The 72,089-nt window shown below is 48.0% G+C and overlaps 1 long non-coding RNA gene across 1 annotated transcript; it reads right to left on the bottom strand.

The window, feature by feature from the left end:
• Positions 1-26,439: 26,439 nt before the first annotated feature.
• Positions 26,440-49,002, bottom strand: LOC141092242 (uncharacterized). Its single transcript, XR_012232728.1, has 2 exons — positions 48,796-49,002; positions 26,440-26,666 (listed from the first exon to the last, which is right to left on the bottom strand). It is a non-coding gene; the product is annotated as an uncharacterized lncRNA (long non-coding RNA).
• Between the last annotated feature and the right edge of the window lie 23,087 nt (positions 49,003-72,089).

The raw sequence follows: 72,089 nt of genomic DNA, 5'->3' as shown, positions 1-72,089 counted from the left end.
TCCATTCTGCCCCCTTGTCACCCATCCTGCCCCCGTGTCTCCATTCTGCTCCGTGTCTCCCATTCTGCCCCCGTGTCTCCCATTCTGCCCCGAGTCTCCAATTCTGCCCCCTTGTCTCCAATCCTGCCCCCTTGTCTCTAATCCTGCCCCTTTTCTTCATCCTGCCACCTTGTCTCCATTCTGCACCCGTCTCCCATCCTGCCCCTGTGTCTCCATTCTGACCCATGTCTTCATTCGGCCCCTTGTCTCCAATCCTGCCCCCGTGTCTCCATTCTGCCCCCTTGTCTCCATTCTTCCCCCGTGTCTCCATTCTGCCGCCGTGTCTCCATTCTGCCCCATGTCTTCATTCTGCCCCATGTCTCCAATCCTGCCCCGGTGTCTCCAATCCTGCCCCCTTGTCTCCATTCTGCATAGTGCGGCTTGTCTCTTTCAATAAAGAAAAAAAAACAAACCTTTCCTCTTACCTAGCCGCGCCCTTACGACAATGATCTTTCCTGGCGTTACTGATCCTGTACTAATCCTGAGTTACATCCTGTATTATACCCCAGAGCTGCACTCACTATCCTGCTGGTGCAGTCACTGTGTACATACATTACATTATTGATCCTGAGTTACATCATGTATTATACTCCAGAGCTGCACTCACTATTCTGCTGGTGCAGTCACTGTGTACATTCATTACATTACTGATCCTGAGTTACATCCTGTAGCTCTTTTATTATAAAAATGAAAAACATAACAATAATAATAGCAGAAACATAACAAGAATATCAGCCAGAAAATAATCACTATAATGAACATTGGTTCAGCCGCTCATTCTCTCCTAACACACATATTATACATACTGTATATACAGAATAATAACTAATAATAACTACTTTTGGGAGTTGTAGTTGTTATTTTAAGGGGTTAATTCGTTGTTAAAAAATGCGTGAGCTTCCCATTGCCCTATTGTGGTGGCGAGTGGGTTAATCTAACAAAGGGTTAATGTCACCATTCGATTGTAAGGTGACATTAACCCTTTGTTAGATTAACCCATTTGCCACCACTACAGGGCAATGGGAAGCCCACACATTTTTTAACAAATTAACCCCTTAAAATAACAACTACAAATCCCAAATTTTGGACACAAATGCTCATCTAATTATTAGTCAGGGACATATTAAAAAACATGAAATGAAATGCTTTACTGAATGTAAACCATGTGTCATTTCATGTCGGGTTGGGGAATGATTTGATGGAAGCCGGCAATTTAATTAGCGGCTATTCTGCTATGAAGAACTCTGTGAAATATATATATATATATATATATATATATATATATACACTCGTATATATGTTTGTCTCAATGACTTGTGTGTGTATGTATATATATATATATATATATATATATATATATATGCATTCTATGTGTCTATATCTATTATTTTGCTTCTGTTAGAAACCCTGTCATAGGGCTCCATTATATGTCCATTTTGCAAGGCGGTGAGAAAATCTCGCCATACGGATTGCATACGGATGCAGACATGCGCAAAATACGCAACCACACCTTGCTTACGGATGACATACGGAGCACTATTTAGGGGTCATTCATCCGTATTACGCATGTAAACTGCGGACCGTATTTTGCGTCGGTTAGTGTGACCCCGGCCTTAGAGTGCTGTCCGCTTTTCAAACAGTTTCGTATATCTGCTGTTTGATAACGGTCAAAACTAGACAGAGACAGTGTGTGTCAGTCCCTATACAAATAGACGGAGATTGACAATTTTCCATACAGACACCGTATAGCGGTGTATGCTCCTCGCACACTACCGTGTACCGCCTTGTATCACGGACAAATAGAAGCTATCTGTGTGTGACTCTGGGAAAAAAAAGCCAAGGAGTTTTTCAGTTTTTCCAGACCTACACCTTAGAGTACTCTCCGCTTTTCAAACAGTTTCGTATATCTGCTGTTTGATAACGGTCAAAACTAGACAGAGACAGCGTGTGTCAGTCCCTATCCAAATAGACGGAGATTGACAATTTTCCATACACACACCGTATAGAGCTGTCCGATTCTCAAACAGTATTGTATATCTGCCGTTGGCATTACAGTCACATCTATACAGAGTCAGCGTGTATGTGTGACACTCCGTAAATACATATACGGAGATTGTTAGTTACACAAAAAACGTATACAGCTGTACACTTCTGATACAGTTCCGTATATCTGCTTGTTGGATTACGGCCCAATACATACTGTGAGAGCGTCTGTGACTAACAAAATATATACGTAGATTTAATTTTTTTTAATACACCTTACACAGCTGGACGCTCCTCATACAGTACCATCTCTCTGCTGGTATTTTTGGTACATTTTCCCAAACATGAGGAAGTATGGTGGAAGAGTCCGCGGAGGTGGGCAGGGGGGCACAGCTGGTACTGATGGTGGTGGTGCATCGACTGGTTCTGGAAAAAGCACAATAGCAGCTAAGGCAGGAGGTGTTGAGCCTGCGTCATCGTCTGGCCCAAAAAGTCCTGTAAGGTTGCCTTTTCTTTGAGTAGGAAAACCACTTTTAAAGCTGGAGCATCAGGAACAGGTTTTGGCGTACATTGCCGAAACAGCCACCAGCTCTATTGCCTCCTCTTCTGAACGTTCGAAACCTGCAAGCACGGAGTCATCAGTGCAGGGTTCTGGTCACGAAAAACACCTTTCCTTGTGTCCTTCACCCCCACCAAAAGTTAAGGATGCGGCAGGCCACACTACAGATTACTCCATGGAGCTGTTTTCACATACCATGCCTGGTTTATCCAGTCAAATCTAGAATTCCCCAGACCAAGATGAATCTGACATGGAGTGCACTGATGCACAGCCACTACTAGATGATTCTGCTGGTACATCGACCCAGAGCACTACATTGCCCTCGCAGTCTATTGAGCCAGAATCTGACCCTGATGAAACTCAGGTGCCCCTTCCCGCATACTATACCACCGTACACGGTGACACAGAGGAAGGTAAATAGAAAGGTGCAGATGACTTTGAAGAGGAGGTGATGGATGACCCAGTTCTGGACCCGGATTGGCATCCATTGGGAGAGGAGGGTGGCGCTGGCAATAGTTCAGATAAGGAGAAGGATCCGCAGCAGGCATTGACATCGCAGCAGTGGTTATCTGCCAGGCCCGTAGCTGTCCAAAAACGTGGAACAAGAACTAAAAGAGTTGCAGGACAGCTTGGCCAGATGGTCAACTTAGCACAGCGTGCAAGGCCAGAAAATGTATACCATAGTAGTAAGAGTGCAGTGTGGCACTTCTTTGTCCAAAATCCTACTGATGAAGCAAAAGTTACCTGTAAGAAGTGTGGAAGGACCTTTAGCCGAGGTAAACAACTCAGAAATTTAAATACCAGTTGCATGCTTAGACATTTAATCAACATGCACTTGCAAGCGTGGATGGAATACAAAACCTCAGGTAGCACGTGTGCACCTGCTCCGACTGAAGGTAGCCAGCAACGCTCCATCGCTTCCCCCACTGTAAGACCACCGCCACCGTTAAGCACACCACCAGCACTAAATGTGGAGGTGTCGTCGCAAGGCCGAAGCACTCAGGGAATCACAATGGTTTTGCAACACAACACTGAATCTAGGCCATCACCACCAATACCATCACCAACCCCCTCACACTCTGTCCAATCCACTGCTACTTCCCCCATATGCAGCTCTCCAGTCCAGCTCACCCTACCAGACACTCTGAGTAGGACAAGAAAGTACTCATCCTCTCATCCGAGGGACAGAGAATTTTATAATAAGAAAAATAGTATTTTAGCCGAGTGTAGTTCGGAACCTAATTAGAAAAATCTGATAATAATCTCTCTGTGGCCTGGACCTCTAAGTTTAGGAACAAGTTTGGAGCAATCGAGGCTGGAGAAAATAGTAGAAACATTAAGAGAGTTTTTGTCAACACTAAGAGAGCACCAGGGAATATCTTTTTTAGTAATAAGGGTAAAAATGAGGTGGATTCTAGACATACAGTAACACTAAGCAGTTGGGGAATATTGATAACAACATTAGTACCCCTGTTGAAGGATCTTCAGGCTTAGTAACACCAGTTATCCACAATAAGCCCATGAAGGGCGGTACCCCAAAAAATGAGCAAGACATTAGTCAGAATATGGAAAAAATCTGGAAGATTTGAAAACCAAATTTTATGAAAATAGAAGGATATCATCATCTTTTTGTATTCCTTTGTTTGTACCTGAGGAATTAAAAGGCACTCCCTCTGATCTAATAGACTTTGGGAATGTTGAAGTGGAGGATCTTTTAGATCTCTCCATACATGTTGATACCCCATTGCAGAGCATGCCTCAAGATGTGATCACTCAGTAATATAAATCCTGGTGTAAATATTGACCAAAGGATTGATAATTGTTGCAAAATTCCAGTTGCAGATACCGACCAGAAAATTGATAATAACCAAATTGTCATGGTAGATAATAGTGGAAACAATTCGGCAGGGATTGTTCCTTTTTTGCCAGTGGCCAATGGGTTAAGGTGGTGGATGCAGGCTCCACTGGGGACAGCGGCGGAGGAACAGTGCTGCCTAGCCCACGGTATAGGAAACAGTTGGCTGTAGGCTTTCACTCCTCCTCCTCTATCAGCGAAAGCTCGTCCACAGAGCGCAGTCGCACGAGCACTCCATCCGCAGCTGGCAGTGTTGAACAAGAGGTGTCCCACTAGCGAACAGCTAGTGGTAAGCGTCAGCAGGCTGTGTTAAAGATGAAGTCTTTGGGCGACAACAGACACACCGTGGAGGTACTGGCCTACTACTTGCAGCGACAAACAGAGTCATGGCTGGGCAGTTTACATCTTGAGGCAGGCAAGGTAGTCAGTGATAACGGCCGTAATTTTGTGGTAGCCATAGCCCGTGCAAAACTCACACACATACCATGCCTGGCTCACACTTTGAACCTGGTGGTGCAGTGCTTCCTTAATAATTATCCGGAGTTAACATCCCTGCTCCATAAGGTGCGAAGACTGTGCTCGCACATCCGTCGCTCAAATGTCCACTCCACTCGTATGCAGAAGATGCAGCGATTGCTCCACTTCCCCAAGCACCATATAATCATAGATGTTGCAACAAGGTAGAACTCCACCCTGCACATGGTTGAGAGGCTGTGCGAACAGAGGCAGGCTGTAATGCATTTGTGGGAGGATACACGGGCAGGCAGTTTGAGGGGAGACATGGAATTGTCGGGTGTGCAGTGGTCGAAGCTGAAAGACCTCTGTAAAGTCCTTCAGTGTTTTGAGGAATGCACACGGCTGGTAAGCGCAGACGACGCCATCATAAGCATGAGCATCCCACTTATGCATCTGCTCATGCAAAGTTTGACGCACATTAAGGATCAGGCGTCTGCAGCGGAGGAGGAGGAGGGAAGCCTTGATGACAGTCAGCCATTGTCTGGTCAGGGAACTGTCCTGGATGAGGTGGAGGAAGAACAGGAAGAGGAGGAGGATGAGGGGGATGATTATTTTGGGCAGGAGGATGCTTCTCAGGGGGCAAGAGAAAATGTTGGCGTTCCAAGGTCAGGTGCAGTGTTTGTGCGTGACTGTAGGGATGTGGATTTGCCAGAAAGTGCTCCTCCACCCACCACTGGCAGTGTATCATTGACACCTGGAACATTGGCCCACATGTGCGATTATGCCTTGCGGATCCTAAAAAGGGACCCCCGCATTGCCAAAATGATGAGAGATGACAACTACTAGTTGGCCAGCATACTTGATCCACGCTACAAAGGCAAATTACACAACATTATGCCACAGGAGAACCTAGAGATAATATTGGCTAACAAACAAGCAACTCTTGTAAACCGTTTGTCTGAGGCTTTCCCAGCACACAGCAGCGGTGCTGGTTCTCCCACGAGCCATAGTGGGCACAATGGAAGAGGTGTTCGTGGTGCACACAGCCGAAGTGGCGTTGGAGACAGGGGTTTAATGACCATGTTGTGGAATGATTTCTCAAGTACCGCTCACACGACTGCTAATACTGCATCGATTAAAAGTGACAGGAGACAGTAGTTGTCAACTATGGTTACAAACTACTTCTCCCATATCGATGTTCTCCCTCACAAGTCATTCCCCTTTGACTATTGGGCCTCTAAACTGGACGCCTGGCCAGAATGGGCACAATATGCCTTACAGGAACTCGCTTGCCCTGCTGCTAGTGTGCTATCTGAAAGAGTCTTCAGTGCTGCTGGATCAATCCTGACAGAAAAAAGGACACATCTGTCTACCCAAAATGTTGATTATCTAACCTTCATTAAATTGAACCATGCATGGGTTTCAAAGGATTTTGTCCCACCTTCCCCTGATGACACAACATAGGTTGCCAGAAAACTGCCTCGCTTTTGTCCTCCTGCTCCTCAGACTTGCCCAATTCCGGCCTTTGCAGCAGCCGAATGTCCAGCCAACACATCAACATATGCCATTTTTTAAACCTCCTGAAGTGGGCTGCCCACCCCCTCCAATGGCTGGGGTCAACACCTGACGCACCCGGGCAAGTGCCGTTGCTCTGAACAGGTGGATGGGCCCACAGATGGCCAACGGCACTGGCACAGGGCCCCTCATAGTACAATACAGTGTCTCAGACGGTGGGGGGGCCCACTCGCTGTCAGACACACCAGTGTACTATGAGGGGCCCTGTGCCAGTACCGTCGACCACGAGTATGCCCCCCCTGCTTGGTCATGGCCACAGCACTTGCAAGTTGCAATACTTACCTCTCCCTGCTCCACCGCTGTGTAGTCTGGGCAGTTAAATCCTTCACAGGGATGGCCACTAGAAATTTGGTGTATTGATAGATGATGGTTTAGATGTAGCTATTCCCTGTCCTGCTGGCCTCTACCTTCAGATGATCAATGACTACCATTTGTAATGGACGTCAACTTACATGCGGATGCAGTGGTGCTTTATGATCACCTTTCACAGTTGTGATAGTCACAGACGTGTGACATTCCTGCCACCATTTTTCAATGTCTCCTCTCATGCCAATCCAACAGAATCGCCTACGGTCTGTGGCTTCTGTCTTTGGCAGTCAAAAATGACCAGACACATCATGATAGGCAGTGAGGACCAAGTCTACATCTCTCCCTGTGATCACAGTTTGATGGAGACGAGTAACGGTGATGTGATCCACGCTACTGTGATAAAGCAATCCTTTCTTCACAAAGAACCATTTTCGCTGTCTCCACAGACACAGTAATTGAGGGTCTGCATTGCCTCTGCAACATCTACCGGGAGGTTTTCCTGTGATGAGTAATTCCCAAATTTCTGCTAACACTCGACTTTCCGTCTGTACTTGTATCCATGTAGTTTCCAGTAGCGGAGAGTCTGGACTGGCTTACTGAGATTGAAATATATACGAAGATTTAAAAGTACCACAACACTGTATACTGTACGCTTCGACTACCTTTCCCTTTTTCTACTTGTTAAATTCTGGTGTAATACATACTGAGCCTGTGAGTGTCTGTGTCTGACTCAGGAAGTATAGATGGAAATTTACAATTACCCCTAGACTGGATACACCTGGTATGTGCTGATGCAGTACCTTTGTTCCAAATTTTGTATTACGGTATCATCCATAGTGAGTGAGCATGTGTGGTTTATGCCTTCTATATATACGGTGAATCGGAGATACCAATTTTTACCCTATACTCGATACAGCTTGTATCTTGTTATACAGTACCTTTGTTCGATATTTAGTATTATCGTCAAATCCATACTGACTAAGCATCTGAGACTGACTACAGGACTATGTATATGGAGATTTCAATGGTACCCTGTAATATATATACTTGCTATCTTGTTATCCAGTACCTTTTTTAAATTTTTTATTATCGTGAAACCCAGACAGAGTGAGCGTCTGAGGGTGACTCCGGAAATATATACCGAGATTTCAAATTTGCCCAACGCAGTATACAGCTGTACGCTTGTGTTATATTACCCATTTACAGCTTTTCATATTCTTGTGTAATCTATACTGGGCCTGAGAGCGTTTGTGTCTGCCTCCTGAAATGTATACGGAAATTCAGAATGTTTACACTATACTATATCTTGTATCTGGTGATACTGTACCCTTTTTCACCTTTTTATTTTATTGGGTAATCCATACTGAGCCAGTGAGCATCTGTGTATGACTCATGAAATATATACGGAGATTTACTGTTATCCCTAGACTGTATAGAGCTGTATGCTTCTGATACAGTACCATATATCTGCTGGTATTTTGGGTCAATTTTCTAAAACATAAGGAAGTATGGTGGAAAAGGATGCGGACATGGACGTGGGGGGGCCACCTGGTACTGATAGTGGTGGTGGTGCATCTGCTGGTAGTGCCAAAAACACAATAGCAGCTAAGGCAGGAGGTGTTGAGCCTACGTCATGGTGTAGCTCTGGAAAGCCTCTAAGGCTCCGTTTTCTGGGAGTAGGTAGATTGCTTTTAAAGCCGGAGCATCAGGAACTGTTTTTGGCTTTCATTGCTGAAACAGCCTCCAACTCTATCGCCTCCTCTTCTGAAGTTTAAAAAAATGCAAGCACTGAGTCGTAAGTGCAGGCTTCTGGTCAGGAGCAACCACTTTCCTTGTGTCCTTCACCCACACCAAAAGTGAAGGACGTGGCAGCCCACACTTGAGATTACTCCATGGAGCTCTTTTCACATACCATGCCTGGGTTAATTAAAAATGGGGCCCATCATATACTGGAGCATTCCCAATGGGGAAGATCAGACATTGGAGCAGCATCTATGGGGCACATGATACACTGGAGCATTAGAAATGGGGCCCATTATATATGGAGCATTATTAGGGCCCATAAGACACTGGAGCATCATCCATGAGGCCCATCATATACTGGAGCATTCCAAATGGGGGACATCAGACACTGGAGCAGCATTTACGGGGCCCATTAGACAATGGAGCATTAGAAATGGAGCCCATTAAATATGGAGCATTATTAGGGCCCATCATACACTGGAGCATCATCCATGAGGCCCATGATATACTGGAGCATTCCAAATGGGGCAGATCAGACACTGGAGCAGCATTTACAGAGCCCATTATACACTGGAGCATTAGAAATGGAGCCCATTATATGTGGAGCATTATTTGGGCCCATAACACACTGGAGCATCGTCCATGGGGACCATCATATACTGTAGCATTATGTGGAGCTCATCATATACTGTATGGAACATTATATGTGGCCAATTATTCTGTATGGAGAAATATATGGGGCTCATTGTTCTGTATGGCGCACAATGTGGTGACCATAATATTGTATGGAGTAATATACTGTCCTTTTTTGAGCTATTGTACAATTTAAAATTGATCAGTCATGTCATGTAAGCAGTGAAGTATTTGTCATTGTACTATACCTATATTTCTGTGCCGTATCGGAGCATCATGAGTTGTGGTATGTGTTAAAGGGGCGCACTGACACTCTTTGGCCCAGGGCACACGAAAACCTGGAGCCAGCCCCATCCCCCCACAACTTTAGTCTAATAACCCACTTTTTTCAATGCGTAACTATTATTATGAAGTAAATTAAGGTTGACAAGCTTCAGTAATAAGAATTGATGTTTTTGGCATTGAAATGGGCACTGTAGATGTGTTTACTTTCCTCCACTCCCTGCCGACTTTGCTTCCACATTGACTTGCATTTGGTTTCGTGTTTCAGTCGGCCTCCGACTTTTCCCTTTAGTCGGCCGATTTCGTTCGACCCGACTTTTGAGAAAGTAGGGTTTCATGAAACCCAACTCGACCCTAAAAAAGGCAAAGTCGCTCATCTCTACATGCTATCAATCAGTACATGCGATTAATCAAGAGTGGGAACTGCCAGAAGAACGGCTAAGCACCCCCTCGGAAATGAAGCATAGACTTCCCCTGGAGGGTGATTCTGTTAAATTGGATGTTCCTAAACTTGACGTACAGGTGGCGAGAGTTGCAAAAAGAACAGCGCTCCCGTTTGAGGATTACTCACAATTGACGGATCCTATGGACAGAAAAATAGAAAGTCTCCTAAAAAAATCTTGGGAGACATCTATGTCCACCTTAAACGCAAATATCACCTCCACCTGTGTAGTTAGAGCTCTCTTTCGTTGGCTAAAGGAATTGGAATCTTACATATCTCAGCGTACTTCCAGGGGTGAGTTACTAGACTCACTGCCTATCCTACATAGAGCTACTAGGTTCTTAGCGGACGCCTCTATGGAGTCTATCAGAGTGGCCGCTAGATCTCTTGTACAAACCAACTCTGCTAGGAGAGCTCTCTGGCTCAAAATGTGGAGTGGCGACATCACCTCCAAAGCCAGCTTGTGTTCCATACCCTTTAAAGGGGAGTATGTCTTCGGGCCGGCCTCATATGAAATCTTAGAAAAGGCCACCGATAAGAAAAAAGCCCTCCCGGAACAAAAACCCACCAAAAAACGGCTTTTTCTTGACCCACAATCTCAAACCTCCCAGGTGAGAGGGAAAGGCAAGACAGGGAGATGGAGCTACGCAAAAGGCAGAGGAAAGAACATCCTTGTTCCACAGCAGCAGCAGTCCCAACCGGAGAAGCAATGACTCCTATCTGGTGGGGGGGACTATTAAGATACGCACATCAGTGGGAAAACATCACCAGTTCCCACTGGGTCCTCAATGTCATCAGGGAGGGCCTATTGATAGAATTCATCTCCTCCCCTCCACAGGGTGTAAAAGTCACTTCCCTTCCAGCTCCAAAAGATCAAACAACACTGCTGCTAGGTCTCAAAGATCTTATAACATCAAGAGCAATCTCTCCGTTTCCAAAATCGGAATGGGGTCGAGGCCACTATTCCCGGCTATTTCTTGTGACCAAACCCTCAGGCAAGGCCTGCATTATTATAAATTTGAAGGGGTTAAACCATCATGTAAAGTACTGCAGGTTCAAGATGGAATCTGTAAAAACAGCCATTCCCTTGATTGGGCCTCACTTCTTTATGTCGACCATCGAATTGAAGGATGCCTATTTCCACATCCCAATACAGCCGAAGCACAGAAAATGCCTCAGGTTTGCGGTACAGGGGAGTCGCCAGGTGGAGCACTATCAGTTCAACGTCCTTCTATTTGGCATCTCGTTAGCGCCGAGAGTCTTCTCCAAAGTAATGGCAGAAGCGGTATCATTTATCCGGAGTCAAGGCATCTGTATAGTGCCTTACCTGGACGACCTACTGATAGTAGCTTCTACCGCGACAATCCTGGAAACTCAGGTGTCAAAGATTCTGGATACATTAACATCTCTGGGGTGAATCCCGAACCTGAAAAAGTCTCAGCTGCGGCCCTCCAAGACCAGAAAATTTTTGGGAGTACTTTTGGACACTGCAAGACAAATGTCCTTTCTTCCAGACCACCGTCTGACCCTAATATCAAAAGTCAGGAAGTTCAGGGACATGAGATCCCCTACACTCCGGGAAGGCATGTCAGTATTAGGTTCTATGACAGCTTCCATACAATCGGTAGCCTGGGCTCAAGCCCACTCCAGAGTCCTTCAAACCCACATCCTAAAGAACTGGAACGGTCATTCCGGCATCCTGAACAGAAGAGTGCACACGCCAGGTCGAGTAAGAGCCTCCTTGGCATGGTGGCTGAACTCCAGAAACCTCCTCAGTGGCGTAAGCTGGACTCAGGTCCCGCTAACCACAGTCACGTCGGATGCCAGCAGGAGAGGCTGGGGGGTCGTGATAAACCATACTCCGTTCCAGGGACTCTGGGATCAGACAACGAGCCAGAAATCATCCAATTTCAGGGAGCTGAAAGCTGTGGAAGAAGCCCTTCTGGCAGCAGGTCAACAGATTGCTGGACAACATGTTCGGATATATTCGGATAACATGACCACGGTTGCCCATATGAAGCACCAGGGTCTCCGCTCGAATATTTTGTTGGGCCGAAAAACACCTACTACCCTGACGGCGGTCCATCTAAAAGGCACTTCAAACATACAGGCAGACTATCTAAGTCGCCAACACATCCACCCGGAGGAATGGAGTCAAAGCAATCAGTTTTCAAAAACTAGTAGACAGATGGGGCCTACCAGAAGTCGATCTTTTTGCGTCTTGCCAAAATACGCAGGTCGAGGCCTTCTTCTTGCTGAACCCCGGGGACAATCTCAGAGGGGTAGATGCTCTAGCCCAGAGGTGGGACTTCCACCTGGCCTATGCATTTCCGCCAATTCCAATTCTGGCGATGGTTCTATGGAAGATCTGAGAAGACCGGACCCCAGCTATCTTGTTTGCCCCGCTATGGCCAAAAAGAAGTTGGTTCAACTTGATCATCGAGCTACAGGTAGATGCAGGCCCGGATAGATAATGTGCCCAACCGGGCATTTTCCCGCTGGGCCGCTGTCATGTGGGCCGCGGGCTGGTAGCGCCCGCTCATCTGGCCGCTTGCCAGCTGATGCAGCCATTGGCCTGGCTGTCCTTCATGCTGACGGCACTCTGCGGGCACGGCGGGTATAGCTCCCAACCCTTCCGGGATTTTTGCACTACAGGGAGACAAGCCACCAGGCCCCCCCCCCCGCACCCCATCCTCGCCCTCCAGAGACCCCCCCTCCGCAGCCACTCACAGCATCGCTTGGCTGCTCTCTTTGCGAACAGGACCTGTGATGAGGTCACAGGAGGGGAGGAGTCAGGGGGTCACATGATCAGGGTCCTCTGTCCAGAACCCTGATCATGTGTCCCCTGACTCCTCCCCTCCTGTGACCTCATCACAGGTCCTGTGCGCACATCCCTGCCTATTGGTGTCTGCAGGAGTCTGCTGTGCTGATTGTCATGGTGCTGGATAAGGGAAGTTTGTGTGGGGTCAGGAGGGGTTTACAGGGTGGATGTAGCAGAACTGTGTGTCTATGAGGTGTACGGAGCGGAGCCGCGTGTGTACGAGGTGTACGGAGCAGAGCCGCGTGTACGGAGCGGAGCCGCGTGTGTACGAGGTGTACGGAGCAGAGCCGCGTGTACGGAGCGGAGCCGTGTGTGTACGAGGTGTACGGAGCGGAGCCGCGTGTGTACGAGGTGTACGGAGCAGAGCCGCGTGTACGGAGCGGAGCCGCGTGTGTACGAGGTGTACGGAGCAGAGCCGCGTGTACGGAGCGGAGCCGTGTGTGTACGAGGTGTACGGAGCGGAGCCGCGTGTGTACGAGGTGTACGGAGCGGAGCCGCGTGTGTACGAGGTGTACGGAGCGGAGCCGCGTGTGTACGAGGTGTACGGAGCGGAGCCGCGTGTGTACGAGGTGTACGGAGCGGAGCCGCGTGTGTATGAGGTGTACGGAGCGGAGCTGCGTGTGTACGAGGTGTACGGAGCGGAGCCGCGTGTGTACGAGATGTACAGAGCAGAGCCGTGTGTGTACGAGGTGTACGGAGCAGAGCGTGTACTAAGTGAACGGAGCGGAGCCGTGTGTGTACGAAGTGGAGCCGGATGTGTACGAGGTGTACTGAGTGGAGCAGAGCCATGTGTGTACGGGGTGTATGGAGCGGAGCTGGAGGTGCACGAGGTGTACAGAGTGGAGCAGAGCCGTGTGTGTATGGGGTGTACGGAGCAGAGCCGCGTCTGTACGAGGTGTACGGAGCAGAGTGTGTACTAGGTGAACGGAGCGGAGCCGTGTGTGTACGAGGTGTAAGGAGCAGAGCCGGATGTGTACGAGGTGTACAGAGTGGAGCAGAGCCGTGTGTACGGGGTGTACGGAGCGGAGCCGCGTGTGTACGAGGTGTACGTGATGTACGGAGCGGAGCAGAGCCGTGTGTGTACGAGGTGTACGGTGCAGAGCCGTGTGTGTACGAGGTGTACAGAGCGGAGCCGTTTGTGTACGAGGTGTATGGAGAGGAGCCATGTGTGTACGAGATGGACGGAGTGGAGCAGAGCCGTGTGTGTACGGGGTGTGCGGAGCCGTGTGTGTACGAGGTGTACGGAGCGGAGCCATGTGTGTACGAGATGTACGAAGTCGAGCAGAGCCGGGTGTGTACGAGGTGTACGGAGCGGAGCCAGAGGTGTACGGAGCGGAGGTGTGTACAAGGTCTACGGAGCGGAGCCGTGTGTGTACGAGGTGTACAGAGCGGAGCCATGTGTACGAGGTGCACGGAGTGGAGCAGAGTCGGGTGTGTACGGGGTGTACAGAGCGGAGCCACGTGTGTACAAGGTGTACGGAGCGGAGCCAGAGGTATGTACAAGGTCTACGGAGCGGAGTCGTGTGTGTACGAGGTGAATGGAACGGAGCCCTGTGTGTACAAAGTGTACGGATCTGAGACTTGTGTTTACGGAGCGGAGCAGATCCGGGTGTGTACGGAATGAAGCCATGTGTGTGCGGGGTGTACGGAGCGGAGTAGAGATGCGTGTGTATGGAGCGGAGCCACGTGTGTACGAGGTGTATGGAGCAAAGCCGCATGTGTACAAGGTTTACAGAGTGGAGCCATGTGTGTACAAGGTGTACAGAGAGTGGCCGCGTGTGCAGGGTGTACGGAGCGGAGTCGTGTGTACTGAGCGGAGCCATGTGTGCACGAGGTGTACGGACCGGAGCCGTGTGTGTACGAGGCATACAAAGCTGAACCGTGTGTATATGAGGCGTATGGTGGGGAGCATTCATACCTCCCAGCTGTCCCGTATCCAGTGGGACAGTCCCCATTTTGAGAGAGACTGCCTCAGCTGGGAGCTTACTTTTTCAGCAGACACAGGAGTACACGGCGGAGCCCCGAGGAGCACTTTAAAACTCGCACGTGACGTTCTACCGGAAGTGACGTGCTGGAAGCTGACCGGAAATGAGGTAATTTCAGGAGGAGACTGTGACGGAACCATGGAGGCACTTCAGGGAATGCTTCAGATCACCGTGTCCGCCTCCGACAGCGCGGACAGCGGGATTGCCTTGGAATCGGGGATGCCGGCCATGTGAGCAGATCATGATATGTCCTGCACCGGGAGGCTCAGGTAGGCACTACAATGGGAGCTGGGCTGCTATAGTATCTTTATAGAATATTTCTTTCTCTCTCTGTTTCTTTCTCTCATTGTTCTTTCCTTCTTTCTCTCTCTAATCTTTCTTTGTTTCTTTCTCTCTCTCTCTGTTCTTTCTTTCGTTCCCCTCTTCCTTTCTCTCTTGGTACTTTCTCTCTCTAATCTTTTTTTCTTTCTCTCTCTGTTCTTTCTTTCTCTGTTCTCTTCCCCTCTCTTTCTCTCTGTTCTTTTTCTCTCTCTCTCTTTCTGTCCTCTCTTTCTCTCTCTCTGTTCTTTCTTTCTTTCCTATCTTTCTTTCTCTCTCTGTTCTTTCTTTCGCTCTGTTCTTTCTTTATTTCTTTCTCTTTCTTTCCCCTCTTTCTTTCTTTCTTTCCCCTCTTTCTTTCTCTCTCTCATCTTTCTTTCCCTCATTCTTTCTTTCTCGCTGTTCTCTCTCTGTTCTTTCTTTCCCATCTTTCTCTCTCTCTGTTCTTTTTTCTTTCTTTCTTCTATGTTCTTTCTTTCCCCTCTTTCTTTCTTTCCTCTCTCTCTGTTCTTTTTTTATGTCCCCTCTTTCTTTCTCTCTCTTCCTTCTTTCTTTCTCGCTCTCTGTTCATAGTAGACAAGGATCAGAAGACAGCAATGCTAATAGATATGGCAGTGCCAAGTGACAGCAACATCAGAAAGAAGGAATATGAGAAGCTGAAGAAATCCAGGGCCTCAAAGGAGAACTGGAGATGTGGAAGGTGAAGGCAACAGTGATTCCAGTGGTGATAGGAGCTCATGGAGCAGTGACTCCCTAAGTTGGAAGAATGGCTACAACAGATCCCAGGAGCAACATCTAAGCTGTCTGTCCAGAAAAGCGCAATACTGGGAACAACTAAGATCCTGCGCAGTACCCTAAAACTCCAGGCCTCTGATAGAGGACCCGAAAATGAGAATGTGTATGTATCGATGATGATGTCATAATGGTTGCCATGGCGACGATGATGTCATAATGGGTTGCCATGGCGACGATGATGTCATAATGGGTTGCCATGGCGAGGATGATGTCATAATTTGTATATGGGCACGGAAATATGGGATGAAGGATGTGTGATGGGTATATGGGCACGGGACTATGGGATGGAGGATATGTATGATGGGAATATGGGCACGGGACTATGGGATGGAGGATGTGTGATGGATATATGGGCACTGGACTATGGGATGGAGGATATGTATAATCGATATATTGGCACTGGACTATGGGATGGAGTATATGTATGATGGGTGTTGTGAGTTCATTTTCCCCTTCACTACTGAGGCCCGAGGAACTCCCTCTTCTGGTGAAGAAAGGTAGTGAGCCTGATTATCAAACACCTGAGGCTGATGATGATGACTGGCTGAGTGGAGTTACTGACTGGATATAAGGCTGCCGACGCCCTTCTGCCCTGCGGGTGATTTCTCTGTGGGATCCTTGGAGACCAGTCTGAATTCCTGCTCCTCTAAAGCTAAGTTTGCTGCTCGGCTTTTTGCATTTGTGCTTTGACTTTGTTTTGCTTTGTTTTTCTGATTTCTGCCATTCCCTGCTGGGGTGTGCTGAATTCCTTTAGCTCTGTCTTCTGAAAATACCTGAGTGCTGATTTAGTTTTGAAGCCTAGCTGCTTCAGGGTCTTTTTCATATCAGCTTGTTGGCTTATGTCTTTGATAGGGTTTTGGTAGATTGCAGACAGCAGCCTTCCTGTCCTTTCCTATCTAGGTAGTTTTGGGCCCCGGCTTTGCTCAGTCTATCTTTCTGTCTGTGTTAGTGTTTTCTTCTTGCTTCACCGTCATTATATGTTGGGGGCTGCCTATTGCTTTGGGGTCTGCTCTGGGGCAGTTTAGATTTCCCCTTTCTTTCTTTAGGCCTATTTAATTCTCCGGCTGTGATCGAGGGGTCTAGGGCATCGTAGGAACCCCCCACGGCTACTGCTAGTTGTGTTGATAGGTTCAGGGGTCTGCAATCTGAAAGTTGCCAACTTCTCTGGTTTTCTGGACTTAGCTTGTATTTCTGTTTTTGCCTCCTACGGTGACTCAATCATAACAGATGGGTATATGGACATGTGACTCAGGGATGGAGGATATGTATGATGGGAATATGGGCACGGGACTATGGGATGGAGGATATGTATGATGGGTATATGGGCACAGGACTATGGGATGACGGATATGTATCTTCCTATTGTCCAACCTATTATGACATCATCATCACCATGGCAACCATTATGACATAACTATCACCATTGCAACCTATTATGACACCATCGTCGCCATAATCTTCGCCATGGCAACCTATATGACATCATCATCGATACACACACACATAAATACACACACCCTCTTTTTATGTATATATTATATATATATATATACATACATAAATACACACACATACAAAGACAAACTATACAAATACTGTATATACAATACTAAACTAACCACCCCACGCTCAAGCCCACCATTCCCAACCCCCGCACTAACCTGAGAGCTGGTGCTGCGTCTCATGCCTCAGTCCATGTCCAACGTCCATAGGCCAGATCAGGCAGTGCCAGTTTTTCCCTCAAACACCCCAGTGTCCCATAGTCCCACAAGATGACCCCACATCCCCCCTTTTCCCACTACCCAACATAACACCTACACCCAAATCTATATCCCTATGTACAATATATACAGAAATGAACACCACAATAACCACAAATCACGAAGCCCAAGTTCGGCGCCTGCAGCCCAACATCACTGTATACCGATTAAACAAAACAAAAATCTACAGTGTCAGCAGCAGCCCACCACCATGAAAGGAGATGATCAGACTAAGGCACACTAAAATAAAAGCCCCTTCAGAGGCAAGCGGCTCTATGTGTGCCCAGTCTCTCATACTCCAGAGAACGCACCTTCACCAGGTCACCGAGTATGGTCCTAAACACATAGTCCACTGGGAGAATTTTCTGTTGCTTTGATACTAAGCACCGTGCGTTCCACGTGTGATACCTAACCACTGCGCTAACTAGAAATAAGGTGCAGCGGTCCCGATCACCAAGGTCTCCGAATGCTCCATAGGCCCATTCCACATAGGAGAGACGGGCCAGCTGAGACCAGCCCTTGGAGGCGCCCACCCTGTTGTACACCTCTGTATTGAAGGGACAATGAAGCAGGAAGTGGTCTATGCTTTCTAGCACGGTACCACAATGCTCCCTTGGACAGTTCCTGTGGAAGCAGTGCCAAGTCCCAAACCTTCTAGGGGATCTTGATATAATTGAAAAGATGCAAAACCACCCCAAGATCCCGACTTGGGCAATCCCTGAGCAACAGAGGCCTCTGGAAATGGGTCAACAAAATCCTATTGTTGAGGAGTTTTCTTAGCAGAGTCCTGATCTCCCACATTCCCAGACCCCACCGGCGAATTACCTTCAGAACCAAGGCAGCGTAAGCCGGAAGATGTCCATGCGGTGTGCAAAGATCTTTCACTTGCCCTCCTGTCTCCCATTCCTGGAAGAAAGGCTGAACGCATCCTCTACGGGAGAATACCCACAGAGGAGCCCTCTCTTTCTAGAGATTTGCAATATTGAACTTAAAGAAGGTATTCCCAAGGAATTCCACAGGTTTGACCATACCCAACTCTCCTGTTCTCCTTGTACAGTAAGTAACCTCCCTCTTGACCTGGTTCAGTCTATTCCCTCATGACAGTTGGAAGAACAAACTGTAGACCCGAGTCCAGAGAGACTCCGGCAAGATGCACACACTGCCCGGTTGATCTTGGACCCGGAAGCATCCAAGTAGCGATCTACCTATGACATCAGCCACCCTGCCTCCTCATGAGAGGAAACAAAAACAGTGACATCGTAGGCATACGCCACCACCCTCAGGGTGGCATCCAGTGCTGCCCGGTCCATCTCGTTCCCGGCCCACGGTGCACGCTCCACCCTACTAAGAAGTGGGTCAATCGCAAACACAGCTGTGGGCCCAAGGGACAACCCTGGCGAACACTATATCCAACCTCAAAAGAGCTGCTAATCCAACCGTTCACAAGTGGTAAACTCTGTGCCCTCCGTACAAGGTCTAAAACCAATCAACAAACCCTCCCCAGCAGGCCATATCTCAGAAGGACAAACCAGAGGTACCCGTGATTAACCTGATCAAACGCTTTTGCCTGGTCCAGTGACAGCATGTACCCTTTCCAGTTACCAGCCCTACTCTGCTCCACTGCCTCCCAGACACAGAGCACAGCACTAAATGTGTTGCAGCCTGGAACAGAGCAATGCTGGGCCTCCAAATGGAGTCGGGGTGCAAATTTCACCAGCTAATAAAACAGCACCTTTGCGAGAACCTTCCTGTCTGCATTGAGAAGCGCTATGGGACTCCAATTCTCAATGAAAGATGGGTCCTTGCCCTTTGACAAGATGATCAGGGCAGACCTCTTCATTGACTTTGGCAGAGTGCCTGAGGAAAGACACTCAATGAATACCTCAGTCAAGAGGGGAACCAAAGCGCCCTTAAAAGTGTTATAGCATTCAGATGTTAAGCCATCTGGACCAGGCGATTTTTTTTGGGGGGCAAGCCCTTCAGTTGCCAACTTAACTTCCTCTTCCCATCTCTGTCAAAACGTCAAGAAAGCGGTCTAGCCCTGGTTCGGGGACGGCTTCAGCCAGGAAAGCCAACATCTCATCGCAATCAAGATCCCTCTTCCCCAAGAGGTGCGAGTAGAAGGATCTGACAAACTCCAGGATACCTGATCTGGATCGCCTCAGGGACCCTGTAATGTCGACCACTCCTGTAACTACTTTACTATTCACTGACATCTTGCAGTTTCTGTAAGGGTCGGGCAAGCGGTACTTCCCGCAATCCCTCTCAAAAACCAAAGATGTGTGTCTCTGACACCTCACAAGCAAAGATTTCACTCTGGAGATCTACTCGCGGCTACCTCCAGTTGAGACAAGATGCTCGAGTTTCCTCCTCAGACCTGATACAGGTGGTACCTGCTCAGACTCCTTTTCTTGAACATCTCCCAGCACTCTGACTTACTACTGCAAAGATCCAGTAGGGTACCTGGCTCTGAAGAAAATCCTCAAAGGACTGTCTTATCTTTGCTTCTTCCAAGAGAGATGAATTGAGCCTCCAAAAGCCTCTACCCATCCGGAGGATCTATGTAACATTCAGAGAAAACAAAATTAAACAGTGGTTGGGGAACTCCACCTCAACAACAGACACTGCTGAAGAGACAGCTCCCTCCTTTAAATAAAACCTGTTCTAGACCTACAGTAATCTCTGTGATAGGTGAATCCCTCATAACCTGGGGTGTGCCAAATGTGGACAACCACTAGTGCTAGTCCCTTCCCCAGCAGAATCAGCCTCATGGCTTTCTCCCACCAGGGTCACGACTGAATTAGTGAAGGAGCGAGGACAATGGCTGAATGGGTGACCTAACTCACCACACAGGTGGCACCTAATCTCAACACAAGATGCGGCAAGATGGCTGATTTCCCCACATAATGCACATTTCTGCACAGTGCAGTTTGCAGGGAAGTGTAGCGGGCCGCCGCACATGTGACAGAGCTTTGGTTGCCCCTGTTAGTAGCCCAGGATATGATCCCTACTCAGGAAGGCAGATGACGGTATGTGGGTGACCGTACCAGCTGAACGCTTAAGTTTTACCATAAACGTCCAGGCACCTGACCAGATACCAAACTCGTCACGGTTTCTCTTTGGCATCTCCACCTCCTCTCCATATCGGCCAAGCCATGTCATGATGTCATAACAAGAAAGCGACTCGTTACAAGTCTTCACGGTCATTTTCTTGACTTAGTTTTGGTGAGACACTGCCTGAATGGCAAAGTCTCAACAGCCGGGCTCGTTTTTACCAACTCATAATTCGACCAGAAGAGTTCAAGCCCCTCTGGCCAAACAAGGCTGACATCACTCAGGTGTGGAATAGGAATGTATCAAGGCATAGATGTGAATCGACTTGAAGCCCATCTTCAGCAGGAGCTCCACAACCTTAGACCTTGGAGGATTTGCATCACTGCCCCTCCAGCGAAGATAGACTACATTCCTACGAACACTACCAGGCCCGGCTGTTGGGAGGGACCACACTGCATCCCCCACATTTTGCTCTTGGAAGGCCCCGAGGCCATGCCTCTCTATCCAGAAGGATAGATCAACCTCTCGACCCCCTTCTTTAGAGCCTCCAGGAGATGCCGCTGCAACATGCCATCCCAAGAGCCCGGAGACGAGGAGGATGCCCAATTTTCCCCTGGAGGTGACAGTGGCATAACTCCTGACGGGTACTGCCATCACTAGGGGGAGCAACCAGACCAGTGACCACATCAACCACACCAAGAGACAAAGAATTTTCTTCATTCATACCCTCACCACATTCACTCTTGCAGGAACAGTGACAACAGGGGGTGACATTTTGACCTCCCCATCAGGCACAAGGGGCTCAGTCTCCTACACAGAAATAGGGGAGACTGCACCCCTGGTCTTACGTGTGCCCTCCACATCATCGGTTGGTAATTTCCGTTGTTTCACAGTTGACACCAGATGCCGCTGATCTTTTGCTATTGTGAGACGCCGCTGATCCTTTATATCAGTATCTTGCTGACCAGTGGCGCCAACACAGAATAGGACTTTGAGAGGACCGGAACTCGTAGCCCCGGCAACCCCCTCATACCACCGCCGCTTCTCAACTAAGGGATCAGCGGCAACAGCATTGAGGGGCGCCGAAGCTACCGGAGCTGCCCCTGACACTGGGCTGCTCCCCCCTCCCACTGAGGAGCGTGCAACAGTATCGTGGCATGACCGTTTGCCCACCGCCGGATTGCCCTCACTGTTCAGCCTCTCGGCTGATGCACCTCCTGCTACGTCCCCACTAACACAAGCAGAGACGGAGATCTGCGCCTTACTACATTGCAGATCTCCACAACAGAACTTGGGCTGGGCTGGACAATGGGGCTTATATAGTGAGCTGACCCTGCAGCTGACTCGGGGTACAGGGAAGGGGGCATACACATAGCTCACCGTTTCCTGCAGCGTTGGCTTGGTGGTCTTCTTTACCTTATTCTTCTGGACCCCAGGTGCTTCCTCCGTAAATCACTACTAAGATGGAAGTTCTGAAAGCACACTGGGGATTCCAGGAGCTTTATCTCCACCATTAGCGCCCATCCTTGGCTGCTGTTGTCACTGTCCTCCCCAGAGCCAGCTGAACCACGCCCAGATGTCAATGTCGTCTGTCCTGCAGGGAACTCTCTGCACGTGACCTGCGGGTGATTTTGAAGGCTGCCAGGTAGGGCTTTCTGCTGGTCATCTTCCTCCTCCTCATCATCATCCACTTGGCTCTCAGGCTGCAGCCCCTTCTGCTGTTGCTCTCTGTTATCAGCCATTTCTCCAAATCTGTCTTCATTCATTAGTTTTTCCTCCACTCTTCTCTCTTATGAAGGCTTTCCTTACCTCTAGCTCATTTATTTCATGTTTCAGTCTCTTTATCTCCGCCTGAAGTGGCATCTTCCTCGGCTTGGAGGAACCTGCAGCTTTGGCGCTTGTGCAGCGCAGCTCCTCCCGGAGCCTCCTGATGGTCTTGCTTGCTTCTTCATACTCACGAAGGTGGCTCATGGCTCGGGAGCCATAGGTGGACACAGACTCCCGGGATCTCTGCAGCCCCCATCCTTTCTCAGTGAGGTCAGCCTCACCTCCATGAGCACTAAGCTTTCCTCTGGAAGAACAGCCATCTTGCACACTAACAAGCGTCTCCTCCATGTTGGAAGCCTTGCGACTTCTTTGAGTCTCTGCAGACCCGGGGGGAGTAGGAGACACATTGCTGCTGTAATACCACGGCCGCTGGGGGGTATCCTCCTCAGTCGCTCCAGTACTCACTGTGCTGGAGGCTGTTCCATCCCTGGTACGCTGTTCACCTTGGAGGTTCAAATGACTACAGACAGAGGCTGGAAACAACTTAAGCAGTTCAACTTTATTCTCTTCAGGGCACAGCACATCCACAATGGCTTCAGAACTCTACCAGCAATACATCGTCTTCTACAGCAGCACAACACTTCTTCTTCTGTTACACACGGGTGGACCACACAAACAACCGAGCACGCCACACGGATCACGATGAACACGGCACTTCAACCCCTCTTCCTGTGACTGACTTCAGCCCACCAAGGTATCTGTCTACTCTGTTATAGTTCACCCCTTTTTGGCACTGTTGCTCCTGTACGTGTACTAGGCTTGCAGCTCACTAGACTCTTGAAGCAGCTCCCGCTGTCACTTCCACAGGGGCTCACCCACTGACCTCCCTGGCTTTACCATTTCCAGACACGGGCCGGTTTCCACAGACTGGCTTTGCTGTCACTTCAGCTCTTTGTTTCTGGTTGACTTGACTTCTGAGACTCTCCTGTTAGTCTCCCTAGTGCTTCAGCTCCCAGTCTCTAGCTAAAGGCCTCCTCACTGGCTGCTGCTGTATTCACTTGCTGCACTCTTCTGCTCAGAATGGCTACCCCCGGATCAACTGACTCAAGCAGGAAATCTGTCTCCTTTTTGCTCCCGGCTAGCCACTCCTCTCATCTGGCTGTGCTCAATGCCCCCATCTAGTGCCCTATTACTAGTACTACACTTATCTCTACATAACTATCTAACTAATATCATGTGGCTGCAAAACACACACGACATACATACAGATAACATACAATAACGTTAACGTCAATATTTACAGGGCTAGGCCCTGACCTCCTTACACTGCTACTCCTTGTGGCGCGTCTCAACCCGAGTCCTCTGATGAGCAGGCCGGTTGCTGTTTTTTCCTGCCCCCCCCCCGACCTGGTCCGGGAAACAGAAGCCTGGGACTTGGCTCCATTGCTCATCCCAGGAAACCCACTCCCTCCCTGGGTAGCAGAGAGAGAGCAGGTCCCTGGGTGGAGAGGTGGTGGTTTTTCAGGAGCACACAGAAGAATCAGTAATGACCACACCCACAATCACCAGAGCGAGCAACAGCTGAACAGAGTTGCACTCACTATTCTGCTGGTGCAGTCACGGTGTACACTAGGGTGACCGCAAAAAATCGATGTCGGAATTTTGTCCGTCTGGACCCCACAAAACGATTCCCCTTTCCAGATATTGAGATAGCCAAAATTTGAGCTCGATCAAACGACGATAACCCGTGCCGCTCGTCGCTCAAAGTTTGAAAAAATCCAAATTGAGGTATTTTAAGATTTAGGTATTTTGCATAGTCTGTTAGACTATAAAGAATGTGACAACAACATTGCAGAAATAGCCCTGACCAAATTTTCGAACCATTTGTGGTATTTGAATGCAGAGTTGGTGGGATTATCGTTTTTTGATCCCACCATTACAGACAATGAAAAGTTGTTAATGGCTAATAAATTGCTCAGTAGCACAGATGAACCAACAGAGCACGCTAGGGTTGTAAATCCAAAAGTTAGGAAAGAAAAATTAAAAGAGGTAGGAAGTAACCGACTTTAACGACCTTCTGACAAAAGATGAAGAACAAAAGCAATATGTCCTGCAAGTTGTAAGCAAATGCCGAGCATTATATTCTGACGTTTCAAAAACTACTTTAACAAAAGCTCTAGAATAGATTAGATAACTATGTAAAATTATCAACTCATGTAGGTTAGCGTGCTCTGATGGTTCATCTGTGCTACTGAGCAATTTATTAGCCATTAACAACTTTTCATTGTCTGTAATGGTGGGATCAAAAAACGATAATCCCACCAACTCTGCATTCAAATACCACAAATGGTTTGAAAATTTGGTCAGGGCTATTTCTGCAATGTTGTTGTCACATTCTTTATAGTCTAACAGACTATGCAAAATACCTAAATCTTAAAATACCTCAATTTGGATTTTTTCAAACTTTGAGCGACGAGCGGCACGGGTTAACGTCGTTTGATCGAGCTGAAATTTTGGCTATCTCAATATCTGGAAAGGGGAATCGTTTTGTGGGGTCCAGACGAACAAGATTCCGACATTTTTTCCCCCCCATATGAGATCCGGTCACCCTAGTGTACATACATTACATTACTGATCCTGTGATGATCCTGGGTTACATTCTGTATTATACTCCAGAGCTGTACTCACTATTCTACTGCAGTCACTGTACATACATTACATGACTCATGTACTGTATATGTACACTGATAGTTGCTGATCACACTTCCATGTTACTGTTGGACATGACTTTCTCTTTCCATTATGATAAATTCCCACATCTGATCAGGGGAAGACATCATTAATGACTTTGTTGCCTGCAGTAGGGGGTCTCCATCTCTTCTCCTCTGTGCCATACATTGTATTACATGGGGTGCTGGGTCTCCCCTCTTCCATGCTGTAGTTGTATATATAGGATTCCAGGATGTAACAGATGGGATTAATGTCGACCGGGGGGCTCTGTATATTTTCCCTTCCTTTGGTTAATGTCTTTGTGTTTATATTATTACATTTTTGGGCGCTGACTTTTGCTCTGGAAATGAAGCTCATTCATCGGGGCTCATTCACACACAGAGATCTCTTTATTCCTGGGGATGGCACCTTCCTCGCTGAATGCAGGTGGGAACTTTTATTGGAAACTATCGAGTTTGTAGCATCTTTAGGGAAACTTTTCAAAGCCGAGCTGCTAGTTGCTTCCAGATGGGCGGCCCGAGCCGCGCCTGAAAGCGGAGCTTTTCTCTTTAAGGAAAAAACTTTTATGATCCTTCTGAGAGACGCGCTAGAGAGCGGAGCACTCCGCTCACACGGTAATGCTAGATGGTGCACACTGCAGGGTAAGATTACATGTAGGAAACATGGCAGCCGTTCCTTCCTCCATGGGACCGCCGCGCTCCAGATTTTCTGATGGTTTGCACATTTTTGCCACGTTCACATGATCAGTATTTGATCAGTATTTTACATCAGTATTTGTAGCCAAAACTAGGAGTGGAACAATCAGAAGAAAAGTATAATAGAAACATGTCACCACGTCTGTATTATCACCCTCTCTTGGGTTTGGCTTATAAATACTGATGTAAAATACTGACCAAATACTGAGCATGGCCAGATTTGGGAAAGTTACTGGGGCAAAGTCAAGAAAGGCTACGTATTTGTCATGCCCATGGTGTAATGTCATATCCTGTGTGCAACTCTGATATCATTATCATCAGGGGCGGATTAAGGTTGTGTGCCCACGTTGCGTTTTTTATGCAGTTCTGCCGCTTTTTTGCACCTGCGGAAACGCTTAAAAAACGCTAATAAAACGCATCCCCATGCAATCCTATGAGATTAAACAAAATAAATAGAAGAGACAGAAGATTCGGCACTGCTTCTTAACCCCTAAGCAGTTTCATGACTGCAATTCAAGTCCAAAGTCACACACCTGGACCGACCGCCAAACTACCGTCCGAACGGGTGCTCTATCCAGAAAAGCAAACATGTAATCTGATTATGTACAAAAGAGAAAAAAAAGTGATGGCACTCACCGTTCTGTCGTGAAAATTCTTTATTGATTAAAAGGCATTGGCACAGGAGGAACGTATAGAGAGTGGACGACGGCCGTTTCACGCACTTGCGCTTCAACGATCTTTTAAGTTTTTACTTCGGCGACTCGCAAACAAAGGACCTCTCTTGACAATATCAGTTAAATCCTTGTCCCTCTCTAATAAATGCCAATTCTTTCTGATGACACTCCTGATGTAATTTTCCTTTGGACTGAAAGTAAACGAAAAAGTGAAAGGTTTTTTATTTTTTTCTGCAGCAAGGTTTTTATCTGCAACTTTTTGAGAGGCATTCAAGTTATCAACGTGGGACATGGCATTATCTAGAACTGCACTAGGATAACCTCTATTCTCAAAGCATGTTTTCAAAGCCTGTGCTTGCTTCTGATAATCAGCATGTGTGCTGTTAAATCTCTTCAATCTCAGGAACTGTGCATACGGGAGGGAGTTTTTCACATAATATGGATGTGCAAAGAGACCATTAGTGGCAGACGGTTTCCGATAAATTTCCGTGTGCAAGGACCCATCATGTAATGTCTAGGAATTCCAGACATGTGCCCCCGAACTTATATGTGAACTTCATATTCATCTGATTATTGTCATTTAGCCATCCCACAAATGATGAAAAAATAAATTCTGTTCCATCCCAAACTATGAACACGTCATCCACATAGCGAACAAATAAACGGATATGCTTCAGAAAGGGATTGAGAATCGAATAAATATATTTCTCTTCGAAATCCGCAAGGAACAAATTTGCAAACGTGCATGCAATGGGCGTGCCCATTGCGGTCCCCTCTATTTGTTTGTACCAAGTGTCATCAAATTGAAACGAATTGTGGGTGAGGATAAATGACAAACTCTCACAAATAAAATTCACCGTCTCAGGATCTTTTCCAACAATGTGTCTAATAGATTCAACCCCCTGACTAAGGCTACTTTCACACATCCGGTGTGTGGGGTCCGGCGGCGTGCGGCGAAAAGCCGGGCCGTCGGATCCGGCCTGCAGCCGTGACACCGGATGTGTGTGCGGCGTCTGATACGGCTCGGACGTGATTTAAAGGAGCCGCAGCAGGAGGTGGACAGAGACAGCCGCTGAGAGAGACAGCTGCTGAAAGGGAGGTGAGGGGAGGGTAGGAGAGGAGAGGAGAGGGGAGGGGAGAGGAGAGGGGAGGGGAGAGGAGAGGGGGTTGGAGAGAGAGAGAGAGAGACATGTGGGGTTAACACTCAGTGTCCGGGCGAGAGAATCTCTCTCTCTTGCCGGTAGATAGATGCGGTACATTCTGGTATCCTCCATTTTGATACAGGAAAGATGTATATCTTTGTACCGTGTTAGCTATCTACTGGCTAACACGGTACAAAGATATATCTCTCTTGCCGGGCACTTGTGGGGTTAACCCCACAGAGAGATCTCTCTCTCTCACCCAGACACTGTGAGTGTTAACCCCACAAGTGCCCGGCGAGAGAGATCTCTCACAAGTGTCTGGGTGACAGAGAGAGATCTCTCTCTCTCTCACCGGGCACTTGTGGGGTTAACATTCACAGAGTCCGGGCATGCGCTGTGGAAAAAGCCGGTCCGGCGCTGAGAAAAAACGTTGCAGAGAACGTTTTTTCCAGACGCCGGACCGGCTGTTTTTGCCGGATCTGGCAAAAACCGGATACGCCGCATAGGCATCAGGCGCGATGCGGCGATAATGAAACTCTATGGGGAAAAAACCGGATCCGGTGGCAACAGGTGCCGGATCCGGTTTTTACACTTTTCGCCGCATCGCGCCTGATGCACAAAAACTGATGTGTGAAAGTAGCCTAAGTGGAATTCTGGTATAAAGGCTCTCAATATCAATCGAGACCATGCAGAAATTATCCTGCCAATCAAAATATTTTATGATGTTAATAAAGTCCCTGGAATCTTTAACGTATGAGGGGATTTCTCGGAGTAGAGGGTGTAGCAACCAATCTATGTACTGGGATAGGGGCTCCATGAGTGACCCTATCCCAGACATGATGGGGCGACCTGGGGGGCATGTTTGAGATTTATGCACCTTAGGGATGTGGTACCAGTGAGGTTTTTGCGGAAAAATCGGGTATTAACTTCTCCGCTCTTTGTTTTGATAAAACATTCCTCTCCACATATTTGCGCAAAAGAGATCATAAATTTTCTTTGGACCTAATCGTTGGGTCTGATTTCAATACCAAATATATCACAAGCTCCTCTCCAGCCTCACCTCTGCATGTGCTGTCCTTCTGACTGCTCACAAGCTCCTGTCCTGCCTCACCTCGGCCTGTGCTGACCACCTGACTGCTCACAAGCTCCTCTCTTGCCTCATCTCGGCCTGTGCTGACCTTCCCCTGACTGCTCACAAGCTCCTCTCCAGCCTCACCTCGGCCTGTGCTGACCTCCTGACTGCTCTCAAGCTCCTGTCCTGCCTCACCTCGGCCTGTGCTGACCGCCTAACTGCTCATACGCTCCTCTCTTGCCTCATCTCGGCCTGTGCTGACCTTCCCCTGACTGCTCATCTTCTGCCTCACCTCAGCCTGATCTGACTCCTGATTGCTCACAAGCTCCTCTCCAGCCTCACCTCGGCCTGTGCTGACCTCCTGACTGCTCTCAAGCTCCTGTCCTGCCTCACCTCGGCCTGTGCTGACCGCCTAACTGCTCATACGCTCCTCTCTTGCCTCATCTCGGCCTGTGCTGACCTTCCCCTGACTGCTCACAAGCTCATCTCCTGCCTCACCTCGGCCTGATCTGACTCCTGACTGCTCACAAGCTCCTGTCCTGCCTCAGCTCGGCCTGTGCTGAACTCCTGACTGCACACAAGCTCCTCTCCAGCCTCAACTCAGCCTGTGCTGACCTCCGGACTTCTCACTGTAGTGAAACCTCCACCAGGGGGAGCTGGTGAGGGAAGAGAGGTTACACACTAAGAGCAGCAACCCTGAGCAACAGCACAGGTGCCACAGGTAACGAGAGAGAATGGTCAGACGAACCGAGTCAGAAACTAGCAGGAGCAGACGTACCAGAAGGAGCATCAATACACGTAGTCAAAATACCAAGCCGAGAGTCAGAAAGCCAGAACATGAGCACGGGGTCCAAAACGTGAGACGAAATACATGGTCGGGGTACAAGCCGGGGAGTCAGATGCCAGAGAGGGAACGTAAAAGCAGAGACGAATACCAAGAGACGGGGTCAGAATTCAGTCCGGGTCATACACGTGAATATCAGTCAGAGGCAGGAGGATCACCAAGGTACAAGGGTCAGAGGCTCTAAACTGGAAGCTTGAGCTATCACTAACACTGGTCAGCAGGCTGTGAGAGACTGAAATAGCCCAGCTAGCTCCAGAACGAGGCTGAGGAGATTAACTCCCGCATGACCAGTCCGGAGTGAAGACAGCAGAAAATAAACTCCGGACTGGACCATGACACTCACAAGCTCCTCTCCTGCCTCACCTCGGCCTGTGCTGACCCGTTGACTGCACACAAGCTCCTCTCCTGCCTCACCTCTGCATGTGCTGTCCTTCTGACTGCTCACAAGCTCCTCTCCAGCCTCACCTTGGCCTGTGCTGACCTTCTGACTGCTCACAAGCGACTCTCCTGCCTCACCTCGGCCTGTGTTGACCTCCTGACTTCTCGCAAGCTCCTCTCCTGCCACACGTCGACATGTGCTGACCTCCTGACTGCTCACACGCTCCTCTCTTGCCTCATCTCAGCCTGCGCTGACCTTCCTGACTGCTCACAAGCTCCTGTCCTGCCTCACCTCGGCCTGTTTTGACCTTCCCCTGACTGCTCACAAGCTCATCTCCTGCCTCACCTCGGCCTGATCTGACTCCTGACTGCTCACAAGCTCCTGTCCTGCCTCAGCTCGGCCTGGGCTGACCTCCTGACTGCACACAAGCTCCTCTCCAGCCTCACCTCGGCCTGTGCTGACCTCCTGATTGCTCTCAAGCTCCTGTCCTGCCTCACCTCGGCCTGTGCTGACCTCCTGACTGCTCACAAGCTCCTGTCCTACCTCACCTTAGCCTGTGCCGACCTTCTGACTGCTCACAAGCTCCTCTCCTGCCTCACCTCGGCCTGTGCTGACCTGTTGACTGCACACAAGCTCCTCTCCTACCTCACCTTGGCCTGTGCTGACCTCTTGACTGCTCACAAGCTTCTCTCCTGCCTCATCTTGACCTGTGCTGACCTCCTGACTGCTCACAAGCTCCTGTCCTGCCCCACCTCAGCCAGTGCTGACCTCCTGACTGCTCACAAGCTTCTGTCCTGCCTCACCTCGTCCTGTGCTGACCTTCCGACTGCACACAAGCTCGTCTCCTGCCTCACCTCGGCCTGTGCTGACCTCCTAACTGCTCATACGCTCCTCTCTTGCCTCATCTCGGCCTGTGCTGACCTTCCCCTGACTGCTTACAAGCTCCTTTCCTGCCTTACCTCGGCCTGTGCTCACCACCTGATTGCATCACCTTGACCTGTGCTGTCCTCCTGACTGCACACAAGCTCCTGTCCTGCTGCACCTCAGCCTGTGCTGCCCTCCTGACTGCTCACAAACTCCTCTTCTGCCTCACCTTGGTCTGTGATGACCTCCTGACTGCACACAAGCTCCTCTCCTGCCTCACCTCGGCCTGTGCTGACCTCTTGACTATGGAGGGCCCACCGGGGCCGTGGGGGTACTGGGCCGTTTCTTAAGGGGATGTGTCACGGCAGCAGTGAACTAGTCCGTGGCCCTGGGCATCCAATAAAAATGATGGAAAGGGGAAATAATAGTTTATGAGGGATAATTTGTGACACCACCTGTGGTTTTCGTCAAATAAGGTGTTAGCCGACGCTGCAGATTCAGTCCGCTGGGGCCTTTGTTGATGCAGATGAGTTGGTTCAGCTCTCCACAGGCAGAGCTGGGCCCCAGGGCAGTTGTAGTGATATGATTTAAGATGGTAGTGGTGGTAGTGCAGGGTGGATAGCGCAGTAAATTATTCTGAGGACACAGCAGAGTGCAGACTTCACACTTTTACTCACAGTTCAATTGTTACAGTCCCCAGCCGGGGTGCTGTGTCCTCCAGGCTTGTGGTCCAGACAGTTCTCAGGTAGCTTGGGGTGTACGTTGCCAGGGCTCCCTTTGATGTTCCTTTCCTGGCCATCTCACTACGCTGGCTACCTCCTCTCCTGTCCTGCGTCTTCACACACAGTGTCCTGAGCCAGCAGACTCAGATCTTGTCGGGCAACGTTGGTCAGACCCCTGGATCCTATATGTCTGCCTCTTCGGCGAATGAGTGTGGGGTCGACTGCAGCACTTAAAGATACTGCTGCCTCTGGTTTCCTAGCTGAATCCTTAGTTTTTCCACTAGTTTTTGGGCCGGTCCCCTAACTGCAACCTGGTCCCTCCACCGACCACGCCAGTGGATGCGGGCCCCACGGATGGATTGCTCACTATCCATGCCCCTAAGACCTCTTCTTCCTCTCCTCCTGGAGCTTTCCTTCCTTTCTTCTCTATCTTCACTCTGTCTCTGTCACTCTCTTTAGTCTGGAGACAAGCTGCACTCAGCTTCAATCTCCGCAAGCGACTCCTCTCTCCCTTCTGTCTTCTGTCCTCTCACACCACTCTGTGACTGACTCTTTCCAGAACAATCTCTTTCCCTCAGCATTAACTCCTCCCTACAACTGTCACTCCCTTAAGCTCCACCCCTTCTCTACTTTCTCCACCCACACCTAATTAACTCCCCCCTAGCCAGATGAGGACTTGTGTTGGGTGCTGGTGTGTGAGTCCTGGCAATGCCCCTGCCTTACCTGAGAGGAGAGTACCACACCTCTGGATGAAGTGCAGTACCCTGTGACGACTGAGACCACAGGGGCGCCACAGCTGCACACAAGCTCCTCTCCTTCCTCACCTTGGCCTGACTGCTCACAAGCTCCTCTCCGTCCTCACCTCAGGCTGTGCTGACCTCCTGACTGCTCACATGCTCCTCTCTTGCCTCATCTTGGCCTGTGCTTACCTCCTGACTGCTCAACGATCCTGTCCTGCCTCACCTCGGCCTGTGCTGACCTCCTGACTGCTCACAAGCTTCTCTCCAGCCTCACCTCGGCTTGTGTTGACCTGAGTCTTGACTGCTCACAAGCATCTCTCCTGCCTCACCTCGGCCTTTACTGACCTGACTACTCACACACTCCACTCCTGCATCATCTCGGCCTGCACTGACCTCCTGACTGAACACAAGCTCCTCTCCTGCCTCACCTCGGCCTTTGCTGACCTTCTCCTGACTGCTCACAAGCTCCTCTCCTGTCGTTCAGAGGATGAAGCCTGATGGCTTGTGAGGTGAGATTAGCAGACACGGTGTGCAGTGTGGATGTGTCTGCAATACTGTGATGCGGCTGCCAGCGCTTGTTCAAGTTTTAATGTACAGTACCAACATCTAAAATAGCAATGAAAAATAGTAGAGTCCAGCTGATAAAAAAGGCTTGCTTTATTACAAAATGCTGTGGTCATTGTATAAATTGCTGACCATTTGGATTTATTGCAGCTTTGACAAAGAACACAGCATGTGTTCGAAACGCGTTGCTGCGTTAATTGGGTGCCATGTATTGTAACTTTACTATTCTTACCATTTTGTAATAAAGCAAGCCTTTTTTATCAGATGGACTCAACTCTACTATTTTTCAGTGATTTGCCAAGTCGTCCGCTTGGAGTCTGTGCTGTTACACACTGGTGTGGTAAGCTGGCAATTTCTTTCTGTTTTCATGTAAAATAGCAGACAGCCGGCAGCCCGAAACAGCTTGTGAGACTTCGGCCTGGGTGGCATTTGCCCCTCTGACCTCCGCCCTAGACCACACCTTCCTGCTGGGATAGAACATTACCATTAGGGCAACCTGGCCATAGCCCATCTCCCAGAACCTCGGGCCCCGGCGGTAGCCCAGATTGCCTTCATTATAGTCTGCTTATGACCATGATGGTCACCATCATCCAGGACAGGCATGAACATGCACACTCATTGGGACTCGCCCTTTACACTGTAACGCAGGTCTTGTTCCAGGACGGGGTGATAGTCCCCCGAGCAGCAGTATATTGGCACCAGTCACTCTTTAGCGGCACGGTTTGGTGACCTGACAGATTGCAATGCCCCTGTCATTGGGTGAAGACCATGCTGCCTGTTCATGTCCACTTACCCACCCCACCATCCCAATCATCTGCCTTACATTCTTCCCATGTCCCTATTGCTTCACCTACACCTCACCCCGATCTGGTGCTCCCTGGCATGATGTTCCGGCACCATATCAATCATTTTGAACCCACTGACTATTATCACTCTATGCCACCACTCACCTCTTTTTGGGGTACAAAGACGTGGGTGTAACTATAGGGAGTGCAGGGGCTGCAGCCTAGTGAAACACTAAGACTGAGTTCACACTATAGGCAGACTTATCATTGTTGTAACTTGTGCGGCCGTATAGTGGCCTAGGAGGTCAGGGGACCACATCCAGCTCCAAAGTAGGTGGGATTGTGCATTATGAGGAGCTCTCGGACTGCAGAAGGCCCCTACATTGTACTAGCACAGGGGCCACCGCTGTCTGTGGCCACCAGTGGTTCACACGTTTATTCAAAACCAAAATGCATCTTTTGGCCACGATTTTTAAAATTACAACAAGGTCACTGTGGATCTACAGCAATCACAGCCACAACCACTGCTCTGCCCATGCCACTGCCCTGACGACACCTGTCTCACCTGACTGCTCTGGTTTTACCGTTTGTCTTGTGAGCTGAGCCATTTTTATCTGCACAGATGGTGCAAGATGGATGATCCGGGTTGTGAGCTCCTGGAGGCTCCTCTGTACCGGCAGCATATGCGCCTCTGTTTGGGAGATGCGGGAGCTCTACGGACTCAGCACCTTCATGCACAGGGCTGCGGATCTGCAGGGCGGGAACAGAAGGTGAACAAGCAGGACACAGATTCAGATAGTGCTGCAGAGTCATTACCCAGAAGATAAATGTACTGCAGCATAACAGAGCTGGGGCGCGGGCGATGATGGGGAGATCGGCTGCTGGGGCTTTGTAGAAACAGTGAACTTCCTGAATATTTACATGGAAAACTTTATAATTGATGATGGAGGGTGCGGTAAACCATGGGGAAACAGGTGTAAAACCGCCACATGCATCTCATCCTGGGATTTGTGATTTATAATCAAAGCTGCAGTGTTCTTGGTTTTCACTTCTGTAGCAACATGTTATATGATGATGTGGCTTCTAGGGGTCTCACTACGTTTATGTTCACTTTTGTCATGTTTGAAACTTGTTGGTTGTTGTGAAAGAGAACTCTTGTAATGGAGGATTGCACATCATGAAATAAACAGCCTGGAGCTACCCACAGAGTGTGATCCAGGACAGGAAACAACAGAACACATCTCATCCTGGGATTTGTGATTTATAGTTAGAGCTGCAGTGTTCTTGGTTTTCACTTCTGTAGCAACATGTTATATGATGATGTGGCTTCTAGGGGTCTCACTACGTTTATGTTCACTTTTGTCATGTTTGAAACTTGTTGGTTGTTGTGAAAGAGAACTCTTGTAATGGAGGATTGCACATCATGAAATAAACAGCCTGGAGCTACCCACAGAGTGTGATCCAGGACAGGAAACAACAGAACACATCTCATCCTGGGATTTGTGATTTATAGTTAGAGCTGCAGTGTTCTTGGTTTACACTTCAGTTATTCACCGGATACAAGATCTGTGCTTGCTGTCAGTGAGTGGGATTGTTCTACTTCACACCCAGAAGCTAAAAAACCTCTATAAACTCAACAATTCCCACAGCTGAGGGTTTGTGACAATCTTCTGTGAGCTGAGCCTGGCACTGTCACAAGCCTCTGCCGAGCTGGTACAATGTCTCCACCGTTCAGCTCCGCGCTCTGTCCGTGTGGGACACATTGCAGCCATCTTAATTTTACTCATTTCATCAAGTTTCCTTGTGATTTCTTTGGGCCGATCCTTCGCAGATTCTTACAGATTTATTCTTGGAGAGAGTCAGTAATTATCACCCGGTAGCGGAGGATTTACTATTATTAATATTTTACTGTCCTCCTGGCCCTGCGACCGCCCCGGTGATTCATAGTTTATGGTTGTTCGGTGGAGTCTCCAGTCCTTGCACAATATTTACTGCTGTGATTCTTTATTATTATGTTATTGTTACTGTGTATATGTCTTAGAATTATGGCATTATTATATTCTGGGATGGGGATTCACATCCTTACTGTTAGGGCAGCACAGTGGCTCAGTGGTTAGCACTGTACTATACATAGGACAGCACAGTGGCTCAGTGGTTAGCACTGTACTATACATAGGACAGCACAGTGGCTCAGTGGTTAGCACTGCACTATACATAGAGCAGCAGAGTGGCTCAGTGGTTAGCACTGTACTATACATATGACAGCACGGTGGCTCAGTGGTTAACAGTTCACTAAAGGTAGAGCAGCATGGTGACTCAGTGATGAACACTGTAATATATCTATGGCAGCACGGGGGTTCAGTGGTTAGCACTGTACAATACAAGTGCTTCTCACTAAATTAGCAAATCATCAAAAAGTTAATTGGTTTCAGTTCTTCAATACAACAAGTGAAACTCATATATTATATAGAGTAATTACAGACAGAGTGATCTATTTCACTTGTTTATTTCTGTTAATGTTGATGATTATGAAAACCCAAAAGTCATTATCTCAGTAAATTAGAATACTTTATAACACCAGCTTGAAAAATGATTTTAAAATCCGAAATGTTGGCCTACTGAAATGTATGTTCAGTAAGTGCACTCAATACTTGGTCGGGGCTCCTTTTGCATCAATTACTGCATCAATGCGGCGTGGCATGGAGGTGATCAGCCTGTGGCACTGCTGAGATGTTATGGAAGCCCAGGTTGCTTTGATAGCAGCCTTCAGCTCATCTGCATTGTTGGGTCTGGTGTCTCTCATCTTCCTCTTGACAATACTCCATAGATTCTCTATGGGGTTAAGGTCAGGCGACTTTGCTGCCAATCAAACACAGTGACACTGTTCTTTGTAAACCAGGTATTGGTACTTTTGGCAGTGTGGACAGGTGCCAAATCCCGCTGGAGAATTAAATTTCCATCTCCAAAAAGCTTGTTGGCAGAGGGAAGCATGAAGTGCTCTAAAATTTCCTGGTAGACGGCTGCGCTGACTTTGGTCTTGATAAAACACAGTGGACCTACACCAGCAGATGACATGGCTCCCCAAACCATCACTGATTGTGGAAACTTCACACTAGACCTCCAGCAGCTTGGATTGTGGCCTCTCCACTCTTCCTCCAGACTCTGGGACCTTGATTTCCAAATGAAATGCAAAATTTACTTTCATCTGAAAACAACACCTTGGACCACTGAGCAACAGTCCAGTTCTTTTTTCTCCTTGGCCCAGTAAGACGCTTCTGGCATTGTCTATTGGTCATGAGTGGCTTGACACAAGGAATGCGACACTTGTAGCCCATGTCCTGGATACGTCTGTTTGTGGTGGCTCTTGAAGCAATGACTACAGCAGCAGTCCACTCCTTGTGAATCTCCCCAAAATTTTTGAGTAGCCTTTTCTTAATCACTTCAAGACTGTGGTTATCCCGGTTGCTTGTGCACCTTTTTCTACCACACTTTTTCCTTCCACTCAACTTTCCATTAATATGCTTACAGCACTCTGTAAACAGCCAGCTTCTTTAGCAATGACCTTTTGTGGCTTACACTCCTTGTGGAGTGTGTCAGTGACTGCCTTCTGGACATCTGTCAAGTCAGCAGTCTTCCCCATGATTGTGGAGCCTACTGAAACAAACTAAGGGACCTTTTTAACCCCTTTCTGACCTCGCATGGAATAGTACGTCCGATGTCAGATCCCCCGCTTTGATGGGGGCTCCAGCAGTGAGCTCGCATCAAAGCTGGGACATGTCAGCTGTTTTGAACAGCTGACATGTGCCCACAATAGGCGCAGGTGGAATCGCGATCCACCCGTGCCTATTAACTAGTTAAATGCCTCTTTGAAACGCTGACAGCGGCATTTAACAAGCACTTCCGGCCGCTGGGCCGGAAATACGTGCATCGCCGACCCCGTCACGTGATCGGGTGTCAGCAATGCGTTGGCATAACAACCAGAGGTCTCCTAGAGACCTCTATCGTTGTTGATGCCGGATTGCTATGAGGACCACCTGGTGGGCGGCACTCATAGCAATGCTGTAATTCTGCTACATATAGGCGATCTGCTCATCACCTATATGTAGCCGAGGCAATCAAGCTGAGGCAGCTTCTAGTCTCCCATGGAGGCTATTGAAGCATGCCAAAATTAAAAAAAATGTTTTAAAAAATATGAAAAAAAAACGCCCCATTCAAAATAAAACAATAAAAAAAATCACACATACACATATTAGGTATTGCCGCGTTTAGAATCACCTGATCTATCAATAAAAAAAAGGATTAACCTGATCGCTAAATGGCGTAGCGGGAAAAAAAATCAAATTGCCAGAATTAGGTTTTTTTGGTGGCCGCGACATTCCATTAAAATGCAATAATGGGCAATCGAAAGACCGTATCTGCACATACATGGTATCATTAAAAACATTAGCTCGGCACGCAAAAAATAAGTCCTCACCCAAGCCCAGATCACGAAAAATGAAGACGCTATGGGTATCGGAAAATGGAGCAATTTTTTTTTAAGCAAACTTTGGGATTTTTTTTCACCATTTACATAAAAAAGAACCCCAGACATGTTTGGTGTCTAAGAAATCGTAATGACCTGGAGAATCATAGTACACGATATGGTAAAACTAATGATGTATTTCAAAAGTACAACTCGTCCCACAAAAAATAAGCCCTCACATGACCATATTGACGGAAAAGTAAAAAAGTTATGGCTCTGGAAAGAAGGGGAGACAAAAACGGAAACGCAAAACCGAAAAAAGCTGGTTTCATTAAGGGGTTAAACGCTTGGGAAGCCTTTACAGGTGTTTTTTTTTTATTATTCTAATTTACTGAGATAATGACTTTTGGGTTTTCATTGGCTGTAAGCCATAATCATCAACATTAAGGCCGGGGTCACACTGGCGAGGAATACGGGAGAGTGAGAGGCGCTAAGAGCACGCATTAGACACGGACCAATGATTCTCTATGGGGTCACTCGCACCAGCCGTATATTTCTCATCCGTATTCTACGCTCCGTGCCACTCGCAGCATGCTGCGATTGTCAGCGTACTACGCCCGTAATACGCCAATGCAAGTCTATGGGTGCGCAAAAAATACGGATTACACACGGACCACACGTGTGACTTGCGAGAAATACGCACCAGGTGTCTTTTATCAAAGCCGGCAATTCAGTGCACGATACAGTAAACTCACACTGACAGGTTTAATAAAGAAATGAAAGAATAGATATAGACACATAGAATACATATATATATATACGCATTCTATGTGTGTATATCTATTCTTTCATTTCTTTATTAAAACTGTCATAGGGCTCCATTATATGTCCATTTTGCAAGCGTGCGAGAAAATCTCACCATACGGATGCCATACGGATTACATACGGATGCTGACATGCGCAAAATACGCGACCACACCTTGCTTACGGATGACATACGGAGCACTGTTTAGGGGTCTGTCATCCGTATTACGCATGTAAAATACTGACCGCATTTTGCGCAGGTTAGTGTGACTCCAGCCTGACAGAAATAAACACGTGAAATAGATCACTCTGTCTGTAATGACTCTATATAATATATGAGTTTCACTTTTTGTATTGAAGAACTGAAATAAATGCACTTTTTGATGATATTCTAATTTTGTGAGAAGCACCAGTATCTAGAGCAGCATGGTGGCTCAGTGGTTAGCACTGTACTATAGATAGGGCAGCATGGTGGCTCAGTGGTTAGCACTGTACTATAGATAGGGCAGCATGGTGGCTCAGTGGTTAGCACTGTACTATAGATAGGGCAGCACGGTGGCTCAGTGGTTAGCACTGTACTATATCTAGGGCAGCATGGTGGCTCAGTGGTTAGCACTTTACTATAGATAGGACAGCATGGTGGCTCAGTGGTTAGCACTGTACTATAGATAGGACAGCATGGTGGCTCAGTGGTTAGCACTGTACTATAGATAGGGCAGCATGGTGGCTCAGTGGTTAGCACTGTACTATATCTTGGGCAGCATGGTGGCTCAGTGGTTAGCACTCTAGTATAGATAGGGTAGCACGGTGGCTCAGTGGTTAGCACTGTACTATATCTAGGGCAGCATGGTGGCTCAGTGGATAGCACTGTACTATAGATAGGGCAGCATGGTGGCTCAGTGGTTAGCACTGTACTATAGATAGGGCAGCATGGTGGCTCAGTGGTTAGCACTCTAGTATAGATAGGGTAGCACGGTGGCTCAGTGGTTAGCACTGTACTATATCTAGGGCAGCATGGTGGCTCAGTGGATAGCACTGTACTATAGATAGGGCAGCATGGTGGCTCAGTGGTTAGCACTGTACTATAGCTAGGGCAGCATGGTGGCTCAGTGGTTAGCATTGCAGCGCTGGAGTCCTGGGTTCAAATCCCACCAAGGACAACATCTGCAAGGAGTTTGTATGTTCTTCCCTATTAGTTTGAGTTTCCTCCCAAAGACATACTTATAATTTATAATGTTAACATAATGAAAATGTTTAGAAAACACTGCAGTATATGTTGGCACTAAAGGAGCAAAGCGAATATTATCTATAGTTACTTTGTATCTCACTTATCAGATGTTTTCTAAGAGTTCTAGTCACTTGGTGTCTTGTGTTATTGTATTGGGGTTCACCTTTCTGACATCTATAGTTATCTTGTCACTTTAGTTCAGGAGTTCTTCATGTTTTCCGTTATCTGTAGTTATTTTCTATCTTGCAGTATTGGGGTTCATACATTTACTGTTAATTCCTTTGTATCTCTCGTATCATTGTAGTATTTGGGTTCGCCTCCTTTTGGACATAGTAATTTCTGGATGTAAGGACGTCCATTTTTGATATCATGGACACTTCATCTCTTCACTGAGTCTTATGGCGCTTGCTTACATGACTTTATATCTCTCCAGAAATGATCAGAGTTTTATGGAGCCCACTGAATGGTACAATGATCTGATGTATATGTGGTGGTGGGTAAAAATGGATCATGATCGACAGCGGATTCTTAAATCATCATGAATGCCACCAGGATAATCGCGGACCGGGGAAACAACTCTATAATCTTCAGAGATTCTGCTCAAATCAGTTTTCTTTACAATAACTGAATGATAAAACCTGAACAATAGTACATGAAGTTCCAGTGAGAAGTTTTCCACCTGACCACTAGAGGGAGTCAGTGCCTCAAGGTCGTATGAGTTCTTTAGTAGGACAGTGACTTTCTTAGCCCTGGTGACCCCTGACCCCAGCACTGGTGATTACAGGGACAGATTCAGGAGGGAACATCCATGGCATTTTCCATGTGTAAAAGTATAAAAAGAAATCCTCAGTGAGTCAGAACTGCACAAATAAACAGTTCATGATGAGCCAGACGGAACCACATCCTGCAGCCGCCGCAATGTCTCTGTGTTTTCACAAGTGTGTTTTGTCCCAAAGTGTAAACACCGCAAATACGTGTCTGGAGAGCGCGAGCGCATACACGTGGCGTAATAATGGCACTGCGGCCACTGATCCTGTGGTGACATCCAATGTATCATTACACCCATCATCCCTGACCCTAGGAGCTCACAATCTAATCTCCTATCACACAATGAATCACTACTCCCATCATCCCTGACCCCGGAGCTCACAATCTAGTCTATCATACAATGTATCACTACTCCCATCATCAGGGCCACCATCAGGGCATTACTGCCCTGACTGGCATATGGGGCCCGGTGGGCAGAGGGGACCCACATCGGGCCCCATCTCATCTGCTCACCGGGCCCTACCGGCAGGCTAAGCCGGGCCCTGGCTAGCGGCAGTTCAACTGTGTGGGCACCTCTACATCCATGGTAACATCCCCTGTCATAGCGCTCAGCGCTGATGCGGGGTCAGTTTGGCGGCTGAACCCTCCTCCCGGCTGTCATTCAGAGGCGGAGCTCGGCACTTGTCTCCTCCCCTCCATGTGTCCGTGGCCGGTCGGATGACTGTCCTACTCCAGGCTGGGGCTTTGGCCGGGTCTCAGTGGGTGGTGTATTCCTCCTCAGTAGCGTCCGGTTAAGAGCGGTGTGTGAGGGTATATGAGGCTGCGGCTCAGCAGGCCCGTACCAGGCCTGGCGGCACAGATATACAGTGTGGTGTGTGTGCAGGGTGTCACAGTGTGCCTGCAGTGTGTGCAGGGTGTCACAGTGTGCCCACAGGGTGTCACAATGTGCCCGCAGTTTGTACAGGGTGTCACATTGTGTGCAGGGTGTCAGTGTGCCCGCAGTGTGTGCAGGGTGTCAGAGTGTGTGTGTGCAGGGTGTCACAGTGTGCCCGCAGTGTGTACAGGGTGTCACAGTGTGTGCAGGGTGTCAGTGTGCGTGCAGTGTGTGCAGGGTGTCAGTGTGCCTGCAATGTGTGCAGGGTGCCACAGTGTGTGCGCAAGGTGTCACAGTGTGCCCGCAGGGTGTCACAGAGTGCCTGCAGTGTGTGCAGGGTGTCACAGTGTGCCCGCTGGGTGTCAGTGTGCCCGCAGTGTGTGCAGTGTGTCACAGTGTGAGTGCAGGGTGTCACAGTGTTCCCGCAGTGAGTGCAGGGTGTCAAAGTGTGCCTGTAGTGTGTGCAGGGTGTCCCAGTGTGTGCAGGGTGTCACAGTGTGCCCGCAGTGTGTGCAGGGTGTCAGTGTGCCTGCAGGGTGTCCCAGTGTGTGCAGGGAGTCACAGTGTGCCCGCAGTGTGTGCAGGGTGTCGCAGTGTGCAGGGTGTCACAATGTGCCCGCAGTGTGTGCCTAGGTGTCAGCCCTGTGTGCCAGCACAGGTCTGTGAGGGGTGTGTGGGTATATTCCAAGGTGGCCAGGTACCCATTGTACCCTCCGCTATGGTAAGCGATATAGGACCTGGGACATAGTGGCCATTGTGGCAGAGAGTGGTAAATTGTCGGGTGTAAGCATGACTTGGTGCCGGCTGGTGCCCACCTGAAAGATAAGGGACAGTGCCAGGGCTAGAGGTCCAGTGATGGCACCTGCTCACCTGGAGGGAAAAAAAAATAATATCACTGGTGATGGCTGTATTACCGGCGTAATCGCATCGCGGAAAAAATCGCAGCATGCTCATTCTTTTGTGCAGAATCACAAAGAATTGCCGCAATTCCGCACCCATAGGAATGCATGAGAATCGCTTACTTCCCGCATGTGGCTATGCCCACCATGCGGGAAGTTAAGCGTCTCATGTGCGGTTGGTACCCACGGTGTGGAGGAGAGGAGACTGTCCTCCAGGCCCTGGGTACCATACCCCTGTAAAAAAAAGAATAAAAAATCGGGGTATATTTACCTTCCGACGTCCCGCGCTGCATTCCCGGCCTAAGCGTTCCCAGTAATGCCTTGCGGCAAGGCCCTGTAATGACGTAGTCTCGCGTGACTCTAGCGGTCTCATGAGATCGCTATAGCAACGCGAGACTACGTCATCACAGGTCTCGCAAGGCATTACTGGGAACGCTGTGGCCCGGGATGGCAGCGCGGGACGCCGGAAGGTAAATATACCCCGATTTTTTTAGCATTTTAACATTCTATCTTTTACTACTGATGCCGCATAGGCGGCCTCAATAGTAAAAAGCTGGTCACACTTGTCAAACACTATGTTTGACGAGTGTGACCAACCTGTCAATCACTTTCCAAGCGATGCTTCAAATCGCTTGGAAAGTGCTTGAATATCGCAGGCGAAAATCGCGGCAAAATCGTGATAATGATCGCGGTAAAATCGTGCGGGGAAAAAAACGTGCGATTTCTAGGAAGGAGTCCGGTTTTCAGTGTTCGGACTTAAACGCTACGTGGGCACATAGCCTTAATGAGTGATTGGTGAGAAGTGGAGTTTTTCCAAGAGAGAGCGGTGGGACTGTGAACAGTTCGAGGGGTGAAGGCGGGGCTGGGGTGGAGTCTGGGCGGAGTCTCAAGGGGGCCCCAAAATTCCTAGTGGCAGCCCTGCCCATCATCCCTGACCCCAGGAGCTCACAATCTAATCTCATTTCACTACTATCATCATCTCTGACCCCAGGAGCTCACAATCTAATCTCCTACACCCAATGTATCACTACCCCCATCATCCCCGACCCCAGGAGCTCACAATCTAATCTCCTATCACCCAATGTATCACTACTCCCATCATCCCCAATCCCAGGAGCTCATAATCTAATCTATCACTACTCCCACATCATCCCTAACATCTTGGTCTCCCTCATAGCTATGTCTCAGCCTGTATGCCTCCCTGGGAGGTGGCTTCTCTCCCTGAGTCCTGCAGTCATCCATCTGGGCCATTTATTTCATATTAATAGGATCTGACTGCAGTACCACACACCGCCTGTAGATAGGGGGCGCTAGTTCTGGAGGAAAGCAGCCATATTTCTGTAATCTTGGACATCATAAAGTTCATGTCAAACATTTTGCATCCAAAAACCCTGAGATGTGAATTGTCCACGGAGGGAGATTTAACTGTTTGCCCTTGAGCACCAGAAGCTGCTCATATAATCGCTGAAGGGTGATCTGACAAATCCATGTGTCACGGCTGTAGGCTTGTCTGTTGGGGTCTCACGCTGAGGCCCCCTCCGTTGGGGTCTCATGCTTAGGCCCCGTCCTTTGGGGGTCTCATGCTGAGGCCCCGCTTGTTGGGGGTCTCACGCTGTGGCCCCGTCCCTTAGGGTCTCGCGCTGTGGCCTCGTCTGTTGGGGTCTCATGCTGTGGCCCCATCCGTTGGGGTCTCACGCTGTGGCCCCGTTCGTTGGGGTCTCATACTGAGTCTATGTTTCTGGAAGAAGGTGGTCATGTTTTCCCATCCTAGACATTCCCTTCTGTCAGGACTTGGGGCACTGGGTGAGAAATGTGCTGACATCCTCTGTGCTGCTGGGGGCCTGCTCTCTATGGTCTCTCTCACAGGATCAAACAATCCTCACCTTACATCCTCTGGGCTGCTGGGGAGGGACTATGTAAATTTAATGGTACGTGCACATGTTGCAGATTCGTGTGCGGATTTTTCCACGTGGAATCTGCAAATCCACAGGTCAAAATGCCTGCAGATTTACTGCGCATTTCTAGCAGATTTCTAGCAGATTTCACCTGAGTTTTTACACCTGCGGATTCCTATAATGGAATAGGTGTAAAAATGCTGCGGAATCCGCACAAAGAATTGACATGCTGCGGAAAATAAACCGTTGCATGTGCACAGCGGTTTTTGTTTTCCATAGGATAACATGGTACTATACATCACTTGGAAAACTGCTGCCGATCCGCAACGTATGCACATAACCTTAGTCTGTAACATTCATCAAGATCAGCTTCAGAAATACTCAGTGCTGCTGTGAAGTCACTCCAACCTCATTCACTATGTGTCTATCGTTCTTTGATGTCTCACAACATCAGCACACTCCTCTCCTGAAATACTCTGTGCTGCCATGGATCCCCCACCTTTTCAATATGTATCTGCCATTGTTTGCTGATAATATGGGGAGAGTCAATCTCTTCTGAAATACTCTGTGCTGCTCCTTGCACTATGTAACTGTCTGTTACCTTCCACAAGATCAGCGTACTCTTCTCCTGAAATACTCTGAGTTGCTCCTTCTAATATATACAGACGTGGCTGCAAGTGTTGGTACCTTTGAAATTGTTCCAGAAAATGAAGTATTTCTCCCAGAACATTATTACAATTCCCCACGTTTTGTTATACACATATTTATTTCCTCAGTGTATTGAAACAATACAAAAACAACTGAGAAAACAAGGCAAATTGGACAAATTCACACAAAACCCCAAAAAATGGACAGGACAAATTTGTTGGCACCCTTAGTTTAATATTTGGTTGCACCCTATAGAATAAATCACTGCAATCAATCTCTTCCTATAACCATCCACAAGCTTCTTACTCCTCTCAGTTGGCATCTTGGATGACTGTTCTTACAATGTTCTCCAGGTCTCTCATATGTGAAGGCGCCTTCTCCCAACAGCAATTGTAAGATCTCTCCACAGGTGATCAATGGGATTTAGATTCAGTCTCATTGCTGCCACTTCACAACTCTCCAGCACTTTGTTTCCATTAATTTCTGGCGGCTTCTTGAAGTATGTTCGGGGTCATTGTCCTGCTGTCACACAAACCCAGCTTTCTGACACTGGTCACTACATTGCGCCCAAAATCCTTTGGTAATCTTTAGATTTCATGATGCTTTGCACACAGTGAAGGCAACAAGTGCCAGAGGCAGCAAGACAACCCCAGAGCATGTGTTCTGTGTTCTTTTGTGTGTAGGCCTCATTCCGTTTTCATTAAGCAGAATGATCTGCTTTACCAAAAAGCTCTATCTCGGTAACATCTGTCCACAAGAAGGATTTTGGCTCATGTACATTTTGGTAAACTGCAGTCTAGCTTTTCTTGTGTTTCTATGTCAGCAGTGGGGTCCTCCGGGGTCTCCTGCCATAGGGTTTCATTTCATTCACATGTGGACGGAGAGTTGGTGCCTACACTGATGCACCCTGAGCCTGCAGGACAGCTTGGATTTCTTTAGACCTTGATTGGGGCTTATCCACCATCTGGACTATCCTGCGTTACAACCTTTCAGCAATTTTTGTTTGCCGTCCACATCCATGGAGCTTAGCTACAGTGCCATGGGTTGTAAACTTCTTGATTATGTTGGGCACTGTGGGCAAAGGAAAATCAAGATCTCTGGAGATGGACTTGTAACCTTGAGATTGTTGTTATTGTTCAATATTGGTTCTCAAGTCTTCAGACAGTTCTCTTCTCCTCTTTCTGTTCTCCATGCTTAGTGTGGCACACACAGATACACAACGCAAAGATTGAGTCAACTTCTCCCCTTTTTATCTGGTTTCAGGTCTGATTTTCATTTTGCCCACTCCTGTTACTTGCCACAGGTGAGTGAGAACGAGTATCACATGCTTGAAACAAAGCTGTTTACCCACAATTTTGGAAAGATGCTAATAATTTTGTCTGGCCAATTTTATGGGTTTTATGTAAAATTATGTAGTTTGCCTTTTTTCTGTGTATTTTTTGTGCTGTTCCAACATACACAAAGGAAATGAACATGAGTATAACAAAACGTGTGGGACAACACAGCATTTAATCTTAATTAGCCAGTGGTCTATTTTCAGTAAACCAGCAGGCATTTGCTTTTAACTTTATGTTAACTCTTCTTGTAGGTTAAATTGATATTTTTAAATTGATGAATAGTTGTTATTTACCTCTTATATCAGCTCCCACAGTTTATTGTACTGTAGGCAGAAGGACCGAGCCGGGGGTACCTGCTTTGTGCCGGGTCCAGAACTGTCGGGGCTGTCTCCTTTGTTGTCCGGGGGAAAGCTTAAGCAACCGGACCGACCTCTGCACTTAGCCTCAGGGGTGTGGCTGAGCGAGGGAAGCGGGAGCAGCACGCGCGGGAACAGGGAGTTCTGGCGGGAAAACGCAGCACGCGGCTGGAAGAAGGGAGAGTTCCTGCTCTGGAGCTTGGTAGCAGTGTAGGTCCATGCCTGGCCGTATCGAATACTCCCCACAGCGACTCTGAGCAGAACCTTGCTGTGTGCAAGCCAGCTACCACACAGCCAGGTGCCAAATGCTCTGTAGCAGTCAGTGCTGCACGCGTTCCGCCCAAGAGGGAGTACTAGGAACATGACCGGGGACTGCTTCCTGAACCCCCCCGTGTATATCTCCGGCAGAGCTTTGAACTGTGCACTACTCCCAGAACTGAAACTCGGACCAGGAAACCCGCCAAAGGCATCAGAGACTGATCGCCGCCGTCAGAACCGGGTTCATCGACGTCTGTAGGACTACACCTTGTTCTCTTTGCACTGACCGTTGTTGGCGCCATCGTCTGACCGGTGAACATTAAAGCTTGGGAGTCATCTGGACCGGATAAGTTACACCTTAAGAAAACTGTTACTACTCTTGTTTGCCTCTATCTTCACCAATTACCCGCCTTGTCCCCGTTTAACCTGCTACCTCCCTGTGTGGAGAAAATATCTATTAAGAGTAAATACGTTAACCCTTGATCTTCCTCCTGTCTGTCACTACATCCCGCAACCTGCTCACAGTACTCTTATCTTTTCAAAACAGGGATGCAGGGTCATTGAACAATGATATTTGCTGATATGTTAATTACACATTATACCAGGTCATGCAGTTTGTTGACTTGCAAACATTGAGGGATAAATTAAATGTGAATAATGACTTGAGGAACAGTTGTGAAGTATAAAAAGGGACATGCCTCTGTAACAAGACATCTAAGAGATCCAGAAACTTTTTACAAAATCACAGGAACACGCTACAGGATACCTGCCACATCATGGCTACATCATAAGGGACACAGATTTGACAATCTACAGGATGCCAGCTGAACGAATACAGATCTGCTTCATTGACCATCACTGTACCCATGAATATGTTTGGGGTAGTCAGTATTTGGATCCACCGGTCACCTGAGCCCCATGGATGTTTGGGAAAGTCAGGATTGGGACCCACCGATCACCTAGCTCCATGGAGATGTTCGGAGAAGCCAGGTTGTGACCCTCTGGTCAACTGGCCTTGTACTTCCATGGACTGTCATCTTCCTATGCTTGTCGTTACCTCCTCTCTGTGCATGACACAGTTGGGGTAATAGGCACTGGAAGCTCTGAAGTCACAGCTGCTCTTATCCCGGTAAGTCTCTGTAATTTTGCACCATTTTGGTAATATGCTGGGACTGTTCTATGTGATATTTGCCTGTTTTGTGGTGCAATAAAGTATTGCCACACTGTTTTACCCTCACCCTGTGTTGTCTGAGTAGCATTACGCCACAGTGAAAGGAGAGCGGGCGTTCGGTGGGATGATCCCTAGTCCATGCGGTTTTGGCTAGTGGATTAGGGCACCCGCTGACCCCCCCCCCCATGTGTAAGTGCAGTAATTTTTTGGAGGAAATACTTCACTTTTTGGAACAATTTCAAGGGTGCTTAGGCCATGACTGTAACTCTCTGATCAAAGAGAGGAGAGTGCGGTGATTATGTGGGCGGTCACACTCTTCCCCTGATGCGGCCATTGTGAGAGCGCCACTGTACGCTGTCATGTGTTGTAGCAGTATTTGACAGTGATCGCCACGTGAAGACTGACAGTCGCACATCCAGACCGCGGTAATGATTTGCGATTTTCTATAATTCCGCAGCCATTGGTAGCTGAAAACACGTGCGGACGGAGATGAAAGCCGTAATCTTACCTCCTCCTAATAGGCGCATGAGCACAAGAGCCAAAATAAGTGCTTTCTCATCCGTTGCTGCATAAAGGGCAATTTTTGCAGTCAGCTCCGTACAGCAGATTGGTTGGAGACGGGCGGCGAGGATTCAGCTTTTGACCTGATCACAATAGAGTAAAGCCCTGCCATCAGGAAGTGGAGAGAAGAAAGTGCAGCTCCACGTACGGTCATTGTTACGTGTTTGTGTACGGAGCGGAACGTGGACAAAAGGGAGGCGGAGCTGGCTGTGCTGCGCCGCTGAAAACACCATTTATGTAATCATAGGTAATCTGCTGCTGGAGGCCAGGGGCAGAAATCATCCCCTGCTGCAAAGAAATGCTAAAAAGTATATTAATAAAGGACTTTGTGCTGTTATTCCCCAACATTATCAAGATGCTTGCAGTCAGTGAATGAGGACATCCTGAAAGCCACTGACTGTCTCACAGCTGAGGGTCTGTTACATTGTTATAAAGTCTAGACACTGATAAGTGCATGTGTTAGGTTGTAGGTTAAATGCGAAGGACTTGTGTCTCTTGGAAGCAGAAATCCTGATACGTTATTATAATTAGGCCAAGATCACACATGTGAGGAACATGGCCGAATCTCGCATGTTAATACCGGGCACTGCCGCCGGCACTCAGGAGCGGAGCGTGCGGCTGCATAGCAATACATGCAGCCACGCGCTCCGCTCCTGTTTGCCAGCGGCAGTGCCGGGTATTGAGACGTGAGACTCGGCCGTATTCCTCGCATGTGTGATCCCAGCCTTATTATTATTATTTTTATATTAGAGCTCCAATGATACACAGCTGTTCATGAAAAAAAGAAGATCCTGATAGTTTGTTACAATGTATCAGCGTCGGTCCTGATAGTTTGATACAATATAACAGTTGTGAGCAGTGATGGGTGTTCTATGCAACAGATGCTATGTATCCCCCAGGATGCGCATAGAAGCATATTGAGCCCAGATAATTCCGGTACCGGAGCTATCCATGTCTGTGTGTCCATGTGGACAAGTGGTACCTCCGTGTGGCAACCGTGTGCCGCATCAGGACCACACGGACGGCGCCGGGAAGAAGCGCTACAGTAAGCGCTGTTCCCGGCGTCTGGTGCTGACCGCGGCTGTGATTCTGCTCTCCTGCTCTGCCGGCAGGAGAGCAGAATGAATGAAAACCCGACGTGGGGTCCCCCTCATTTTCATAACCAACCAGAGGAAACTTACAGCAGGGGGCTGCATTCCTCAGCTGTCAGCTTCAGCCAGGTGGGTTGTGAAGAATAGAGGGGTCCCCACGCTGTTTTTTTAGTTATTTAAATGAATAATTTAAAAAAACAGCGTGGGGTCCCCCCTATTTTTGACAGTCAACCTGACTAAAGCCGACAGCTGAGGGCTGATATTCTCAGGCTGGTAAGTGGCCATTGATCTTGGCCCCCCCAGCCTAAAAACAGCAGCCCCCAGCTGCCCAGAAAAGGCACATCTATTAGATGCTCCTAATCTGGAGCTTTACCCGGTTCTTCCCACTGCCCTGTAGTGGTGGCAAATGAGGTAATAAGGGGTTAATGCCACCTTTCGATTATAAGGTGCCATTAAGGCTGGTTTCACATTTGCGTTAAAACAACGCTGTGCCCTGCGTCGTTAAGCCCCGCCCCGAGCCGGCTCCCTGCCCGCCCCATCCGGGATCACCGCCTACTTTCGCATTTGCACGCATGCGATCGGCGCACCCTATCTTTAGCATAGGGTGCGCAGATCATGCGCTGCCAGTGTGAAAGTAGCGTGCTGCGCACTTTTGACGGTGCGCCGTGCGCGCCGAAATGCAGCATGTTGTCAATAAGACACCGATCCATTACTAATCCTACAGTAAATAAAGGGTTAAATAAACACTCACACAATAAGAACAAATTATTTTAATGAAAGAATATAAAGCACACATTTTTATAATCTTTATTACACTGGTAATTCCTTAGCGAAGCCCTCATTCTTCTGAAAAAAGTTGAAAATAATAAAACAAATCTATACATTACCTGTCCGGCGCTCAGTCACGTCCCACGACGTAAATCCATCTCGGGGGTTAATACATTTACAGTGGGAGCGCTGCTAATACAGCTGGTGCCGACTGTAAATGATGGGGAATGAATGGAGTGTGTGTGTTTATTTAACCCTTTATTTACTGTAGTATTAGTAAGTATTAGTAATGGATCTGTGTCTTATTGACACCTCTCCATTACTAATCCGGGCTTAATGGCACCTTATAATCGAAAGGTGCCATTAACCCCTTATTACCTCACTTGCCACCACTACAGGGCAGTGGGAAGAACCGGGCAAAGATCCAGATTAGGTGCATCTAATAGATGCGCCTGGCTGAAGCTGACCAATCTGGCTGAAGCTGACAGCTGAGGGCTGCAGCCCCCAGCTGTAAGTTTCGTCTTGTTGGTTCATAAAACGAGGGGGACCCCACGTCGGGTTTCCATTCATTTTTCTCTCCTGCCGGCAGAGCTGGAGAGCAGAATCACAGCCGCGGTCAGCACCAGACACCGGGAACAGCGCTTACTGAACACGAATGGCACCCCTCAGTGTGACAAGGTGGTGTAGTGGCCCACGGCAATGGGTCTCGGATACAGACTGTTTTGACACCCTGGCTGCGATCCGGAGGACACCATTTTGCCTTTGAGAGTTTTTGGACAATAAAGGCATTTGCGTTGAACTTTACTGGGTCACTGCCTCATTACTGCACCTGAAGGCCACCACACTACACAGTACAGATTCTGATAGTTTGTTACAGTGTATCAGTGTGGCTATTAATCTGGAGTCTATGCACACAGAAGATTGTCTAGACTGGATACAATTGTAGCAAAACGTCAGATGTGAGCAGTTTTAGAACTGTGCAGGTGACTTCTTGCTCTTCCTTAGTCTCAGATGTTAAGCTGCAGTGTAAAGCACGGTGGACAGAGCAGTAGTTTGAGTTTTGGAATAGACATATGAAAGGCAGTAAAGGGACGGCTCCGCAGCCCTGAGATGTCGATATATCTGTGTCCTCTTTATGGATTTTAAAGCACTAGGATGAAATAAAGAATAGACCTTTAGACGGAGTGCGGTTTTATTTCAAGACTCCAAATCACACTGCAGCTAAGTAACTGATCAGAACCGCGTCCTGCTGTCATGAAGCTGCAGTATAAAGTATGGAGGAGGATTGTCCCTTTTTTGTATGATGAAGTGTCACCCGGGCTCTAGGGGGTTATTGTGTGTAAATCTGTCTCCCTGTCACCCTGGTGACAGCTACCTGCCTATGGTTTCCCATAATTCCCCTGGGCTGGTTGTCAGATCCCCCACGTCCGTCCTGTGCTCGTTCCTTGCCGCTCTGCAACTTTCCAGGGTATTTTCGGAAACTCCGCAGGAGACAGTAACATTGCTGAGGCGGCAAATGCAGGAGCTCGTTAGACGCCGCCGCCATCTCTGCAATCAGGTGTCGTCGTTAGTGAGTGATTGATACCTGGCCGCGTTACTCACAATTAACCTTCACGTTCATTAGCCGTTCTCCGCCGTGCATGTGTTTAATCTTCATATCTTTACTGAAATGAGTTTCCAGGAGCCGCGATCAGCTCAAGAAATACGGAGAAAAGCCAAGACCGAGAAGGAAGCAATCGGCATGTGAGCTGCGTACTGAAAACGGTGCTCCCCACCCCAACGTCACCGCCATTATACAATGTGGCACTCCTGTTCTATTATTCAAGAATAGGGCAGAATAACCCCCACTCCACACGTGACGTCGGTACAAGGCATGGTTCCATGACAATTGTGTACAAGATAATTGTGTACGGACAATTGTGTACAGAAAATTGTGTACAGGCCAATTGTGTCCAAGGACAATTGTGTACAAGGACAATTGTGTACAGGGCAATTGTGTACAAGGACAATTGTGTACAGACAATTGTGTACAGGGCAATTGTGTACAAGGACAATTGTGTACAGACAATTGTGTACAGGGCAATTGTGTACAAGGACAATTGTGTACAAGGACAATTGTGTACAGGGCAATTGTGTACAAGGACAATTGTGTACAGACAATTGTGTACAGGGCAATTGTGTACAAGGACAATTGTGTACAGACAATTGTGTACAGGGCAATTGTGTACAAGGACAATTGTGTACAAGGACAATTGTGTACGGACAATTGTGTACAGGGCAATTGTGTACAAGGACAATTGTGTACAAGGACAATTGTGTACGGACAATTGTGTACGGACGATTATTTACAGACAAGTATAGGGAAAACAAAAAATTAAACGTCCAAAAAAAGAAAATACTATATTCATCATTGATTTTAACGTAAGATTGCTTATTGAATAACAGTTTCAAAGCTTCTTCTATTCTTATTCTACAAATATTGCTGGTCTTGTCTATCGTGCCTGCATGTTGCTGATCGCTCGTAGATACCGCAGCTTGTCTCCTTGATTGTGATAATCAGCCACTTTCACACGCAGTCGTTCAGCTAGCTGGACATACTTGCTTCGTGGATGCTCAACATTCAGTACCTCAGCATTCTGGGCTGTAAGTCTATGAATTGCCATGTCACTAATGAGTCCGTTGAACAGTTTCCACACGGTAGGATGAGCACAAAGAAAGAGTGCTTGTAAGGCGTTATGAAACCCCTCGCAGCAATTCGTGGTCTTGGGGGCAGAGGCCAAAGCGTCAGCATAATGATTCCAGACCTCTGGAGTAAACCTTGCGTTTCGAAAGCGTCCATCTACTCCTGGCCCCCTAACGTAGGTATGCTCAAAGTAGGAGAGGAGCTGATTGGTAGCATCATCATCAGGGAAGATTTGGGCTAGTTCGTCATACCTTGCACTTACTTCGGCTGGTGGGACAAACGCCAAGGAGGCCAAAGATTTTACCTTGAGATTGAACTCTCCATCCTCAGCCTCAAATTCAGCCTTTAGGCCCAGCTCATTGACCTTTCGAATAATGGACTGGCTCAGATGAAAGAAGCAGCCAGAAATCGCTGCAGCTGGAAACTCATCTTGGAAAGCTGACATTGCTGCCATCTCAAAGTCAAGAAGAATTTTCTGGGGATTTGCACCTGGCATCAACCCTTTGAGCGCCGTGATCATTCGACGATAGGTTGGACCAGTCTTGTTTGGCAGCAGGCAGTAGATCAGGGGAGGATAGGAGTTGCCGACTTTTGCATGGAGAGAATACAGCTGAAAGAACATGGTTGGCACCACCTTGAACGTTCCATCGCCAAACCATGTGTCTCCTCTTTCGAAATAAGGCAACAGTTCATTGCTACCAATGACAAGAATCCTTTGGGGGTCATCTCTTGCAGAGTCATATAAAATGATGTCGCTGTATTCCTGGGGGATAGCAAAATTGATGCTTTGAGGAGGAGCCAGCATGGTGTTTGCTCGCTGCCTGACCCGACGTGTATTTCGCTCAACATCACTTCGCTTGGGCATTCGAGACAACACGTCATCAGACCTGTCTCGAAGAACCTGTCCAACAATGCTTCTAGTAGATGCTTGAGAGCTGATTGCTTCTTGCCTCAGAGCAGCCATTGTAGCTCTGGCTTCAGCTTGAACTGGATCTGCAGAGTGACTGTGCTCAGTCGGCTGTTTAACAATCGCGGCTCCAGATGTGTGCATGCGTGCGGGACACTTGAATTTGTTGACTTGCCTGCACCGCCATTCTTTGATGCTGTCATCACGTGTCCTGTGCAGGATATACTCGTGTCCCCCAAGCCTAAGGACATCTTTGTCTTTTTCAGACTTGCTCATAGTAAAAGTCATGGTGAAAGTTGCAAGGGGTGAGTAATGAAACCGAAAGTAAGCGTCAGTGTGAAAGTGGCCTGTACAATTATCTTTGTCTTTTTCAGACTTGCTCATAGTAAAAGTCATGGTGAAAGTTGCAAGGGGTGAGTAATGAAAGTGAAAGTAAGCGTCATTGTGAAAGTGGCCTGTACAAGTGGCCTGTACACAACAAGTAAAAGTCATGGTGAAAGTTGCAAGGGGTGAGTAATGAAACCGAAAGTAAGCGTCAGTGTGAAAGTGGCCTGTACAATTATCTTTGTCTTTTTCAGACTTGCTCATAGTAAAAGTCATGGTGAAAGTTGCAAGGGGTGAGTAATGAAAGTGAAAGTAAGCGTCATTGTGAAAGTGGCCTGTACAAGTGGCCTGTACACAACAAGTAAAAGTCATGGTGAAAGTTGCAAGGCGTGAGTACTGAAACCGAAAGTAAGCATCAGTGTGAAAGTGGCCTGTACAAGTGGCCTGTACACAAATAATTGCCTTGTACACAATTGTCCGTACACAATTGCCTCTTGTACACGGTTCCATGACCTTGTACACAATTGCCCGTACACAATTGCCTTGTACACAATTGTCCATACACAATTGCCCGTACACAATTGCCTTGTACACAATTGTCTGTACACAATTGCCCGTACACAATTGCCTTGTACACAATTGTCCGTACACAATTGCCCGTACACAATTGCCTTGTACACAATTGCCCGTACACAATTGCCTTGTACACAATTGCCTTGTACACAATCGCCTTGTACACAATTGCCTTGTACACAATCGCCTTGTACACAATTGCCTTGTACACAATTGTCATTGTACACAATTGGCCTGTACACAATTGTCTGTACACAATAGTCCGTACACAATTATCTTGTACACAATTGTCCTGTCACCCAAGGCATACCCCCCACGGTGAAGCACCACGGAGGCCCTTCCATAATCTCCCCCCCATCCTGTATATGAGCCCACACAAAAATATTCTCTAGTGTGGCTCATTAGGGTTCCCACACAGGCCAGGACCGCTATAATAGCCCCCACAGTATTGCTCCTGGTACAGGTGCTCGGATGCCATATAGCGGTAATACTCCTGGTACAGGTGCTCGGATGCCATATAGCGGTAATACTCCTGGTACAGGTGCTCGGATGCCATATAGCGGTAATACTCCTGGTACAGGTGCTCGGCCGCTGTATAGCAGTATTACTCCTGGTACAGGTGCTCGGATGCCGTATAGCGGTAATACTCCTGGTACAGGTGCTCGGCCGCTGTATAGCAGTATTACTCCTGGTACAGATGCTCGGATGCCGTATAGCAGTATTACTCCTGGTACAGGTGCTCGGATGCCGTATAGCAGTATTACTCCTGGTACAGGTGCTCGGATGCCGTATAGCGGTAATACTCCTGGTACAGGTGCTCGGATGCCGTATAGCGGTAATACTCCTGGTACAGGTGCTCTGATGCCATATAGCGGTAATACTCCTGGTACAGGTGCTCGGCCGCTGTATAGCAGTATTACTCCTGGTACAGGTGCTCGGATGCCGTATAGCAGTATTACTCTTGGTACAGGTGCTCGGATGCCATATAGCGGTAATACTCCTGGTACAGGTGCTCGGATGCCATATAGCGGTAATACTCCTGGTACAGGTGCTCGGCCGCTGTATAGCAGTATTACTCCTGGTACAGGTGCTCGGATGCCGTATAGCAGTATTACTCCTGGTACAGGTGCTCGGATGCCGTATAGCAGTATTACTCCTGGTACAGGTGCTCGGATGCCATATAGCGGTAATACTCCTGGTACAGGTGCTCGGATGCCATATAGCGGTAATACTCCTGGTACAGGTGCTCGGCCGCTGTATAGCAGTATTACTCCTGGTACAGGTGCTCGGATGCCGTATAGCAGTATTACTCCTGGTACAGGTGCTCGGATGCCGTATAGCAGTATTACTCCTGGTACAGGTGCTCGGATGCCATATAGCGGTAATACTCCTGGTACAGGTGCTCGAATGCCATATAGCGGTAATACTCCTGGTACAGGTGCTCGGCCGCTGTATAGCAGTATTACTCCTGGTACAGGTGCTCGGATGCCGTATAGCAGTATTACTCCTGGTACAGGTGCTCGGATGCCGTATAGCAGTATTACTCCTGGTACAGGTGCTTGGATGCTGTGTAGCGATATTACTCCTGGTACAGGTGCTTGGATGCTGTATAGCGGTATTACTCCTGGTACAGGTGCTTGGATGCTGTGTAGCGATATTACTCCTGGTACAGGTGCTCGGATGCCATATAGCAGTATTACTCCTGGTACAGGTGCTCGGATGCCGTATAGCAGTATTACTCCTGGTACAGGTGCTCGGATGCCGTATAGCAGTATTACTCCTGGTACAGGTGCTCGGATGCCGTATAGCAGTATTACTCCTGGTACAGGTGCTTGGATGCTGTGTAGCGATATTACTCCTGGTACAGGTGCTTGGATGCTGTATAGCGGTATTACTCCTGGTACAGGTGCTTGGATGCTGTGTAGCGATATTACTCCTGGTACAGGTGCTCGGATGCCGTATAGCAGTATTACTCCTGGTACAGGTGCTCGGATGCCGTATAGCAGTATTACTCCTGGTACAGGTGCTCGGATGCCGTATAGCAGTATTACTCCTGGTACAGGTGCTCGGATGCCATATAGCGATATTACTCCTGGTACAGGCGCTCGGATGCCGTATAGCAGTATTACTCCTGGTACAGGTGCTCAGATGCCGTATAGCAGTATTACTCCTGGTACAGGTGCTCGGATGCCATATAGCGGTATTACTCCTGGTACAGGTGCTCGGATGCCGTATAGCAGTATTACTACTGGTACAGGCGCTCGGATGCCGTATAGCAGTATTACTACTGGTACAGGTGCTTGGATGCTGTATAGCGATATTACTCCTGGTACAGGTGCTCGGATGCCATATAGCGGTATTACTCCTGGTACAGGTGCTCGGATGCCATATAGCAGTATTACTTCTGGTACAGGCGCTCGGATGCCGTATAGCAGTATTACTACTGGTACAGGCGCTCGGATGCCGTATAGCAGTATTACTACTGGTACAGGTGCTTGGATGCTGTATAGCGATATTACTCCTGGTACAGGTGCTCGGATGCCATATAGCGGTATTACTCCTGGTACAGGTGCTCGGATGCCATATAGCAGTATTACTTCTGGTACAGGCGCTCGGATGCCGTATAGCAGTATTACTACTGGTACAGGCGCTCGGATGCCGTATAGCAGTATTACTACTGGTACAGGTGCTTGGATGCTGTATAGCGATATTACTCCTGGTACAGGTGCTTGGATGCTGTATAGCGGTATTAAAATTTGATGTTGAATTGCACCAAGACAAATCTCCCAGTCGCCTGATTTTAGACGTATTGGTGTGCGCTGATTTTTGTTGGAAAATAATCACCTAAAGTAAAATAACTCTGAGATGGGAAAAGTCAGAGACGGCGCCCCCTGGGGATCATTTTGTTTTTTTTGTGACTTTGCCTTTTCTCCTGTATGAGTGGCTGCTCCCAGGGTGTGTGGTCAGGAATCCTAGAAAGACGACGGAGGAGTGAGAAAAGTTGTAATATCCTTAGATGCTGGGAACCATTTCTATACAGATGTTCCCACCGGCTCTCCGAGCAGCAAGTGCCCCCAACAAACCCCGGCCCTCCACCATTACCCCGAGTTGCTGCGGACTTATTTTATCCAACTTATCACTGCATAAAGTGTCCCACATAACGCGGCTCCGGTGAAAGGTTTCTCCATTGTCACATAATTGCCATTTGTGTATAATATAAAGTCGCCCCCCTCGCTCGCTGAATATCTGCACATGCCCCCACACCTGCCAGGTCGGCTTTTCTTTTTCCAGGCCGGTCCTGAAAATAACATTATTTCCCGTCCGTGTTGTTCCCGACTCCTCTTAATAGTGGCACATAATTGCCTGTAACTAAGGCGCCTTTGTGCGCGGCGTTCGGTGAGAGGCGGACGCACCGAGAGTTTCTATAGTCATTTTGTTCTTGAGGATTGACATGAGTGCAGAAGTTACAAAGTCAATTTCCAAGTCCTGGAGCCCCCAGCAGCGTCTGGTCCTGTATGACCCGCTCCCACTCCTCGCCCTGACCTTACATTGTGTCCGCCATTGTCAGAGAGACCTCTGGCCTCAAAGGAAACGTGCAGATCAAACGTACGGGGCGGTGAAGCAGCAGGACGGACGGATCCCCAGTAGTGATGAGCGAGTATACTCGTTGCTCATTGTTCCTTGTAGATGGTTATTGTTTGTTCTCTTCCGCTAAATAAACTGTTTTGCTCGGTAGTGGAGCGGACATTTTCTCCTTTTCGTCTTACGTCCCGGCACAGACGGTTTTCTTGTTGCAATCTTTCTGGGGTTCTTTTTATATCGCCCACATATTGCACTTGCACAGGGGTCTCTTCTGGCTGTGTCCGGGGACATTCCTCTCACTATTGCTCCCTGGTATCTGCACCTTGCCAGACAACGGCTTCATCCTTACAGAAAGCAATCAGTGTCATCTCGGGAGATGTCTGCTGCTCTGGGGGGACACGGGGGGCATCGTAGGATCCAAGGCAGCAGATTGCTGCTTTTCTGGGTAATTAATCGCACCCTTCCTGAAGCGGCACGGCCATATTTCTTGCTCTCTTCGGGCCTGTTGTTTTTGGAGCAGAATGTGAGTGCGGAGAAGCTTCTTCATCTTTCTTGTCAAAACACAGACTTAGAAAAACACGATGGAAACATCTGTTCTCCTCTTCTGTCGCGAACAGAACTCGGAAGAGAAGGAAAAAGGAGAATTTAATTAAGAAATAGCACGGCGGAACAAGGAGCCGACACGAGCTGCGCGCTCTCCATTACACGCGCTGTCACCGGAAAGGATCGGGCGTTCTTACACTGAGGGATGGTCTGCACGCCAGTGACGGCTCCGCTCCTCCATCCTCTCCGCACTACAAGGGTGCCCATCAAAGGTGCAGCTAGGGTTTTGGTTCAGGGGGGGCGAAACTTCTGAGTGGGGCCCTAACCAGAGAACCTCAGCAGATGACCGCGCTGTTGTCAAAAATAATATATACTGTATATTCCATTATTGTGGCGTTAGCGCAGCCCCCCCAGTGCGCACCACAATACTGGAAGAGAGAGCGTCACATGACGCTCCCTCTCCCATCATTGTCCTCTTCCTCTGACACACAGCGGGTGTGCGATGACGTCACTTCATCGCGTCCCCGCTGTGTGCCGGTCTGACTGCCGCGCAGCTCCTGACATCAGAGCAGAGCCGCCGCCGAAATCAGCGTGGGAGTGAGGAGGAGAGGTAAGTATAGTTTTTTTTTTTTAATTTATATAGTGAGTCCTGGTTGCATGATTATGATACCCCATATGGAGGGGTGCAGCATAATACCTGTATGAGCGGGCAGCATGATATACCCCGTATGAGGAAGGGGCAGCATGATACCCCGTACGATGGGGGGGCAGCATGATACCGCACATGAGGGGGGCAGCATGATACCCCATAAAAGGGAGGGCAGCATGATACCCCATGAGGGGGACAGCATGATACTCTATGAGAGGGGCTGCATTATATTCTGAAGGGGCTACATTCTATTTTTTTGGGGGGCTGTATTATACCATATGAAGGGGGTAACATAGAGAAAGCAAGAAAGAACAGAGAGAGAGAAAGAACAGAGAGAGAAAGAAAGAGGAAAGAAAGAACAGAGAGAGAGAGAAAGAAAAGAAAGAAAGAACAGAGAGAGAGAAAGGAAGACCAGAGAGAGAGAAAGGAAGAACAGAGAGAGAGAAAGAAAGATTAGAGGGAGAAAGAAAAAAGATTAGAGAGAAAGAAAGTGTGAGGTACTCCTGGGGTGGACCCGCTAGACCGTGGCAACGAACCTCCCGGGGGTGAGCTGACCAGGTGGACCACCCCCTATACAGGGAGTGTTTGGGGCAAGCCCGCGGGTAACTATTACCACGGCAGCTGGTACCCAGGGGATGTATCGACAGACAGACAGGTAGATCCGAGTTGGGGACACAGGACTGACGGGCCCGGTTTGGAGACACCGGACAGGCGGGCACGGCTTGGAGACACAGGACAGACGGGCACGGCTTGGAGACACAGGACAGACGGGCACGGCTTGGAGACACCGGACAGGCAGGAACAGGGCTGGACGGAACACGACACGAACCTCCAGAGCCTAGGAGAGAGGACAATGGAAGAGGCGGGTGAGCAACGGACGGACAGGACGCAGGGCGTACATAGAGAGCGGGCCAGAATCACTAACGAAACGCAGTGATAATCAGGCACCGCCAGCAGGAAGAGGCGGCCTGATATAGGGGAAGTAAGAGGCCTTCCGGGTCGTGACCTCCTAGTGGAGGAGGAGAAGCGCGTCCTCAGGAGGAGGAGGAGGCGCGCGTGTGCCCGGGCATAGTGTGTGCGCGCGCCCGCCGAGGAGGAGGGGCGGGGGCGCACACCAGGCGCGGTCCAGAAGACCGGACGGAGGCGATCGCCGGACGGAGAAGAGGAGCCTGGAGAGACCGCGGAGAAGCCCGCGGCAGCCGGCGCCGAGGCGAGGAGACCACCGGCGAGCGGGTAAGCTGCGGCCGGGAGGAGGCAAAGGGAGGAGTGTGCGGCAGCCGCCGCGTGACAGAAAGAGGGGAAAGAAAGAACAGAAAGAAAGAACAGAGAGAGAGAAAGAGAGGAAAGAAAGAACAGAGAGAAAGAACAGAGAGAGAAAGAAAGAGGGGAAAGAAAGAAAGAACAGAGCAAAAGAAAGAACAGAGAGAGAGAAAGGAAGAGGGGAAAGAAAGAAAGAACAGAGAGAGAAAGAAAGGAACGAGAGAGAAAGAACACAAGGCTCCGCTCCGTACACCTCGCACACACAAGGCTCCGCTCCGTACACCTCGCACACAAGCGGCTCCGCTCCGTACACCTCGTACACACGCGGCTCCGCTCCGTACACCTTGTACACACGCAGCTCCGCTCGTACACCTCATACACATGTGACTCTGCTCAGTACACCTCGTACACACACGGCTCCTCTCTGTACACCTCGTACACACACGGCTCCGCTCCGTACACCTCGTACACATGTGGCTCTGCTCAGTATACCTTGTACACACACGGCTCTTCTCCGTACACCTCGTACACACACGGCTCCTCTCCGTACACCTCGTACACACGCAGCTCTGCTCCGTACACCTCATAGACACACAGTTCTGCTACATGCACCCTGTAAACCCTCCTGACCCCACACAGAAGCTTCCCTTCATCCAGCACCATGAGAACCAGCACAGCAGAGTAATGCATACACTGAGACTGAGGCCCCTAGAATCATAGAATCATAGAATCATAGAATCGTAGAGTTGGAAGGGACCTCCTGGGCCATCTGGTCCAACCCCCTGCTCAAAGCAGGATTCGCTAAATCATCCCAGTCAGATGTCTGTCCAGCCTCTGTTTGAAGACTTCCATTGAAGGAGAACTCACCACTTCTCGTGGCAGCCTGTTCCACTCATTGATCACTCTAACTGTCAAAAAGTTTTTTCTAATATCTAATCTGTGTCTCCTCCCATTCAGTTTCATCCCATTGCTTCTAGTCTTTCCTTGTGCAAATGAGAATAAAGTTGATCCTTCTACAATGTGACAGCCCTTTAGATATTTGTAGACAGCTATTAAGTCTCCTCTCAGTCTTCTCTTTTGCAAACTAAACATTCCCAAATCCTGCAACCTTTCCTCATAAGACAGGGTTTGCAGACCGGTCACCATTCTGGTCGCTCTTTTCTGAACTTGCTCCAGTTTGTTGATGTCTTTTTTAAAATGTGGTGCCCAAAACTGGACACAATATTCCAGATGAGGTCTGACCAAAGAGGAGTAGAGGGAAATAATGACTTCACGTGATCTAGACTGTATGCTTCTGTTAATACATCCTAGAATTGCATTTGCCTTTTTTGCTGCTGCATCACACTGTTGACTCATATTCAGTCTGTGATCTATTAGTATACCCAAGTCTTTTTCACATGTGCTGTCACTTAGCCCTATTCCTCCCATTCTATATATGCTTTTTCCATTTTTATTGCCCAGATGTAGTACTTTGCATTTCTCCCTGTTAAAAACCATTCTGTTTGTTGCTGCCCACTTCTCCAGTTTATTTAAATCTTTTTGAATCCTCTCTCTCTCTTCTCTAGTATTAGCTATCCCTCCTAGCTTTGTGTCATCAGCAAATTTAATCAGTTTACCCTCAATGCCTTCATCTAAATCGTTGATAAAGATGTTGAACAATACAGGGCCCAGGACAGAGCCCTGTGGTACCCCACTTGAGACATTCTTCCAACTGGATGTGCAGCCATTTACGACCACTCTTTGGGTCCGATCACTAAGCCAGTTATGAATCCACCTAACAGTTGCCTTGTCCATACCATACTTAATCATTTTTTCAATAAGGATTGTATGACAGACTTTGTTAAATGCTTTGCTGAAGTCAAGATATACTATATCTACAGCATTTCCTTGATCCACCCAATCAGTGATACCGTCATAGAAGGAAATTAAGTTAGTCTGACATGACTTATTAGTTACAAACCCATGCTGACTCTGTTTAATCACTTCATTCTTATCCAGGTATTGACATACATGTTGTTTAATAATTTGTTCAAAGATCTTTCCTGGTATAGAAGTCAGACTCACCGGCCTATAGTTACCTGGGTCCACCTTCTTCCCCTTTTTGAAGATAGGAACAACATTTGCTCTTCTCCAGTCTTCTGGCACTTCTCCTGTTCTCCAAGAATTTTCAAAGATTATAGAGAGGGGTTCAAAAATTTCTTCTGCTATCTCCTTCAGTACTCTGGGGTGTAATTCATCTGGACCTGGAGACTTGAATTCATTTAGGCTAGCTAAGTGTTTCCTCACTATCTTTCTGTTTATAGATATCCTGGATTCTTCTATTCCCTTAATAGGACAGTGAATAACAGTTGATGTTACATTTCCTTTCTGAGAGAAAACAGATGCAAAATAGGAATTTAAAAGTTCAGCCTACTCAACATCCTGTCTTACCATTTCATCATTTTCATCCTGTAAAAATCCTATAGCATCTTTGACTTTTCTTTTACTTTTGACATATCCCCAAAATCCTTTATTATTGCTTTTGACATCTCTTGCAAGCCTCAATTCATTTTCAGCTTTAGCTAATCTGATTTGTGCCCTGCAGGTTCTGCAGACAGCATTATATTCTTCTTTAGATATGCCTCCCTCTTTCCATTTTATAAACATTTTTTTCTTCCTTTTTAGCATGTGCTTAAGTTCTGTGTTCATCCATCCTGGTTTCCTTAACTGCTTCCTATTCTTCCCTCTTTTCGGAATTGTTAACAACTGTGCTTTGAGAATTTCATTTTTCAAGATTTCCCATCCTTCCTGGACATTTTTGTCTTTAAGGATATCCAGCCATTGGATCCCTCCAATTCTCTTTCTGAATCCCTTAAAATCTGCCTTTCTGAAATCTAACCTTGACGTCTGAGTCTTCACAGGTCTTCCGCCTCTAGTTATCCAAAATTCTAAAATAGCATGGTCGCTACCTCCTAGGGTCCCAGCCACTTTTACCTCCTCAACCATTTCCTCCCTGTTTATAAGGATTAGATCCAAGGTAGCAGTTCCCCTTGTTTTCTCCCTTACCTTTTGGAAGATAAAGTTGTCAGCAAGAGAGGATAAGAATTTCCTTGACCTGTTAGTTTTGCCTGAGAGAGATTCCCAACAAATGTCTGGATAGTTGAAATCTCCCATGACAACTATGTCATATTTTTTGGAGAACTTGGCCATTTGATGCATAAAGAGTTCATCCATAGCTTCAGCTTGTACAGGCGGCCTGTAGTAAATGCCTACAATGGTGTCCTTTCCATTGTTCTGTCCTTGTATTCTTACCCAAACAGTTTCCACAGAACTCCCAGTCTCTGAAGCTTCAATCTCTGTGCAGATATACGCATTTCTAACATACAATGCGACACCCCCTCCTCGTTTATCAAGTCTGTTTCTTGCAAATAAGTTGTATCCTTCTAGTCTTGTATTCCAATCATGTGTATTGTCCCACCAAGTTTCAGTGATTCCAATGACATCATATTTCTTTTCCTGTGTTAGTAGTTCCAATTCTCCTTGTTTGTTGCCCATGCTTTGTGCATTAGTATAGAAACATTTTAGTTTGTGATTGGTTTCTCTTTCTCCAATATTTTTATTAATTAGATTCTTTCGTCTTTGTTCTTCCTTTCCACTTCTAATAGCAGAGTTCTCAATAGCATTTGTCAGGTGTATGGCTTTTTCTGGTCTTTTGCTTCCCTTCCCATGTTGTTCTAGTTTAAAGCTCTCCTTACAAGTGTAGCAAGGCGACTTCCAAATACATGCTTACCAGTCTTCGTAAGGTGCACCCCATCTCTAGCAAGTAGTCCATCGTATAAGTAGTTCACTCCGTGATCCAGAAATCCAAATCGTTGCTGACGGCACCATCGACGTAGCCAGTTGTTCACCTGCAGAATCTTATTCCACCTCCTTGTTCCATGGCCATCCACTGGGAGGATGGAAGAGAAGACCATCTGCGCTCCCAGTTCTTTCACTTTCTTACCTAAGGCTGTGTGCACACGCTGCGGAAAAGGTGCGGATTCATCCGCGCGGATTTTGTACAATCCGCAGGTGAAACCGCAGGTCAAAAGACCTGCGGTTTTACCTGCGGATTGCTCTGCGGTTTTGCCCTGCGGTTTTTCATCTCCTCAATGGAGGAGATGGCAAACCGCAGGAGAATCCGCAGAAAGAATTGACATGTCAATTCTTTCTGCGGATTGAAAACCGCAGATAATCCGCGCGGAAAATTCCGCACCGTCTGCACTGCGGTTTTTGATTCCCATAGGGAATCATTGTACTGTACACCGCAGCAAAAACTGCTGCGGGTCCGCAGCGGCCAAAACCGCTGCGGAACCGCAGCAAAATCCGCAGCGTGTGCACACAGCCTTAGTCTTCAAAGTCTCTGCAGATGGTTTCCAGGTCGTTTCTTGCAGTGTCATTTGTCCCCACATGTAGTAGCAGGAATGGGTAGTCATCTGTAGGTCTGAAGAGTCCTGATATCCTGTCAGACACATCTTTAATTTTTGCACCTGGAAGACAGCACATTTCTCTTGAAGTTATATCCGGTCTGCAGATAGCGGCCTCAGTTCCTCTCAACAGGGAATCCCCCATGACCACCACTCTCCGTTTCTTCTTCACAACATTTTTCTTTCTCCATCCAGGAGGACTCTGAAGGCGTACAAGGTTGCTGCTTGTTGGCAAAGTCTTATCCTGATGTATTTCTTCATTGTTTTCCTGCGTGAGAGCCTGGTACTGGTTTCTGAGCAGTATGGGTGCTGACTGCCTCCTGATCCTCCTGCTTCTCTGGGTCACATGTCTCCATTCCTCTGTTTCTTCAGGTGCACTTTGAATTTCTTCTCTTTCTGTAACATGAAGAGATAATTCTGCTCTGTCCAAGAACTCTTCACCTTCCTTAATGATCTTCAACGTAGCTAACCTCTCTTCGAGATTTTGCAACTTTTCCTCCAACAGGGACACAAGCTTGCATTTGTGGCATGTGAAGTTTGGCTTTTCCACTGGTAAGTCTGTGAACATGTAGCAAGAAATGCAGCTCACCAAATGGCTCCTGGCCTCTTCCATCTTGAGATTTCTTAAAAACGATGAAAGATGAGCCCAAATTCTTTCCGATTTCCTCTTTTCAGCTGCAACGGCCAAAACCCAGTGATCGTTGAGCTCGCGGAGACTCTTCACTTATCCCAGAAGGCACTGGGAATATGCAAATGATCTCCTCAAGACTCTTCCCCTGGTTTTCCGATTTCCTCTTTTCAGCTGCAACGGCCAAAACCCAGTGATCGTTGAGCTCGCGGAGACTCTTCACTTATCCCAGAAGGCACTGGGAATATGCAAATGATCTCCTCAAGACTCTTCCCCTGGTTTTCCGATTTCCTCTTTTCAGCTGCAACGGCCAAAACCCAGTGATCGTTGAGCTCGCGGAGACTCTTCACTTATCCCAGAAGGCACTGGGAATATGCAAATGATCTCCTCAAGACTCTTCCCCTGGTTTTCCGATTTCCTCTTTTCAGCTGCAACAGCCAAAACCCAGTGATCGTTGAGCTCGCGGAGACCCTTCACTTATCCCAGAAGGCACTGGGAATATGCAAATGATCTCCTCAAGACTCTTCCCCTGGTTTTCCGATTTCCTCTTTTCAGCTGCAACGGCCAAAACCCAGTGATCGTTGAGCTCGCGGAGACTCTTCACTTATCCCAGAAGGCACTGGGAATATGCAAATGATCTCCTCAAGACTCTTCCCCTGGTTTTCCGATTTCCTCTTTTCAGCTGCAACGGCCAAAACCCAGTGATCGTTGCGCTCGCGGAGACTCTTCACTTATCCCAGAAGGCACTGGGAATATGCAAATGATCTCCTCAAGACTCTTCCCCTGGTTTTCCGATTTCCTCTTTTCAGCTGCAACGGCCAAAACCCAGTGATCGTTGAGCTCGCGGAGACTCTTCACTTATCCCAGAAGGCACTGGGAATATGCAAATGATCTCCTCAAGACTCTTCCCCTGGTTTTCCGATTTCCTCTTTTCAGCTGCAACGGCCAAAACCCAGTGATCGTTGAGCTCGCGGAGACTCTTCACTTATCCCAGAAGGCACTGGGAATATGCAAATGATCTCCTCAAGACTCTTCCCCTGGTTTTCCGATTTCCTCTTTTCAGCTGCAACGGCCAAAACCCAGTGATCGTTGAGCTCGCGGAGACTCTTCACTTATCCCAGAAGGCACTGGGAATATGCAAATGATCTCCTCAAGACTCTTCCCCTGGTTTTCCGATTTCCTCTTTTCAGCTGCAACGGCCAAAACCCAGTGATCGTTGAGCTCGCGGAGACTCTTCACTTATCCCAGAAGGCACTGGGAATATGCAAATGATCTCCTCAAGACTCTTCCCCTGGTTTTCCGATTTCCTCTTTTCAGCTGCAACGGCCAAAACCCAGTGATCGTTGAGCTCGCGGAGACTCTTCACTTATCCCAGAAGGCACTGGGAATATGCAAATGATCTCCTCAAGACTCTTCCCCTGATCATGTGACCTCGACTCCTCCCCTCCTGTGACCTCTTCACAGGTCCTGTGTACCCAGAAGAGATTAGAGCTACGCTACTGCTCCAATCCCAGTGCGCCATGACAACCAGCACAGCAGAGTGCTGCATAGTACATACAGTCAGTGAGGCCCCTGATCATGTGACCTCGACTCCTCCCCTCCTGTGACCTCATCACAGGTCCTGTGGCCGAGAAGAGGACATAGGGGCAGAGCAGGGAGATGATTGATTCTCCCTCTCTGCCGCAGATACGGTTGAGTGTAAATCTGGGCGGGCCCCCTCACAGCGCGGGGCCGGGGCGACTGCCCTCATTACTTGGTCGGGGCTCCTTTTGCATCAATTACTGCATCAATGCGGCGTGGCATGGAGGCGACCAGCCTGTGGCACTGCTGAGGTGTTATGGAAGCCCAGGTTGCTTTGATAGCAGCCTTCAGCTCGTCTGCATTGCTGGGTCTGGTGTCTCTCATCTTCCTCTTGACAATACCCCCATAGCAGGGGTGGACACTAACAGCTTGGGGCCCCTGTGCAAGTAATGTGTCTGGGCCCCCCACCTTTTATGGTGACAAAGCTATACTCTATCTATCTATCTATCTAAATAGAAAAAACAGACAGCAGCACAAACTTGAGCAGATTTTGGGTGCAATACTTCCTGAATAATGTGGTTGTCCAATGAAAAATATAAATGGAAAAAAATCAGGCAGCACTCCAGTTCAAGGAAAAATTGTGGACTTTAATTCAGCACCAAGTGGTGCAACATTTTGACCTCACAGCACAGTCAAAGTTAACAAATGTCCTTGAAGTCAGCATTCACAGGTAAAGGGGAATAATGGAGATGAGACCAACTCACATTGTTTGATTATGTAATCTATTTGCATAGTTTTTCCTCCTCTGTTTTGCAAGTCAACAAATTAGCTGGCCTGAACAATGTGTAATCAGCATATTAGCAAACATCATTGTTCCATGACCCTGTATCACTAGTCATCCAGGATAACAGCACAATATGTTACGTCAAATGCCAACTTACAAGTTAATATTACAGGTTTATACAAACAAAAGTATGTGTTTTCTTGACCAACCAGAAAGAAACACATAAATTCAAAAATCAACATATAGTCTCTTCTTCCTGGCTTGCTGAAAATAGACATCTAGCTAATTAAGATGAAATGCTGTGTCGTCACATATGAGCTGTATACCACACTCCTAAGGTCCAATATATGGGCTGAATACCACACTACTTTGGTCCAATATATGGGATGAATACCATGCTTCTTCGGTATATGGGCTGTATACCGCACTCCTTTGGTCCGGTATATATGGGCTGTATAACATGCTCCTTCGGTATATGGGCTCTATACTGCGCTTCTGTCGTCCGGTATATGGGCCATGTATTATGTCTTGTCATAGTATAAGGCACCTGTATGTTGCTCCTGTGGTGTGCAGCGTTTATAGACTCCAATTGCATCTGGTTCACAGGTGTAGTGCTGTTCACGAAGCCTCATAGTCAGACCATATGTTTTGTGCTCCCCTTGCAGATCTTCTTGGCTTTTTCTATGGAAGACCCCCGTAACCTCTGTAGTCAGGGCCGTGAATCAGTAGTTCACTTCTGAGCTGACGAGAACTTGTGTAAGATAAAGTCTCCTGTACGAAGGTCGTTTCTTTGCAGAACACCCCAATGTGGCTCAATAGCTGCGCTGCTGTGGACATATAGTGGGCTCCGACCTGACACTAAATCACCATCAGTGACAAATCTAATTACTCCGAGTGACAGGAATGTCAGGGAGATGGAGTGCACCTCTTATCAGAGCGCCAAACATCCCCTAAAAGTGGACATCACTCCATCACGCTATTCTGCGCCTCCACCGACCGTTACTGGTTTGTATAGGAAGAGCAGGCGGCTGATTCCACGTCAGGCGGTCATCTCCTGTGCCCGTCCTGCGTCTCGTCCTCCGCCCCAGCCCCTCTTATCCTAATGATAATGACAGCTCTCAGACCCTCTGCGGAAAAGACAGCCTTCTTCCTGCCGAGTGTCAGCTCCTCGTGAAGGAGCGCTATTCTTGCTGTCTTCGCAGGATGAAAATGTCGCTCCGCCATCAGATTAACCATCCTGAGAGCCGCACGCTCCAGCTCGAGGGCTTCAGATTGAGGCTTCCCGACATGAAGTGACATTTCAATTAGATCACATTGACTTAACAAGCAGAACTCTACAATCCCCCGATCTACGGGCAGAAACACAAAGACGTTTCATAGACAGAATGTACAGAGGAAGAGACCCCAGAACACGTCTGTATAACCAGCAGATAAGGAGCTGACGTCCCTCCACAGGAGCCCCCACAACCCCCCACAGCAGGATTGTTTTTTTGTTGCAACTTTTGGTGCAATAATTGATAAATATTATGTTAAAGTGTTGCAGGATGCAGACCACGATATGCTGGCAATGTGTGCCTCTAATAATGGGGGCAGAAGACATCTGTCCTACTACAAAGCTAGTAGAAGCACAGAATCATGGCTATTGGCTTCCACACGGATTGGGAGTAGGACATCCATCATGGAAGAAACTAGAGTTTTAGTCTTGACACAATAACGCTCAGCATGAAAGAGCAACTGAGATATTTCACTGCCCCTCCATGCTGCACAGATGTGTTTGCTATACTGTACACTGCCTCTCCATGCTGTACAGGTGTCTGCTATACTATACACTTCCTCTCCATGCTGTACTGGTGTTATGGACTGACCTGAGTTGGAGTAGTGATAGTGCAACCACTATGGTCAGCACAAGCAGGTATTGTTGTCAGGATATAGCCAGAGGTCAGCACACAGAGCAGCAGTGCAGTTGGGAGGATAAGCAGGAATCGTAGTCAGGATATGGCCAGAGGTCGGTACATGGAGCAGCAGTATAGTTGGGAGGATAAGCAGGTAACGTAGTCAGGCTATAACCAGAGGTCGGTACATGGAGCAGTAATGTAGCTGGGAGGATAAGCAGGAATTGTAGTCAGGAGATAGCCAGAGGTCGGTACACGGTGCAGCAGTAGGGAGGAAAAGCAGGAATGGCAGTCAGGATATAACCAGGGGTCAGTACATGGAGCAGCAGTATAGGGAGGATAAGCAGGTAATATAGTCAGGATATGGCCAGAGGTCGGTACATGGAGCAGTAGTATAGTTGGGAGGATAAGCAGGTAATATAGTCAGGATATAGCCAGAGGTCGGTACACGGTGCAGCAGTATAGTTGGGAGGAAAAGCAGGAATGGCAGTCAGGATATAGCCAGAGGGCGGTACATGGAGCAGCAGTATAGTTGGGAGGATAAGCAGGTAATATAGTCAGGATATAGCCAGAGGTCGGTCCATGGAGCAGCAGTATAGTTGGGAGGATAAGCAGGTACCGTATTCAGGATACAACCAGAGGTAGTGTAGTTGGGAGGGTAAGCAGGAATTGTAGTCAGGAGATAGCCAGAGGTCAGTACATGGTGCAGCAGTAGGGAGGAAAAGCAGGAATGGCAGTCAGGATATAACCAGAGGTCAGTACATGGAGCAGCAGTATAGGGAGGATAAGCAGGTAATATAGTCAGGATATGGCCAGAGGTCGGTACATGGAGCAGTAGTATAGTTGGGAGGATAAGCAGGTAATATAGTCAGGATATAGCCAGAGGTCGGTACACGGTGCAGCAGTATAGTTGGGAGGAAAAGCAGGAATGGCAGTCAGGATATAGCCAGAGGTCGGTACATGGAGCAGCAGTATAGTTGGGATGATAAGCAGGAAATATAGTCAGGATATAGCCAGAGGTCGGTCCATGGAGCAGCAGTATAGTTGGGAGGATAAGCAGGTACCGTAGTCAGGATACAACCAGAGGTAGTGTAGTTGGGAGGGTAAGCAGGAATTGTAGTCAGGAGATAGCCAGAGGTCGGTACACGGTGCAGCAGTAGGGAGGAAAAGCAGGAATGGCAGTCAGGATATAACCAGAGGTCAGTACATGGAGCAGCAGTATAGGGAGGATAAACAGGTAATATAGTCAGGATATGGCCAGAGGTCGGTACATGGAGCAGTAGTGTAGTTGGGAGGATAAGCAGGTAATATAGTCAGGATATAGCCAGAGGTCGGTACACGGTGCAGCAGTATAGTTGGGAGGAAAAGCAGGAATGGCAGTCAGGATATAGCCAGAGGGCGGTACATGGAGCAGCAGTATAGTTGGGAGGATAAGCAGGTAATATAGTCAGGATATAGCCAGAGGTCGGTCCATGGAGCAGCAGTATAGTTGGGAGGATAAGCAGGTACCGTAGTCAGGATACAACCAGAGGTAGTGTAGTTGGGAGGGTAAGCAGGAATTGTAGTCAGGAGATAGCCAGAGGTCGGTACA

This window comes from Dendrobates tinctorius, unplaced genomic scaffold (assembly GCF_039654945.1).
Source record: "Dendrobates tinctorius isolate UK_male_01 unplaced genomic scaffold, ASM3965494v1 ptg000058l, whole genome shotgun sequence".
NCBI classification, from domain to species: Eukaryota; Metazoa; Chordata; class Amphibia; order Anura; family Dendrobatidae; genus Dendrobates; species Dendrobates tinctorius.
The sequence above is the reverse complement of the archived record's forward strand: the minus strand, read 5'-3'. Positions and strand labels throughout refer to the sequence as shown.